General features: G+C 46.3%; 3 protein-coding genes, 2 non-coding genes and 3 pseudogenes across 6 annotated transcripts; 3 read left to right on the forward strand and 5 right to left on the reverse strand.

Annotated features, from left to right (window-relative positions):
* The first annotated feature begins 12,696 nt into the window (after positions 1-12,696).
* LOC136458820 (large ribosomal subunit protein eL28z-like) lies at positions 12,697-14,173 on the forward strand (annotated as a pseudogene).
* A 1,572-nt stretch (positions 14,174-15,745) lies between these two features.
* On the forward strand, positions 15,746-16,489 carry LOC136456436 (uncharacterized). The gene has a single exon (XM_066456303.1). The coding sequence runs from the start codon at positions 15,746-15,748 to the stop codon at positions 16,187-16,189; it is 444 nt and encodes a 147-aa protein (XP_066312400.1). The 3' UTR covers positions 16,190-16,489.
* A 155-nt stretch (positions 16,490-16,644) lies between these two features.
* Positions 16,645-20,766, reverse strand: LOC136458821 (anoctamin-like protein Os01g0706700). The gene is given in 17 exon segments (XM_066458737.1): positions 16,645-16,917; positions 17,014-17,172; positions 17,243-17,350; positions 17,453-17,535; positions 17,686-17,816; positions 17,904-17,974; positions 18,055-18,168; positions 18,248-18,380; positions 18,532-18,792; positions 18,898-19,002; positions 19,113-19,204; positions 19,322-19,422; positions 19,499-19,607; positions 19,609-19,626; positions 19,960-20,075; positions 20,156-20,225; positions 20,422-20,766. Coding segments are annotated over 17 exon segments (1,974 nt in total). The 5' UTR covers positions 20,614-20,766; the 3' UTR covers positions 16,645-16,806.
* A 2,743-nt stretch (positions 20,767-23,509) lies between these two features.
* Positions 23,510-24,909, forward strand: LOC136460921 (uncharacterized; annotated as a pseudogene).
* Positions 24,910-25,056: 147 nt separating this feature from the next.
* LOC136462128 (small nucleolar RNA snoR99) lies at positions 25,057-25,159 on the reverse strand. The gene has a single exon (XR_010760647.1). It is a non-coding gene; the product is annotated as a small nucleolar RNA snoR99 (small nucleolar RNA).
* An 11,437-nt stretch (positions 25,160-36,596) lies between these two features.
* On the reverse strand, positions 36,597-36,699 carry LOC136462129 (small nucleolar RNA snoR99). The gene has a single exon (XR_010760648.1). It is a non-coding gene; the product is annotated as a small nucleolar RNA snoR99 (small nucleolar RNA).
* A 1,006-nt stretch (positions 36,700-37,705) lies between these two features.
* Positions 37,706-43,449, reverse strand: LOC136458823 (uncharacterized; annotated as a pseudogene).
* An 831-nt stretch (positions 43,450-44,280) lies between these two features.
* On the reverse strand, positions 44,281-45,862 carry LOC136458824 (jacalin-related lectin 19-like). 2 transcript variants are annotated; one of them, XM_066458739.1, is made up of 3 exons: positions 45,767-45,862; positions 45,447-45,686; positions 44,281-45,344 (listed from the first exon to the last, which is right to left on the reverse strand). In XM_066458739.1, exons 1-3 carry the CDS (start codon positions 45,767-45,769, stop codon positions 44,961-44,963), a joined length of 627 nt encoding a protein of 208 aa, XP_066314836.1. In that variant the 5' UTR covers positions 45,770-45,862; the 3' UTR covers positions 44,281-44,960. The 2 variants fall into 2 exon arrangements, with proteins under 2 accessions (XP_066314836.1, XP_066314835.1); XM_066458738.1 differs by having other exon boundaries at positions 45,447-45,844.
* Positions 45,863-72,089: the final 26,227 nt, after the last annotated feature.

Genomic DNA, 72,089 nt, shown 5'->3' on the forward strand with positions numbered 1-72,089 from the left:
CCAGCATCGACGACGTGGCACCTAGCCACCGTCTGTCCAGGGAGTGCGCTATGGCGGACGCTCTGGGACAGCCACCAGGGGTAACGGGGTCCTTGCAGGCTCACGCCCCTCTGGACCCTCATGCGGAGACCCCTGAGCTCACACACGAGCACAAGGAGGAACTACGACAACAATGGCTACATCAACCACCGACTGCGCCAGCGCACTCGACGCACCACGCTATGCCCCGTGCGCATAGATCGGCGAGCGACGCCTGGGGTCACGCCTATTGGGTCCAGCACAACACCATGGATAGGGGGAATGGTCCCCCATAGTTCGCTTGGGCCAATCAGAACATCGCCGCTGCAGCAATGCTTCTACGCAGCCTGTCCGAGCCGAATGACCCTCATGAACAGGCGATTCTCCAAAACCTTCGGGCACTAGTGGAGATCGCCGCTGTTCAACAAGCGGAGAGCTCCATATCACGACGCTGACTCATGGCCTCGATCCCCACCAGGGGAATGGGGACATAGCAGATGGGTCGCTCCACCTGATCATCGCTACAAATCACCGAGCACGGCATAGGAGGCCGTGTTGGCACCTCATCATGACTCAATGACCGCTCCGCACCGACCGCCTGTATACGCGCGGCTCGGACCAAACTAAGACACACGCGCCAGTGACCGGAGTCCTAGCCCTGATGACCCAGGACCACGGACCTTTGTCCAACACCCCCAGCAAGCGTCGCTCCCACCGTGCTCCAACAGAGTTCGGGGCAAAGGCAAGGCCAAGCGCTAGGATAAGGAAGAGGGCCCCTCCATGTAGAGGGGGAAAAAGAACAGAAAGGATCACTGCCGATCGACCAACTCCGCGTTGGTCGCCACGGTTGATCACGCGAGCACGCAACCCTAGTAGGACCCTCCAGGCCACTTCCATGAGCTCATGGAGAGCCCATGTACCAACCATGACTACCCCGTCAAAGGCCTCTACAAGGACTGCCAGCTCCTCAAGCGCCTTCAACGGCAGGCCGGCAGGCCAAAGGAAGAAAAAGGCAAAGAAGCAGCGACCGAGAAAGGGGGCGTAGCGGGCAAGGATCTGGATGACTGAAGGTTGAAGTAATCCGACTGGACGCCTACCGACTAAAGGACAACAACAACGACATTCTCTCCTAACGCTTGGAACAACTATGTTGTTTTTCTTCCCCTAAGTTTCAGTCTTACCATTGTTTACTTAGCGTATGCTCCTATAAAAGCACCCCAACTCGAACACTTTTTGTCCCGAGGTGCTTGGGGGCTCCACTAGGGTCCACTACTACCTCTCTATTTGTTTACTATCATATGGTGAAATTCCTTCCCACCCGACCAAAAGGGTAGTTCGTTCCTTTAATTTGCCTTATGTAGCTTTGCTTTAAAACATTTCGACCGATCGTGCCCCGCCTTTTCCTATGGTTACGAGCAGCTGAGCCTCACGGGCCACGCCTTGGGCTCCCAAGGTTGCAGCCTATGGGACAAACGGGCAGGTATGAGAAAGAAAGAATAAAAAACAAAATTATGCTAAGGGAAAACTAAGGAACAAAAGGGGAACAAGCTTCTCCGAACGGAGTGACTCCATCATAGAAAACGAAACCAACTGTAGTCTTTAAAGCGCACGGGAACATTTACATGGGGGCTCCCCCATTAACTTAAACTTTTTACATTCACTAAACTACTTATATTTTACAAGTTATTGGACCAGCTCAGCGGCATCTGCTGTCGTGTGACCGGCGAAGGCACAGTCTGCTCACTCCCCGGCGGCACGACATTCGGCTCGATCAAAGCTAGGGCAACATCCACCTTTGACCTAGGCTCCGTGCCATCCACAGGCTGGACAACGTCCTCCCCACGCATGCTTCTGGCCATGTCTTCATGATGGACGTCCATCACCCATTGAGCAGAGACTTGCTCTGCCACCGACCTTGCGTGCGGCAGCAAACTCTCCCCGATCGATTGGATGTCCTCCGTGCTCAAGCCTTCAGCATACCCACTATAGATAGTAGCGAAGTCTAGGTTTGGGTGGTGCATCGCCACCGAAGTTAGCACCCCCGATGCCCTGTAGAATAGTCCACTCGTGATAAGGTCCCAGATTGCATCTAGGACCTCCGCCAGCTGGACGGCGGGCGTGCTAGTGCTTGGCGCTGATCCAAAGACTTCCGAGACGATGAGCTGGGCAATGTTGCGGATCTGTTCAAGTTCCCCCTTGAGAGCACGATGCTCTTCATGGGACTTGGCCAGCTCCTCTGCATTCTGGCTGAAGGTCGCCTTGATCGTCTCTAGGTCCCGATCTAGCGTCTTCACCCTTCCGCCCAGCTCTGAAAGAAGGGCAACAAGCTCGGAAATAGGCTGAAGGAAAAAACCAACAATACGAAAAACAGAAAAGGTACATACCGACGTGGAAGTTCTCAAGGACAGAGAATTCCTCCGCCTATTGAGTCGCTTGCACGCATAGCCAGGCGTTCACCTCCTCCATCCCCATTACCCAGTCCCGAAGTGCGAGCACCTCCTGGTTCGCCTTTGATCGGGCCTTTCGCTCTAACTCCAGGGCCTTCCGTACCAACTCCAGGGTGCTCTGCTTCGACACCAAAGCGCTCCGCTCCGACTCAAGGGCCACCAAGGACTCTTGGAGCATCACCTCAATGTCCACCAGGGATTTCCGCAACCCTGCCTCGATCTCTACCTGGCGGGCCTTCACCGCTTTGAGCTCTTGCTCGGCTGCAGTCGCCCGCTCTGCTGCATGCTTGAAAGGTCCTAATGGCTAGAGAGGGGTGAATAGCCTATTAAAAAATTCTACAACAACACTTAACAAACCGGTTAGATAATTATGAGGTGAAACAAGTGTTGTGCTAGCCTACTAAAATAGCAAGCCACCTGCCACAATTCTAGTTTATATAGTTTCTATCCACACAATAGCTATGACACTATACTAAGTTAGTGTGCTCTCAAAATCTAACTAAAGAGCCACACTAACCAAACTAACAAGCTCTCACAACTAGCTACACTAAAGAGCTTGACAACTAGTTTGCGGTAATGTAATGAGAGTGAGCAAAAGGGTTATACCGTTGAGTCAAGAAAGGAGCCAATCAATCACAAGAATGAATAACAATGAAGACCAATCACCTCGTAATCAAATGATGAACACAATGATGTTTTATCGAGGTTCACTTGCTTGCTGGCAAGCTACTCATCGTTGTGGCGATTCACTCACTTAGAGGTTCACGCACTAATTGGTATCACACGCCAAACCCTCAATAGGGTGTCGCACAACCAACACAAGATGAGGATCACACAAGCCATGAGCAATTCATTAAAGTACCTTTTGGCTCACCGCCGGGGAAAGATCAATAACCCCTCACAATCACCACGATCGGAGGCGGAGATAATCACCAACCTCTGCTCGATGATCCTTGCTGCTCTAAGCCATATAGGTGGCGGCAACCACCAAGAGTAACAAGTGAATCCTGCAGCGAAACACGAACACCAAGTGCCTCTAGATGCAAACACTCAAGCAATGCACTTGGATTCTCTCCCAATCTCACAAAGGTGATGAATTAATGATGGAGATGAGTGGAAGGGCTTTGGCTAAGCTCACAAGGTTGCTATGTCAATGCAAATGGCCAAGAGAGTGAGCTTGAGCTGGCTATGGGGCTTAAATAGAAGCCCCCACAAAATAGAGCCATTGTACCCCTTCACTGGGCACAACATGGGGTGATCGGACGCTCTGGTCATATCGACCGGACGCAGGACCCCAACGTCCTGTCGTGCGATGCATGCCATGTGTTATCGGCTTCAAATGTTGTTTGCCCGATCTCAATGGTCAAATGATGACCAGACGCGCTGCTATGAAGTGACTAGACGCTGGACCTCAGTGTCCGGTCATTTCCAGTAAGCATCCCAAAATGATTTTTCACGACCGGATGCGTTCGGTCATGCTCGATCGGACACACCTAGCGTCCGGTCACACGGCGACTCCCCTGTGCGCTGCCACATCAGTAGGACTAGACGCACCCTGTCAGCGTCCAGTCACTAAGTGACCCAGCATCCGATCAGAGACCGATGCTGTGCGCCCTTTGCTGTCACTGACTGGACACGCCGGTCCAACCGAGACCAGCGTCCGATCACTTATAGTGACCTCCATCTTTTCTGTCTAGGGTGTCGGTGGCACCATCAGACTGTCCACACTCTATGGGCGGACACTTTGCCGGTGAAGTTCCTAACCCTTGCTCAAATGTGCCAACCACCAAGTATATCACTATGTGCACGTGTGTTAGCATATTTTCACAAACATTTTCAAGGGTATTAGCACTCCACTAGATCCTAAATACATATGCAATGAGTTAGAGCATCTAGTGACACTTTGATAACCGCATTTCGATACGAGTTTCACCCCTCTTAATAGTACAACTATCAAACCTAAATATGATCACACTCTCCAAGTGTCTTGATCACCAAAACAAAATAGCTCCTACCATTTATACCTTTGTCTTGAGCCTTTTGTTTTTCTCTTTCTTTTTTTTTCAAGTCCAAGCACTTGATCATCACCATGGCATCACCATCATCTTGTCATGATCTTCATTTGCTTCGCCACTTGGAATGTGCCACCTATCTTATGATCACTTGATAAACTAGGTTAGCACTTAGGGTTTCATCAATTCACCAAAACCAAACTAGAGCTTTCAACGCTGCCCCTCTGCCCGTGCCACGGTCGCCTCGTCCACCTAGTCCCAGGACTCACGGTGAGTGGACTCTAGCTGACGCTCAAGCTTAGCCATCCGGGCGTGCACCATTCGGAGGAAGCGGGACTTACGGGATGACATCCCCTTTAGACTCTACAAAAAATAAGCATGCTAAGGCAACCAACAAAAGATTCAGAGGTCAAAGACAAGTACAAGAAACTCACCTCTGTGGCAAGCTACAGATCGACCTCGACTAACTACTAAACAAACTTAACCCACTCCTAGGCGTCTCCGAGCCTTGTGGACAGGTTGGCGAGTTTGGACACCGCAGCATGTCATTGCTCCCCAAGGATGTCCCAGAGCTGACCCTCCTACGAATCCCAAAGGACGAACCGCACCTTTATTGGGTCCTCAGGGCAGGGCCACTCTAGGTCACCCTCCGGCAGTCCGCCAGCCTCTTACTGAACTACTGCCAGCTCCCGCGATGACATCGGTAGCTCCACCATGTCATCAGCCTCGTCATTGGACGGGATATCCACCACCTCGGTTGTGTAGGCCACCGCCGAGCATTCTGACTCTGTCCCGGCCATGTCCCCCACCGACGCCTTCACACCAACGACAAGGGTGAGCTGTGTAGCCCTCCACCCAGTGAGGCAGGGAGGTCGGCCTCTCTCACCTCTTTGGCCACAGCCGGTGGAGGAGGGGCCGCGAGAGTTACCTCCGACGTGACCTCCGTAGTCAGCACCGGGATCACTGCCAACACCGACGTTGCCGCTGCCACCATACCAGCAACCGACCTGGGAGACACCACCCACGGAAGGGAAGACTTCGCCACCGCCACCCTATTCCCCCCATCGCTCACTGTGACACACTGCAGGGTGGGCCTCCAAGTCTCTCGCATGGGAGATGGGGCGATGCTCAACCCCGACATCGCCCGGCTACTGACAAAAAGTGTAGATAAGTCACACTCCAAAAAGACTCAACAGCAAAATATTGAAAAGGGACAAAGAAAAATGTACTGGGAGGTGAGCGGCATGACTCTGAAGGCAGGACCCAACATCGATGGGCCTGCAGGGCAAGGGCCACTCCTAGGCTGTGACCCATGCCCCCTCGCTTCAATCGAGGGCGGAGTCCTCCTAACCGGCTCCTGCTCGGCCTGTGGGTCACCATGACCCTCGACTCAGGACTCCTCGACCAGAGCAACTGGTGGGGCATCCTCCGGCTGTGAGTCGCGTGACGCATGGGTGCCAGTCCACTCCTCGGACCACTCGGCTTGCTCTACTGCATCCATGGCAGGCGGGGATGGGACCGGCGATGCCACCAAGGGGCGCGGTGACCGCATCCACTATGCCTCCCGTTCGTTGGCAACGTCCGCACTCGCCGCACGCTTCCTCGACACGGGAACTACCGCGTGCTTTTCCACCTCCTGCTCATCACCAGCGGACGTCGTCGTAGGGTCATGACGCTCCATCGAGGTCACAACGACCTCCCAACTTTCCTCCTCTATGGAGAAAACTATGTCATCCACATCCATGGGATCCTTTGACATGAGCTCTGACTCGACATCGCTCCTACATTCTCCGGCCTTCACGCGCTGGGAGATCTCCTGCTCCTTCTCCTGCTTCTACCAAACCTCCTTGGTTCTCTTCTTCTTTCTAGCGTTAAGGCTCTCCCAGAGAACAGCCGCCGGAAGAAATCCACGTGCGGCTCCATCCTAAGGAAAGCCTCGCAGACGGTGACGAAACCGGCGATGTGTAGCACCCCCGTCGAATTAAGGTGTTGCAGCTCTAGACCCCACTCATTGAGGAGCCCACGTAGGAACCAGTGCGTGGGGTACCCTAACCCATGCTCATGGAAGGTGAGAAAGGACACCACCTCGTCAGGCCGAGGTTGCAGGAACTCCTCCCTCCCGGGAGCCCTCTAGTGCGCCACCTCCTTCGGCGGTAGGAACCCCTTCACGACGAAGGCCTTCAACACCGACTCCCTCATAGTGGATGACCTCTAGTCTGACATTTTGCTCTGGGATCGTAGAAGGATTGATGAGTTTTTCTCTTCTCCTTCACTCTCTCCCTTTTCTTTTCTAGAAACCACCGCGACTCTCAAGAACGCTCACGGCAAGAAGAAAAAGGAAAGGAGGTGGCAGATGAGGAAAAGGTGAAAGAACAGGGTGAAAACCTTCTCCCTTCTCCTACTTAAGGAAAAGGGTATGATAGTTAGGGGAGGGCGCGCCGATCAGGAAAGATGAATCAGCGGAGCGAAAAACCCTCTCTCTTTCCTATTTAATGCAGATGAGACGCGCCCTGACCGATGAGACGTGCCCTGCTTGACAGAATGGCTCTTGATCAGACAGGACATGGCCTGGGTATGGCCCACCACCACCACACGCTGGGCACAAGAACCAAAGCGCCATCGCACACAGGCGGCTCTCCGCATCCCCAGGCGAGACTTAGAAAAAACCCAAAAACAAGATCTCTGCCAGCAGAGACTGTTGGGCTTCTTAAGTCAATCAAATGGCTTAGGAAAAAATACCAAGGGACAGGTAAGGAGCAAAGGGACACCCCATGTAGGCCATGCCAACTCCATCACGAACGATGAGCGCGGGTCCCAGTCGGACATTTCCGACTGGAGCTCTTCAAACCCCATCACTCGAGTCGTCAAGGTAACAGTACCAACCCCCGCTTTTTCTTTATAATCATTTCATACATTCATACGCGCATTCATTCCATACGCCCGTGCCTCCCGGACGATTCAGGCCCTAAACTGCCCGGGGGCTCGGGAACTAAACATTGCACGTGCAGCGAAATGCATCACAACGCTCCGTGTTGTGTCACGAAGCGGCGGTTGCCTCATTCGACATGAGCAACCAACAGAGCCAGGGGTGAAAAACGTAGATGAGCCCCGTGTGGCCCTCTCCCAGTCTGGCAGACAGGGTCATCTCAACCTTCTCGTTCGATCCTAAACCTCTTGCCAAGCCCACAGAATCTCCATCGAGGGGAGGCCATTAGGCCACCCGAGTCGGTCTATGGAACAACCTAGGCATCTACCGGGTTATAGGTAAAGGAGTAGTGGAATGTCACAAGAGGGCTATGCTGACCCCATCACGAACGGTAGACCCGGATTCCACTCGATCATACCCATTAACGAACTCACCGAGCGTGTCACTCGAGCCCGAGCGATCGGGACAAGCGACAAAACTCAACCCCTCCGGTTGTGAGGAACCGATGATCGGGTAACGCACACAAAACTTACACCGACACCTACTAAGGCCCGACAGGGCTCAGGGGCTCAAGACACAAAACGCCTAGGTCTACGACCCTGAACTCGCCCTATCCAGCTATGCTCCGACTGCGCTCTAAAAACACCTGGGTCTGCGATGCTAAACTCGCTCCATCCAGCTACGCTCCGACTGCGCTCCAAAAACACCCGGGTCTGCGACCCTAAACTCTCCCCATCAGGATCCATGAGCTCTGGCTCGCCCGATCCCAAACTAACTAACTAACTGCCTCAGTTGCGCGGGCCGCACCGAGGCCAGGATCCACGACTCTGACTCGCCCGATCTCATGGCGCGCACCGACGCCAGGGTCCGCAAGCTCTGTCTCGTCTGATCCCTAAAAGACTAACTACCTCGCCCGATCTCATAGCGCGCATCGACGCGAGGATCCATGAGCTCCGTCTCACCCGATCCCTAAAACAACTAAACCACCTCGGCTGCGCAATGACGTCTTGGTTAAATAAAACTCCATCTTGACTGAAGAACACGCACACACGTCCGCTAACAAACACCCCCATATGGTTCTGCTCGAACCACCTAGAGGCTCAGGGGCTACACCCGCGGGTGCGCTCACGCGCACCCGCCGTCGAGGCAAAAATCCCCTAGACGATTCTACCTGAATCGCTCAGGGGCTCGGGGGCTCCTATTGGGTTCATAAACCTGGGGTCCCTCGCGGATCGGCTTCCCCACAAAGGCTCGGTCTAAGCAGACAGCGCACAACTTATCGGCCGGTCCAAGAGTCTAAACAACAGGCCAGAAGGGCGGTCCAGTCACCGACCAAAAGGTCTGGCCGAGGAGGAACAACGCTCACTTGTCGACTCCGGCCCACCTCTCTAACCCGAGCGCTCACTTCGGTCTCTCCGACCGGAAGGTCTGGCAAAGCACTACCTCCGACTCTGACCCCACATCTCCGACCGGGGTATGCAAAGACCCTACTCACTGCTCTTCTCTGACAGGTGCAACCAGAGCCGACTGGGACCAACCGATCGGGGACGCCCGCCCAGAAAGGACCAGGGAACGAACGGAGAAAGCAAGGCAAGGCGCTCAAGTCAAACCACGATATCAGGGACATTACCATGTACACCTATAGGAACAGTACTCTGCAACCGCCCTGACACAAACAGTGTTGTAGGTGCCGATATTTTCCTCTATAGTATTGTGGGCGCCGATTAAACTCCCATACGATAAGGCCCCCCACATGCCCCTGGGCATCGACAGTGTTGTGGGCACCGGGATTTACCGTACTGAGCGAACATGGTGAAACTCCTCACATGCCTCTGGGCATCAACAGTATTTGCAGGTACCGATATCTGCCATACCCGAACAAAGACGACGTAATCTCCCACATGCATCTGACATCCAACAGTGTTGTGGGCGCCTACCATCATCCTGTACCCACCGGCATGGGCAACAAGACTTAGAAGCATATGAACTCTCCCTCTCACTTGTAAGACCATCCCCTTCATCTATAAAAGGAGATGCGCTCTCTCCTAAGAGACTCAGTTGATTCAAGTTCATACAAGCTAATTCAGATCGATCAAGTTCACTAGCTCCCGACCACAGAACCGCCAGGTTTGGACCTCAAGCACACACTTGAACACTTAGCTCATAGAGGAGCTCCTGTCGCTCTCGGCCCTTCCGACCGGAGCCGACCGGACCACTCGCGCACCCCATCTTTCTCCTTCTTGTTTGTAACTCCACTGCAAACTTTGAGCACCTGGACTTAGGAATAAAGTCACCGACCGACTCAATCTGGACGTAGGGCACGTTGTCTGAACCAGTATAAACCCTGTGTCATTGAGTGTTAGGCCACCTCTAATCACAACGTGCGACAAAACTATAAATATTTACTTGTTGATCACTTTCTGCATCGACACTCATGCTATGCATGATTTTTGTGAGAGATTGTTCCATGCTTTCTGCAGCCTCATCTCGTCTGTAGTCTATTCATGTGCAGCCTCGTCTGTAGTCTATTCATGTGAAGCGAAGTGGCACAATCTTTGCATTAAGGGCTATATTTTTTTTATAAATTTTCCTTGGTTGTTTGGGACTAAAATGTGGGTTAAAATGTCAGTTGTCCTGATGTTGGCCTTCTTGTGAACTTAATGCAAGTGGTGAGTAATTGTGATCGGTAATCAATTTGGCAACACAGGAAGCAGTACCGGATGATTTGCGTCCTCTAACCGTCATACAACGCAAAATCACACAAAATAATCTAAAGAAAATTAAAACAAATGTCAGTGACATCAAAATAATAACGAGTAACTCAAATTCACACAAAATAATCTAAAGAAAAATTTAAAATATGAACGAAAGGAAATAGTCAAGGGAGGGGGCGCAAAAAAGATAGAATAAAAAGGTCTTCTCAGAGGCGCAGATCAAGCTGGAGAGGTCCACCAAAACAAAGCAACTCGGCCCACTCTCCGGCCTAGGGTTTATGAGCACCGCAACACTATAGAGAGAATTATCTATTTGGCATTGAAACAAATCAGTATTTCGTATTTGGCATTAAAAATTTTAAACTTTTTTATCTGGCGCCTAGTTGAAATTTGCTTTCGTAAATGGTGTCAAGTGACTGGCAAAATGACATGAATACTCTTATTTGCAGCAGAAACTCATGGTGCCAAATAGGAAAAGAATAAATAAACATGTTGTCAAATAAAGAAATCATAAAAGGTTATTTGAATTGGTGACATTACAATTTTTACGAAACGGAAATAAACCATTACTAGTTAGACCAATATAAACGTGGGAGATATAGATTTTAGAAGATGGTTGTTTGTTTGATGCAAAATGGAATATTCATATTTTCATGTGCGTGATTGGCCTGTAGGGTTCATGCACGTGGTTGCTGGAGAGGTGTTCCATGCTTGCTGGCTCTAAACGGGCTTCGGCCTTTTGGTCTTGGGCCCGTAGGAACACAACAGAGGGAGAGGGGTACGGAACACAGAAAGGGACAAAGCAAGGGCGTCGTCGTGCTCCTTAGGCACGCGTCCGCCATGGACGGCTGCTGGAGCTCGGCTAGCGGGCGATTTCGTCCGCCATTCTCGAATCCAAAGGCATAAGGAGGGAGAGGAGAGGTAGGGGATTCACGTAGGCTAGCTACCTCGGCTGATTGCAGCGCGGAGAGGGAGATCAACTGGCGCTCTCCTCTCTGTGCAAGGACAGAGGAGGAAGAAGATGAGCGAGGGGTGGGTGGCTGCGGAGCTGAGCGGCTCGGCGTGGTTGGCGTGGTGGAGGAGAGTCAAGAGGCAAGAGGGGCGCCCCTTGTATAAGTAGCTGGAGGAGCGGGCTCAACACCACGGCATGGCCGTGACAGAGCTTGCACGCGGAGGACGGGCGATGTGCGTGGCGCAGCTGACGCCCGTCCAGCGCGGCGTGGGGTTGTAGCTTTGCAGAGCTACGGAACAAGGCGAGCAGCGGGTGGCTATGGCGCTGAGGCGACAGCCGCGTTGACAGTGCAGCAGACGCCGGGGCAGTGCGGCGTGTGTGACGTAGTTATACCTTGCTGCTCTCCCTCTCGCTCGCGGTTATACCTTTGCTCGCTGCGCCATGCGCTCGCCATTGTCGCGCTCAAGCTCCGCCACCGTTAATAGCTACTCGCACGGCCACAAGCCCACAACCATCTCCGATGCCACCACCCCAAGCCGCGGCTCGTCGAGGAGCCTCGCTAGTTAGCTGCGGCGGCTCATGCCCCCCCCCCCCCTCCCTAGGCCGCGGCTTGTCGAGCAGAGGCCACGGCCGACCTCTCGCGGGGTGGCTTGCTCGCGCTCCGGTCGTGGAGCCAGGGCAGCCTCGCACAGTGGCACAACAGAGCTGGGGAAGAAGGGGAAGAAGGTCGTGGGATCTGGGATTCTGGGGGCTCGGCCAAATTTCAGTAACAGAGGGGTACATTGGATATAGGGAGAGAAAAATGGCCCGGTCAAATCAGTCAACTAACCGATAACCAATGAAAATGGACAGCAGCGCCATTTAAGAAATAAAATTTTAATTTGATGTCAAATAGAAAAATTTAATTTTTCTAGTGCCAAATACAAAACTCTGGTTCGTTTGTTTTGAGTGCCCGATAGATAATTCTCTCCGCTATGTAAGGTGAGCTTCTAAACCTCGTGCCGCTGCATCGATATCACCTTCCACCAGCAGCCGAGCACCGGAAAGAAGCAAAATCAGCGGTTTGTCACTGCCATCTAGTGTGGTGTGTCGCTCCAATCCACGGTGAGAAGAAATCTTCCCTTCTCGCGTCGACTTTCTTACATGAACTGGCCTGTGTTAATTACTAATATAGGCTGACTTCTTTAGTGCGCGTAAATCGATCTATTTGAAGTTCACATCTCCTATATTTCATCGCCTGAAATATTGGAGGGCCTCCCGTTGAACTCCACTAGTGCTCGATTTGCCCCCAGTTTCATTTGTTACCTGTGCCTTCTTCGCCTCAGTGCTATAATTTGTGGGGTTTGTTGATCATAGCATTTGTTACTCGTAGAATTGCTACTGCATACAGTTTTCAGGCCACTAGATTGGTCAACTAAATATATAATTCTGTAGAAGTTAATTTGTGGAACAGACATCTTCTGGATATTATGCTGTGTCATTCTATGTTCTGATCTTTCTTTAGTCTGATAGATCTATGCTGTACTGAAATTGTTAGTGAGATAGTGATTCTGGTGTTTATCAGATAGTTTTCCCTGTTTAGACGATGTATCATTGTGTGTTGGATTCCTGGTTTAGGTAAGCATAAATGGCGACGGTTCCACATACCCTGGTCTGGGAGATCGTGAGGAAGAATAACTCCTTCCTGATCAAACAGTTCGGCAACCGCAATGCCAAGGTTCAGTTCAGTAAGGAGTCCAACAATCTCTACAATGTTCACTCCTACAAGCACTCTGGTTTGTGTTTGTTTACTAGCCTGTTCATTTGACCTTTTTATGCCATCGGTGGCACTGATTGGTTATTTTTCAGGCCTTGCCAACAAGAAGACCGTGACAGTGTAGCCAGCCAGTGGGAAGGAGGTTGCGGTGGTCCTCTCGACAACCAAAAAAAAAAGAAGCAGAACAAGCCCGCCAGCCTCCACCACAAGTCTGTCATGCGCAAGGAGTCCCGCAAGATGGCCAAGGCTGTCAAGAACCAGGTATAGAACAACCCCATTCCATGTTCAATCTTTTATGTAATTTGTGTCCTCTGATGTAGTTCTAGTTGAAGATAATCTGGTTAGAACTTTGTACCCCTCAAATATAGATGATTTTATTTTATAAATATCTGTAGGTAACTAGTTATAAAATTGCTATGATGAGCCTTAATCTTTAAGGTACATTAACCTATCTGCACTTCTGAATGTGAATAGAGTTTGTTTATTATAACATAGTCTTCTTGACATTCTTGTCATACTGTTAACTTATTGTTCTTGGTTCACTTTTGTAGCTGTTTTTATCGATATAGTTCTAATACCGTTTTTTTTTACAAAAGATCAAGTATGCGCCAGTTTATAAAAACTGTGGATGGTTAGTAGCACGTGAGAATAATCTCTGGTTAGGGCTGGCAATCCACGTAAAATGACCTGTATGCTGGTTCAGGGCCAGCTGACTTACATCCCTATTTCTGTGTGCTTGCCCTTGTGGTTCCCATTTACAGTTGTTGTTTGATGAACTTTAACATATAAGAAGATTCATCATTCGATAAGTTTGATCTTCTGAGCTCGTTGGGTATTCGTCAATTGTCTTGAAAGTCCTTTGTTGGAAGCATGGTTTTTGCACCCTTGAGTTGAAATTACTTGCTTGAAAAATGATGCTACTTGCTTTTTAGCACTTGTAACCCTTTTTCAAACGAGAGGCATGTTGTCTGCCCTGATATGTAGTTCTTATTTGAGCAAGCTGGCATCATCAGTTTAACTGTTGTGGTTTTACTTGTTTGTACAGGTCGGTGACAACTACTACAGGCCTGATCTTACCAAGCCAGCTCTTGCAAGGCTGAGCGCAGTGTACCGCAGCCTCCAGGTTGCCAAGTCTGGTGTCAAGAAGAAGAACAGGCAGGCAAACTAAGACAACAATGGTCAATGACTCGTTTTGTGTTATCAAAAACATTGTGGATGGTTGGTGTTTATACAGCTTTCAAGATTTGGAGTATGAGGAAACGTGCTTATCTAAAACTGCTACAAATTTTCATAGTTAAGTCCACCTTTGTACAATTGTACCGATGACATATTATTAAGCCTATGAAAATATTTTATTAGTACGTATGGCCTTTGGTTATTTGTGCTGCTGCCCTCTGAGGTTCTCTTGGAAACATTCTTGTTTACATTCTCTTGTGAGTTTTGAAAAAAGTTCTGCCTTGTAATTGGTCTAAAAAGACATCAAAGCAAACAAGTTGTACAAGTACTGCTTAATCATGTGACTTGGAAAATTCGAGGTCTGCTGCTTGAATTTGTCCCTTTTATACAAGTACTGCTTAATCATCTGATTTGGTGACAGCTTTGGCCGGCTTCTTCACACCTTAGCAAATCGTCTTCTTAAATTGAACGATAATGATACACCCCGAGCGTTCGAACAGACGGAGGCTACGTTGTGAAATGCACGTGTTGTCTGAGCGTCGTGCTGCCGCCCCCACCTCTCCTGTGCGTCGTCGCTGCGCCCAACCTGTCCTCTGCGTCGTTGCGCCAGCCCCACCCTGCCCTCCTCGCGCCGTTGCCCAGCTCCGTGCGGCTCGTGCGACGTCGTCTTCTGCGCACCGCCGAGGTTCACGTTGCCAGTGAGCTCCACACCGCCGAGATCCGCACCACCGACGTCCACACCACCGGCGAGCTCCATGCACCACTGTCGAGCTCCACGTGCCCGTTCGCCCAAACAGAAGGAGATGTTGTTCTGAAAAACTTATGTTTCGAATGTTTCAGGTGTTTCGAGCACATGTTGCAGGTCTTCAAGCGCATGTTGCAGGTGTTGTGTTGTAAGGAGATATTGCTCTAAAAGCCCATGCTTCATTTGTTTAAAGTGTCTCGAGCGTATGTTGGAGTTGCTTCAGGCGCATGTTGTACGTGTTGTATTTACGGATGTTGCAACAACGATACTATACATGTTTCAACAGTCTGGGCATGTTTCAATAGTACATCTCCGATGTTGCAGCAACGATATTATACATGTTTCAATAGTAAGTCGGGTATGTTTCATTAGTACATCGCCGATGTTGCAGCGGTGGACCCCAAAGGACCTCCGTGCGGAAGCCAACATCTTTTGCGCGTCGTCGCCGCCCGGACCCATCCTCTGCGTCGTCGCCGCGCGCCCACCCCGCCCTCTGCGCACAGCTGCCGCATCCCATCCTGCCCTTTGCGCGTCGTCGCCTAGCTCCGTGCGGCGCCGCGTCACCGGCGAGCTCCACTTTGCCGCCGAGATCCGCGTCCGGACGCTCCACCCTGAAACGCGCGTGCTCCTATACCCTCCGCACTGCTGCCGTGTCCCACTCATCCTCTGCACCGTCGCCGGCCCCAAGGACAAACGGAGCAACCGCCGGACCGGGACGCTAGTCGGGAATTAGGAGCTGATGATGTTATTGTTTTTTTACTTCATCGGTTCCACGCACTGTGGGAAGGAGCTGTTTTTCTCTCTGAGCTGATGATGTTATTTTTTTTTCTGCACACTACATCGAACCATGCCAAACAGGTCAGGGAGGCTCAGTTGTCCTGCTAGAGATCGATCGATCTAGATAATAAATTAATTTTAGACTAGTGAACTGTTTATATATTACGTGAATAGGAACAGCCTTGCCCTGCGTACACAGGAATTCGCGAAATCTTTAGTTCGATGGCTTGGAAGCGACACCTTGCAGCATCTTGGAAGGAACAAAAACCATGGACCGAAACTCACTCTTACCAGACGTGCGGGACACTAACATCTCGCTGGGCTGGTACAAAACCGATCTCCAACTCACGATGCACCGAGAAACCGGTGGTACCACACATGCCGGTCGGCGAGAAGACGGCCGAGGCAACGGCCAAGGACGGCGGCGGCGGCGGCGGCCAGCCGAAGCCACCGTCCCGCGGTAGCGCCCGCTTCGAGCGCCTCCTTTCCGGGCTGGGCGCTGGTCCGCTCGTGGACGTCGATCCCGACAAGGTCAAGGACGACATCCGGCGATGGGCCAAGAAGGTGGCGGCGCTGGTGCGCCAGCTCAGCTTGGGCGCCTGGGCGGAGAAGAGCGACGGCTCGTCGGAGCACCACGGCGCAGGCGATGATGGATCCGCCAATTGAGCATCTAGAGTCTAGACTGCAGATAACTTTCGCAGGCAGTAATTCCAGTAATCACAACTCCGCTGATATGGCGGCAGCGCCGGGCAAAAGCAAGAGCAAAATTCATTTCTCTCCTTCATTCGTTCGTTCGTTTCAAAGGGCGACTTAGGCTGATACTGTATGTGCACTACAGTAGATCTTACCTCAGTTATGTCAAAAGCGATAAAATTTAGCAAAGGTCATGGATGTAATAATTGGAATAAAGAGCAGTGCATATTCATATTCTTCCGTGAATAATATCTGGGCTAGGGTGGTATCTTACTCTTCGGAATCACCCACAGCACATTACATGGTGCACCATGTCTGAGTTTCCGTTCAAATCAACAGATCATTAAAATGAAAGAGGAAACAAAAAAACTCAGTCTTACCCTTGAGGGCATTCTCCTCTACCAATTTACTGGTAAGACAGGTGGCGATAAGCTAATATCTACACTTAACAGTTAGATGAATCAAGATATTGTACCTGTTAGATGAATCAACATATTACACTGCTAGATTTGTACAACTTTGTACTATACAAAACCGCTCTACCTAAACTACAAAACCAGCGATAACTTCTAAACTGTACATGATGTTTATCAATCCAGTTTTCTGTCAAATTTTGAAATGCTCCTCAAAAGTTGTTTGGAGCAGACGTTTTGTGCCTGAGCTACATATCTTACACGATTTGCTTTCACCCACGCAGGCTCCTAATTGACAAAAAAAACCAAGAAACCGCACAAGGGCGCTTCAGTTATAAAGAAATCAGTGCAACTGAACAGAAGCAGATAAATACAGAAAATCACCTCAGGCACGAAGTGGGAGAAACCAAACTTGATTAAGAGGAGAGCATGCTCCATTATGAGGATTGCTGCTAGTCCTGGCTCAATCCTCCATTTCCCCTCCTCGTCATACAGACAAACGAGAAGCAAGCAGTTGGTGCATATTGCCATCACAACCAAGAACTGAAAACAAAACTCAGAGTGAATATTCCCACAACCCACAAGTAGTGAAATTCAAAAGTTCAGCTAGTACCTGGAATATGTTCAACCATGCTCCAATTGTAGCTGCAGCACGGGGGACAGGTCTTTTCAACATGACTAACAACTTCAATGCATCTGCTCTGATTTCAGTAACATTGTTCTGTAGTCAAAGTAGTTCACAACAACATTAACAGAGTTACATCGAAGCAACAAGCACAGAGAGGCTAAACAACATAGTGATTTTGTGATAGAGATCACATACCAGAGCTGCAAAGCAGAAAATCAATGGAAATGCACAGGCAAACATCATGATCATTCCAAACTGAAGAGTCAGCTCCAGAAAGTCTGTAATGGATTCAATAATATAAGCACAAACACCATCATTTGCTTTTCCTTTTCAAACTGCAAATGCTATGACTAAAACGCAGCACAAGTGGTATATAAGAACCACATCCAAACTGACTACCAAAAGAACTGAAAAGGACAAATACTTACCATCAAATAAACCATCTTCAAGTTCTGCTCCAATGCTTGCAGTGTAAGAGGGTTTTAAATACTCTTTCTCCACTCTTGTTGATAATCGGACTGACCTACCCACTGGTGATTCTTTCTCATGCCTTTTCTTGCTGCAAGATGGGAGAGAATTCTTGTATATATTACTCTATTGCTCTGTGAATAAGAAGTATAAGGACAAGGGTTCATGTGAAACTTACTGAACAGCTATGTACTTTTTGTAACTGTACTTGAGGTAAGGAATGGAATTCTCAATCACATTTTCTAATACCTTAAAAAGGGAAAACATATCGTCAATAGGACTATGGTACAAAAATATTCCACGGTAAAACAATTATGCTGCATACATGCCTGGGACACAATGAGGCGCTGGATGAGGACTTGCCGGAGGGCCAGTATATCACGATACAAAGAAGCATGGTAAAATAACCCAATATATGACTGCATAAAGTAAAGGCCAAAGACCTGCATTTGAAGAAAAGGAAATAAGGCAAGAAGCCAAAAATAAAGAAAAAAAAATCATCTTTCACTTCATGGTATTTACCTTATAAACTAAACTAGCGGAACTAGACTCTTCTCCTTGGTTGTTTTCATACTTTATCAAATTGACAGACACCTTGCCACCAATTCTGGTGTAATATTGAATTGCAACAAGATATACGGAAGTCAACAAATACCTGTATAATATAAAATTGATCAGAACAATACAGTGCAGATTTTAATGACAACCAGAAATGGAAAAACAAGGGAAACTGGTATTAAGTACTACGGTAGAAAAGCTAGCTAGCAAGTCAATTGCACAGTTTTTCAGTAACCATATCTACTCACCTCATAACCTCAGTTTCTGTAATTTCATATAGATGAGCATAGGCCAACTCAAATGGCAGCTGAAGACAAATGATAGCCAGCACAATGATAGCATTGTTCCTTATTCTAAGGAGGACACCAAACCATTCGTTCCTTTGTAACTTTCTTTTCTCCGCAGACACATCACCAAACTCCTTTTCCTCAACAGTAAGAGAATCACTCAAGAAGCTGAGTTCGTTGCCCAGATTTTTGTATTCAGATAGTGAACAATTAATACCCCATCTGTTGGAGGGCATCATAAAGGTAATGAAACAGTTGTGAGGAAATTAGCCTGATACTTCCAGATCAATATGAGTTATTGGTAGATCAATATGAATCATGTATAACCTTGCAAGAAGTGCTGAATTCTTCCGTTTCCAAAATTGCAGAAAGAGGACAGCCCAAGAAATAACAAAGATAAAGAAACCAGGAAGAACCAACCACTGCAATGATCTGAATTCAACGTGGAGAGAAGAAATGTAGAAGTAAGAACAGACAGAAAATAATATATTAATTTTGTTACTAAATTTTCCAACAGAGGCCATCGCAAGTGAAATGCATACCCAAAATCTATGAGTTGAGTTGCCAGTCCAAAAACAGCTGGGAAGAAAAGCCATCGCGTATACATTCCTAGGAACGCAAAGTATGTTGCAATCTGCAGTTCAAAGTGGAGTTTTAATCAAGTAGGAAGGTAGAAAAATTATTGACTTGCTTTAGACAGAATGGAACATAAATTGAATATAGTATGTATAGGCTGCATTGGACATTCTACCTTTGTTCCAAAGTAGGAGTAAATCTCATCGATAGGTTGCCATGTGAATTCAAGCCAATTAAGCGCCCAATTTCTCAGGAGTTGCTTCCTTTTAATTTCATCTGCAACAAAATTTTTAGCTGGCATACAATAATAGTTTCAGAAATATGAGCATAAATAGAATTAAGATTAGTGTACCATGCAAAGGGAATACTAGCTTTACAACTCCTTCAGCTTCCAGCCTTGTTAATAAGGACTCACTTTGCTTCCAATGGAACTCCTTATCATCAAATCTAAGAACTATTTCTAGAGTTTGTCTTGTTCACCTGCAATAATCAATTCCAACTTGCTATCATATTAGATATATCCAAATTAGAAAAGAGCCAAACACTTGGTGAATTAGTTATATACTTCACTTCTCACACATAATATCGAGCAAACAAACAATGAACAGGAACGCATTGATCTGACAAAATATGGATCAGCACGAAAACAAAGTACACATGTCACTGGTAGTCTTACAATGCAGACCACAGAAGCAAACATCAGAAATGCATCCACAGCTACATTGTAGAACCATATGTGATAAATCAGTGGTCATAACTACAATGTATTTCAATCACATCAATAGCTATACGTGACGACAGTCGTGAACTTACAATGCCATATATCAAGTAGCGGAAGCAGCAATAGCGTTCTCTCCAGCTGAACAGCGAACCATCTGGCTGCCTAACGAATGCTGCGACCTGGTCCCATTCAAACTGAAGCTCCATTCCTGAGACGCAAATTAACAGCAGCATGAAACACATCACCCACGGCCAATCATATACTTCGTAGATATAGTAGTCCAATTACCGATGTAGGTTAGCTTCTTCATCTGCATCTCAGCAGCAGCTCTCCCCAGGGTCCCCATTGGTGCAGCCAGCTAAATTCAAACAGCAGGCCCACAAGCATTATAGAACTGAAAAAAAAATTAACAAGCAGCATGCGTTGCATAATTTCCGAGCGAGGCAGATACTAGAGGGCTCGCGCTCTTCTTTATTGCCTCCGCCTCCGCTGAACTGAATTAAAAGGAAAAGAAAAAAAAAATAGCAGGCGTCACCGGGTCACAGATGACAGACCTTGATGAACTCAGCGGGGACGCCGCGGACGCGCTCGACGAGCAGGCCGGCGCCCTCGAGCTCTCGCACCAGCCGCGCCACGCAGTCGGCGGCGGCCCCCGCCGCGGCGGCGCGGGAGAGCTTGGGCACCACGATGCCCACCTCGAACCCCGTGGCCTCCTCCACAGCCCCCTCCTCCCCTTCTGCCCCCATCCCTAACTCGGGACGCCCGGATCAGATTCGGGCGACGGCGGCGGATGCGAGGAAGCGGATCCGCATGGGCGGAAAGGGGGAATGCGAGGAGGATGCGGATTTGCGGAAGAAGAGTAAAACAAAACAAAAGGAAAGCGGAGCGTGCTTTGGGAATGGCGGAGGAGAGAGAGCGGGGAGTAACGGATTAGGAGGGCCGGTGTCCGCGGTTCGTTCGATTTGATTTGATGATTTTCTAAGATTTAATTTAATTAATCGGCTGATTAGTTGGCGTACGTAACTGCCTGTCTGTGAGGTTGCGGGCGTAATTAAGCGGCGACTAGGGGTGCAACTTGAAACGCACTGGCGAAAAAATATTCGTGGAAATCGTGCGTGCCATTTTTTTTGACAAAAAATCGTGCGTGCCATTTTGTAGAGCAGGAGTTTTTCATCAAATCAAATCAAAGAAGAAAAAAAATTGTAGAGGAGGCGGAGGGGACAAGGCGTGTGATTTGAAAGCCGTGGGTACGTTGGGACCATGTGGCACACGGAAATATACGGAATGACGTGAAGGCGTGTGGGCACGTATCTGTAGAGCTGTGAGCGAAGGCGATCCAGGATGAGTTTTCGCAAGGGGCGGTCGGTGGTTTTCGTCGGCACGGGGACGAGGTGAGGCTGCTGTGCTCCCGTGCGGCTGGCGGCGGGGCCGCAATGGGCGCTTTTTGGTTCGGCCTGCCGGTTGCGTGGCGTCCGTTTCATTTGGCGGCACCAGGGGCCGACGACCGAAGGGGACGCGCTGGTCTCACTCTCGCGGCTTCTCCTCGTCGTTATCAGGCTGCTGCTGCTTTGTCCTCGTCATCAAGAAGCCCGAACTGTCGCTTTTTCGCTTCTCCCTACGCTATTAAAGCCGACCGGTTTAAACTGTTTTGTTGTGACTGGCTCAAGTGAACAGGCCCTTACGTGCGCTAGTGAGCGGTTCCCTGTGCAGTGCGGCAAAACTTTCGTTCTATCCTCGCCTACACGCTGCTGGACGACGTCGCCGTCCAGCAGTTCGACCTCGTAACGGTGCCGGCAAATCGCGCGCTCGCTGCATTGGTACCCTGCTTGATACGATCGTCGCTGACATGTCGCTGATGGTATGGAAATACGCTAGCTATCCCTCATTGTCTTGTTTCCCGTGGACCAGGGTGGCATGCCCGGCGCGAAGACGCTGGCCGGCACGGAGGCGCTCGTGGCGCTGCTGAAGTGCTGAAGGCGCAGGCGGCTGCGGGCAGGGCAGGGCGTACGGCGCCATCGGCGCCGCACGGCGCAGGTGCTGGAGCCACACGGCCTCGTCGTGGGCAGGAAGGCGACGATGTGCGCGTCCGCGATAGCGGTAGGATTCGGGGGATGCGATTCGTGCGGGCTCTTGCGGGTTTTGCGAGCTTTCTCTCTCGCCGAACGGGCGACTTCGCTCGCATACACCGCCGCCCGTTGCCGGTGTCCTCCCGCCGCTGCCCGCCGCCCGCCCAGTGCCTCTCCACCCGGCCAGGCCCCCTCCGCTCGTCGCCTCCTCCGCCTCGTCATCCCCACCCCCGGCAGTCATCCCCTCCCAACCCCCACCCCAGCTGCCCATCACCTCACCACACCTCGCCGGCGCCACCCGCTGGACGCGCGCGCTATCGGGGATGCTACGGGCGGTGCGGTACCTGTTGGGGTCGTCTGGCGCGAGCGTGTTCGGGTGGATATCGACGGCGGAGGAGGTGACCCCGGACATGGGCGTGACGACGGCCATCATCACGGGCGCCACGTCGGGGATCGGCGCGGAGACGGCGCGCATGCTGGCGAAGCGCGGCGCCCGCGTGGTGATCCCGGCGCGGAGCGCTAAGGCGGCGGAGGACGTTCGTGCGCGCATCGTGGCCGGAGTACACCGCCGCCGACGTGCTCGTGCTCCCTCGGCTTCTCCTGTCCCTTTTTCTCCCTCGTGTTTCCTACGCCACACGTCTCTCTGTGCGCGGTGCGCCTGCTTGTCCGCTCCATCGTCCGATCGTGTCGTGCGTTTGTCGGACCATGGTCACCACACGCATGTATGTGTATGTGATGTGCATGTAGAAACAATACCGGCAAGTTCTTGCACAGCAGCTGTGGCGCTCTCGGACAGCGGCGTGGAGGTGGGCGCTAGCCGGCAGCGGGCGTCGGCAGTCGCGAGAGGATTGCTCGGGCGGCGGCCCTCCAGCTCCTGGAGTCGCAGCCTCATCTGGTCCGACTCGCACAGGCGCGATACGCGAAGGGAGAGGAGGGTGCGAACTCAGTTCAATTAGGAGGAAGGGTAGTATTGTCATTTCCCTTGGATCGAAACAATTTGCGTGCGCAAGGTTGAATATTGAAAGACTTGCGAATTTGATGTCAAATATCGAGAGGCTTACGAATTCGGGGTTAAATATTGAAATTTATCAGTTTTGCAGGTCGAGCAGGCGGGTTATATTAACAATCCGCCTCGCCTGCACACTACTACAGAAAATCTTTTGCACAACGTTTCACTTTGGGGCTCCGAGGCAGTTGGCCTGGTTGCCCGCCTCAGTTATTCAAGGCAGGGCAGCCGGGCCAGCAATCGTCTCGCTTAATGCTTAACCGAGGCGGGCATTATAAGGAGCCCGCCTCCAAAACATAAATGCATTTTCAGAGGCAGGCACCCTATAAGGTCCGTCTGCAAAAATAGTTGCCCAACTCATAGCCCAGAAAAAGGCTCATATCTATCCTACTACCGGGCTCGTATTTAAGCAAGAGTTAGGGTTTCAGCCGCGCCCCCTCCCCACTCCCAGCCGCGTCACTCTGTCTCTCTCCGTTCTCTTTCTCTGAGGACCGAGGCACTCCCCTGAGACCAACGGCGCCGAGCTCCTCCCCTCCCTCCATGGCTCCACCGCGACGCGGATCCGGCAAGATGGAGCCCGCGCGACCATGGATCTGGCCCGCGCCCCGGCCTCCTCCCCTCCCTCCATGGCTCCACCACGGCGCAGATCCAGCGGGGAGGAAAGTCTCTAGCGGCGAATCTATCGGGCGGCGGCGGTGGATCCGGCCCGCGCCCCGACCTCCTCACCTCCCTCCCTCCTCCCCTCCCTCCACGGATCCGCCACGGCATGGATCCGCGGATCTAGAGAGGAGGAGCCCTCCGGCGCGCTCCACGGCGAGCAACGTGGCGGCAGTTCCTCCTGGCGGTTCCGGCTCGTGGGCTGGGAATGGGCTCATCGGTGGGCTCGGGAATGGGCTCACCGGCGAGCTCACAGAATTTTTTTGTTTTTTTAATCGATTAACCGAGGCGGGCAAAGCAATCACCTTCGTTAAGGTCTAATTAACCGTGACCTTTTGGCGGAAACCATCTTGGTTAATGTCTTTTGTCCGCCTCGGTTAAAATTGTTGTAGTAGTGGCAACTGGCAACCATACCTCCAGTTTCTAGCTGGTGACAAGATATCAGTCATGGTAATGTACATCTGTCGTTCATTCAGCATGAACTATTTTTTTTCTCTTGGTGTGCATCTTTAGATATAGCACCGCGAAAACGAGCACGTACGTACGGCGATTGCTTGGAGCACCTGACATTTCTAAACAACATGCATGTATGCTTTCCGTTTTCTCAGCAACCGGTCGGTCACCACCGAAGGATGTTCGCGTCGAGCAAGGTCATCAGGGTCGGGCCGTGGGGAGGCCGGGGCGGGAGCCCGTGGGACAACGGCCCGCACCGGGGCGTCCGGACTCCGGAGCATCACCGGCACGTACGGCCACTCCCTGGAGTCGATGAGGGTGTGGAGGAGTACGTCGACAGCAACGGCCGCTCAGTCCACGGCGAGAAGCACGGCGGCGCGACGGAAAGCAGCCACTCCGTGAAGGTACTCAGCTAGGGGAACCGTACGCCAGTCTTACTGCATCTACATTCTGCATAGCAGAACGACGCGTGTGACACCTTGATTGGTAACTTTTGCATTGGCGCGCAGATCGACGTGGACTTTCCGTACGAGTTCTTGACGGGCGTCAGCGGCTGCTACCGCGCGGAGCACGGCGGGTCTGCGCCGCCGGTGGTGCGGTCGGTGACATTTGGGACGAGCCGGGGGACGGTGCACGGGCCGTTCGGCGACGCGGACGCGTACCCGATGGAGGGGGGCGTGGTGGTCGGGTTCACTAGCAGGAGCGGCTGGCACCTCGACGCGCTAGGCCTCTACGTCGCGGCGCTGCGGCCCGAGACCCACCGCGACGTGGTCCAGGAGTCAGGCCTCATGGCGTACCGCTCCTTCGTCTACGGGGATGCCAGGCCGGCGGCGCGCCATCAGAATAGAAGTGAGCAATGACAAATAAGCAATGAAAGAATAGAAGTGGGAAAACAGAAGTCTCAAAATAACACAACATGAGATGCTACAAAATCCAAGTAGAATGCCAAATTGTTCTTCCACAAAGTTTGTACGAAACAAGCAAACAATTGACATATTCCCACGCTATAATTTTCCATTCTTTAAAGGATCAGCTAATAATGAACCTATAATGGCTGACAAAGTGAGCATAATGGTGCTAAATATTGGGACCTATTCATCAGACAGGCACTGCCATTGCTATTGGGGCAACGTATTAGTCCCAAATATGTGTGTTGGGGGTACATCATGTTGGGGAACCCTACTATCATGTTCAGGGCCCAATTAGATATACTATGAGTCATAAAACATCATCTGAGTAGTTATTTATAACTTTTTATGGTATTTTATAAATACAAACCCCACCAGCGATTCATTTATAACCCTCAATGGCATTTATGTAAATACAGATCCCACCAGAGGGCATAAAGAAAATCTCCTCTCCCACCTCCCCTATAAAGGGAGGAGAGGGGGAGGTGGAGAGGGACTTTGGGGCCAACCGCTTCATTGGCTCTCTCCCATCTTACTCCTTCACTCCCTCACCCTCATTTTGTTGGCCTAAACCAACAATGTGACACTTAAGTTATGAGGCAACCAGAACATATCCATACATATTACAGGCTTACAAATCAAATAAAGAAATTATGTGTAGATCACTGTATAATCAACCGGAATTGAAAGAGCCAAACCAAGCAACAATTGTACTTACCTATCTATTAAGGTGTGGAAGCACCCAATAAATAAATAATAAACTAACAAACATATAATAAACCACCAACAAACACACAAGAAACACCATGCAACTTACAGGAAACTATGAAACTGAAAATGTATGATTCAGATACTGGTAAAACTTATAAAGTGACAAACAACTTTCTAGACAGATGTAGATAATGCATAGCCACTATCACTAGCATAACCGACTTTCTTTACCAATTTCCAGTGTTCTATTCCAGGATTGCTCTAGAATCTGCCAAGTAACCCGGTAACAAATGCCAAGTCAGGGCGCGTACATACTTGAGCATATTGCAAGCTTCCGACAGCTGAAGCATATGGAACCACTTTCATTTGATCGATCTCATATTGGTTTCTGGGGCATTGAAAATCCCTATATCTGTCGCCCTTGACTATAGGAGCAGGTGAGGGACTACATTTGTGCATACTAAATTTCTTTAAGACTTTTTCTATATATGCCTTTTGTGACAGTCCTAATACCCCTTTACTTCTATCTCGGTGAATCTCGATCCCTAGAACGAACGAAGCTTCACCAAGATCTTTCATATCAAATTTTGAGGACAAAAACTTCTTTGTTTCCAGTAGTAGACTGACATCACTACTAGCAAGTAAGATATCATCCACATACAGGACAAGGAAGATAAACTTCCCATTCTTAAACTTTGCGTAGACACAATTGTCCTCAACATTATCTTTAAACCCAAAATTCTTTATTGTCTGATCAAACTTCAAGTACCACTGTCTTGAAGCTTGTTTTAATCCATAAATAGATTTCTTTAGGCGGCATCCCAAACGTTCTTTTCCTTCCATGACAAAACCTTTCGGTTGTGCCATGTAAACATTTTCCTCTAAGTCTCCGTTGAGAAATGCCGTCTTTACATCCATCTGATGTAATTCCAAATCGTAATGTGCCACTAATGCCATTATGATTCTGAAGGAATCCTTACATGAGACTGGAGAAAAGGTCTCATTGTAATCAATCCCTTCTCTTTGTGTAAAGCCTTTTGCCACAAGTCGGGCTTTATATCTCTCTATATTCCCTTGAGAGTCAAGTTTTATTTTGTAGACCCATTTACAGCCTACTGTTTTGGCTCCTTTAGGAATTATTTTCAAATCCCAAACTTTATTTGCATTCATTGATCTCATCTCATCTTCCATGGCCTCAAGCCACTTTGATGAATGGTCACTTTTCATGGCTTCTTCAAATGAGGTGGGATCATCCTCCATTTAAAATTCTTCAGTGTTGTACACTTCATAATCAGCAGGAATAGCTGATTTTCTAACTCTTTGAGACCTTCTAGGGGCCTCCTCAATTGGCACATTTTCTGTTTGAGGCTGTTGTTGCTCCCCCTCATGTGTGGCAATAGGTTCTATAGGATCCTGAGCCACAGGTTCCTCATCATCATTCATTGTTGTCATAGGCGGGATAACAACAGGTGCTGGCACCACAGTGTCTTGTACTGTTGGTGCAGCAACAGCAGATAGTGAGAAAAATGGCTCATGAATGATCGGAGTGGGTGCATACACCCGCTTCTCTTCAAGATCAATTTCTCGAGCTACCATGCTCCCCCTAATCATTTCATCCTCTAGGAAGACAGCGTGTTGAAAGGTCCTTGTTGGTTTTGGTAATTGAGTGACAACCTAGGTGGACTAATTGTGTTTATGTAAGATACACAGGTGATTAGTCCATAGGTACATGTGTGTGAGCAACATATGCCATGAAGGTGAAAATGGCTTGGAGATGTTGCAAAGCTCACACATGTGATGATGAAGGAGCTTAAATGCACATGAGACATGACATTGAGTCATGTGATCAAGGTGGAGAAGATCAAGACAAGACTTGGCTTGATGGACCGGTTGCAAGCGTGAAGGGCAAGTCGAAGGCTTTGGAGTGATGGACCGCGTGGCGGTGAAGCTTGAGCAAGACTTGGCGCCGATGGACGATGGCAACGGTGAAGAGCAAGTAGAGTCAAGATCGATGAACCAATATGATCATGTGATGATATGAAATGGATCATATCATTGTTGATCGTGTTGGTGCATGTGTTGCATCGACATTGGAGGAGATGGAATAGAATGCGCAAGGCAAAGGTATAACCTAGGGCATTTCATTTCACCGGTCATAGGTGTGTAGAGAAGTTTATGACCGGGTTTAGGATAGATGGCCGTACTATCAAGAGGGGCAAACTTGTTTGCATATCGGTCATCTAGTGCCACTCGAGTGATCTAACTTTGCATTGTCGCTAGGATCGAGTGGCGTGGCAAGTTGAGTGGCTAACATCCTTTGGGAAATGATTGTGAAAATGCTAACACACATACACATGGTGGTGTACACTTGGTGGTGTTGGCACATTTACAAAGGCGGTGGTGTTTGCAAGGGTGAGATGGGTTTGGGTCCCTCTCTCCCTCCCGCCAAGCTTGTGAGGCGGGATTCGGCGCTTTCGGGAAAATGGAATGTCTATTTTCTATTGCGCCGGATGCAAATTCTTGTGGTTAGCACACTTGAGCAAGGGTGAAGAGAATGGAGAAGATGCTGGCGTCGGTCAACTGACCGGACGCTGGATCTGAATGCACCAGACGCTGGCAGGCTGCGTCCGGTCGCGCTGACGTACGGTGATGCAGTAGCTGGAGAGTGACCGGACGCTGGCTGCGTCCGATCGCGTTCGACCGGACGCGTCCGGTCATGCTCGGGAGCTTACTGGAAACGACCGGACGCTGAGGGTCCAGCGTCCGGTCAGTTGAAGTGCTGCGTCCGGTCGGCAGATGACCGTTGGGATCGGAAGATGACCGTTGAACGCAGGGGACACGTGGCGCGTATCGTGTGACCGGACGCTGAGGTCCAGCGTCCGATCGGCCCGACCGTTGCACAGTGAAGGGGTAACGGCTAGTTTAGCCCTTGGGGCTATAAATAGAAGTGGCCTTCGGCCATGGCTGTGGCTGAGCACCTCAAGGGACTTAGTGTCCATGCTTGTGAGTGCTTGGGAGCCCTCCATCACACATATACTTGATAGTGATCATTCGATTGTGTGAGTGAGTGATTCTAGTGCGATTGCATCGTGAAGTTGCATCGAGTGGCACTAGGTGATCGAGTTGCAAGCCGGTGGTGCTTGTTACTCTTGGAGGTTGCCACCTCCTAGACGGCTTGGTGGTGGTCTCCGTCGAAGCCCGCAAGAAGTTTATGCGGTGCTCCGGAGAAGAGCTTTGTGAGGGGCATTGTGCTCGCCCCGCGGGAGCCGCGAAGAGCAACTCTAGTAAAGCGAGACGCGAAGGGCGACAAGTGGTCCGGCCGGGTCAAGTGCTAGAGCTTGTGGTAAGCACTCCACGTGGGAGAGTGTGACTTGCGAGTCACCACTAGCAAGAGGACCGGCGGCAACCTTGAAGCTTGTCTCAACGGGGACTAGCGTGTTGGCAAACACGTGAACCTCGGGAGAAAAATCATCGTGTCAACTTTGTTCTTCCCGTTGGTTTGCAACCCCCTTACATAAGCTTGTAATTACTTTCACATACATTGTGCTTGTGTAGTTGCTCTTGTAATTAGTTAGCTTGTGTAGCTCACTAATTACCTTCTTGCTTGTGTAGCATAGAAGTAGCTCCATTGCGTGGCTAATTTGGTTTTAGTAACCTTGTTAGTCACATTGCTTAGTTTGTGTAGCTAAGTATTTGCGCTCTCTAATTAGGCATTGGTTGCCTTGTTATTGAGCATTGCTAGTGAGCTTAGTTAGCTTTGTGCTTTTACTTACTAGCATGTGTAGGAGCTCCCTTGTCGCTTAAAGTACTAGTGGCATAGGTTTGTGTGACCTTGCTCCTAGAATTGTTTAGGAGAGCTCTAGCTAGCCCGGCACCTTTGTTGCATAATTGTTATCTTTGCAAGGTGCTAGTGAATATATATAGTGGGGTATAGTCTTGGCTAGACCGATAGTTTTAATTCCGCATTTGTATCGGTTAGCCGACGCGTTTAAGTTTTAGAAAAGACTATTCACCCCCCCTCTAGTCGCCATCTCGACCCTTCACGTGTCTCGTTTCCACAAACTTTGTATGTCTGTTAGGACAGTAGAAACGAAAACATTTTGACTTTTCTGGGTAGCCAATGAAATGGCAACTCACTGTTTTGGGATCTAGCTTCCCAATGTTTGGGTTAAAAACTTTAGCCTCAGCAGGGCTCCCCCACACACGCAAGTGGTTAAGTGAGGGTACTCTACCTGTCCACAACTCATACGGTGTTTTGGGCACCGACTTACTTGGTACTCTATTGAGAATATGAATGGCGGTTTTTAACGCCTCCATCCACAGACTCATGGGTAAAGTGGAGTAACTTATCATACTACGCACCATATCCATCAAGGTACGGTTACGCCTTTCAGCTACTCTATTCTGCTGAGGTTCGCCCGGTGTTGAATACTGGGCGACTATACCATTCTCCTGTAAGAACCTTGCAAAAGGTCCAGGAACTTGTCCATATGGGGTATGCCGACCGTATTACTCTCCTCCACGGTCAGACCTGACTATCTTAATCTTTAAATCATGCTGATTTTCAACTTCTGCTTTAAATATTTTAAATTTATCCAACGCTTCTGTTCTTTCTTTAATTGGATAAATGTAGCCAAAACGAGAGTAATCGTCTGTGAATGTTATGAATGAATCATAACCATCCACACTTTTCACAGGAAAAGGACCACATATGTCTGTGTGAATAATCTGTAGAATTCCTGCGCTTCGTTTGGCATCTTTCTTAATTTTCTTTACATACTTTCCTTTTATGCAATCTCTACATTGTTCTAACTCTGAGAGCTCTAATGGAGGAAGAATATCATTCTTAACTAGTCTTTCTATTCTCCCCCTCGAAATATGGCCTAAACGACAGTGCCATAATTTCGACAACGCATCTTGAGCTCTCTTTCGTTTTCTGTTTCCATTGTTCGATGAGGATACATTTTCATTCACATCACATACGGAATTAACATTTTCACGAAGTGATAACAAATAAAGCTCGTCTTGTCGGAAGGCAAGACCAATACATTTATTATTAAACAATATCTGACATTTGCCATTTCCAAAATGGCAATCATAACCATCATGGTCCAACTTTGAAACACTAATCAAATTTCTTTGCAAAGAAGGTACATAAAGAACATCTCTAAGAATAATTATGAAGCCATCAGCAAGCTCTAACGGAAGATCACCAACGGCTTCAACATCTGCTTGTTCTCCATTTGCTACTTTAATGAAACTTTCGCTTCTTTGCAAAGTTCTCATCGAACGGAATCTCTGTAATGAATTAGCAACATGAATAGTTGCACCTGAATCAATCCACCAAGTAGATTTTGAAAACTTTACATACAAGGATTCATTTACGAACGTAATAATGTTCTCACCTTTATTCTTCATAATCATCTTTAAGAAATCAGAACAATTCTTTTTATAATGTCCTGTCTTCTTGCAGTGGAGACACTGGTCTTTAGCCACTGGGAATTGCTGGTTCTGAGACTGTTGCATGGGACCTTTTCCAGATGATTTGGAGGAAGAACTGTTATTATAGTTCTTTTTCTTATCTTTTAGGTAGTTGACAGAACCATCTTGTGAAACTTTTATTCTTTCCTCCTCCTGCACACACATGGCTATGAGCTTTTCCAAATCCCATTTTTCAGGCTGTATGTTGTAATTAACAACAAATGTGTCAAATTCTTTGGGCAAAGAAGCAAAAATCAAATGAATAAGAAACTCATCCTTGAGTTTGGTTTGAGCTTAGATGCCAGATTGCTCATTCTCAGTATGTGCTCTCTAATGCCACTGCCGCCACCAGAGTACCTTTCTGTGACCAGCTGCTTGATCAGCTGGGTTGCATATGTCTTTGAAGAGCCAGTGAACTGACTCTTTATTCTGTCTAGGTACTCTGTGACCGTGTCACAGTCTGGAATTGAGCCCACTATAGCAGGCTCAATCGTGTTCTTTATCACTGCCAGACACTTCTTGTTGGCAGTGACTCATTTCCTATGCTCAAGGTCATATGACATCTTTACGGGAGCAAAATCCCGCTCTCTGTTCTGCCATGCAGTATCAGTCTCATCTGTTTCCCTCACCGGTGCCTCAGGTTCTTTAGGGCACGGTGTGGTGACAACCCAGTCCACCTCAGCGAGGATAAAGGCCAGGTCTATCTTTTTCTTCCACTCAATATAGTTATCACCTTTTAGAGTGGGGATTTCTTTGATACAACTCATCAAGTTGTATCCTCCTGAAAACATAATTCAAATAGGGTGAGAACAGAAATAACAACAATAATTGCATGCCTTAGTTTAACGTTGGTCAAAATTAAAACATACAATTATTTTCTACACTAATTCTACATCACCGTTGGGCAGAAATAGAATTAATGTATAACAAAAAACATTATAATATTGTCATTAATCAACGTTGGTCAGAATAACAACAACATTATAATCAATTTAAAACATATCCATTTTCAAAATTAAATTCTCCCGTTGGTTCGAATTTAATAATGAAAATTACATCTTTAAATACGCAGCGGAAACTTTAGCATTTAATAATCTTTTTTTTCCTATTTTCTAGAAGCAAATTTACTATTTACTGAACAAAAAATATCGTTGGATAAATTTTGTACAGAAAATTATCATAAAAAATCAATTCAAATTGATCAAACTGTTTTCTGGAAAATAAGAAAAACAAAAACTGTGACTTTTCTATTCATTTTACCATTTCGGCCCAGCCAGCACACGCGCGGCCCACGGCCTGCCCACGCGCGCGCGCGTCAGCGAAAACAGCCCAGCAGCCGCGGCCCATCCACGCGCTCAGCGCACCCCCGCGCCCAGCCGCTCGGCGCTTTCTCCCCCGCGCCCAGGCCGCAACCTGGGCCTGGGTCGGGATTTCGTTTGCCCGCCTGGGCCTAAAGCTGGTCCAGCAAATCCTGTTCGCTGGATCGGATCGGACGGCTGTCCGGCCGTTTCGCCCGAACAAAACCCCCCGGGCAGCCCCTCTCCCTGAACCCTAGGTTCATTTCACTTCCTCTCCTTCTCTCTCACCCCGCAGCGCAGCTCTGAGAGACCCGCAGCAGCAGCCATCCTCAGTGGCCGAGGGAGAAGAAGGGCGGCACCGTCCAGCGCCCTCTCGCCGGCGTGCGTGCTCGCCCGAGGCTGAGCACGCCGCCGTCGAGGGGCCGCAAGGTGGTGCCCTGTTGCCGTGACCGCTTGGCGAGGTGCAGTGCGGATCTCGGCCCTGTCCCGCGCGCCGTTCGGGAGCGACGCCGCGATCTCCTATCCGCGCGGTGGCGATGCTGCCGGCGGTGGGTAGAAGCCCAGGTAGGCTTCCTTTTTAGGGTTAGGGTTTGGTTTTCCGATTTGAAATCGGTTCCTTTCCTTTCCTTTTCCCCCGCGCGCCGGCGTGCTCGACGGCGAGGTGACCGAGCCACCCTCTTCCCCTTTCTTTGATTCATTTGTTCGGATTTTAGCCCGATTTGACGATTAGGGTTAGGGTTAGGGTTGAGACGGCCACTGTTTTCTTTTCCCCGAATCACCTTCGGGTTTTAGGGTTCGTTCTTTGCATGAAAACCGAGCCCTTCTTCTTTTCTCAGATCCGACGGATCGAGTTAGGGTTCAACCGAACGTCGGGTGACCCCTTTTCTGCTTAGATCCACACTGGATCTAATCAACTTTTCCTTTCTAATCGGTACCCGTTCTAGATCTACGTGCTAGTAGGCTCTGGTATCATTGTTAACATTCTGTGGACCGACTAGAGTAGATCTAGGCGGATGACCTCATAGATCCATGAAACACATGCACATTTAGACCTAGAACACTACACCGAGAGGGAGATAGGGGAGAGAGGGGCTGGTGATGAATCTGAGCCTCCAGATGATGTCGCGGTTGTGCTGGCCATCGCGGGTTCGGTGATGGAGGTAGCACACGGGCAGCGACGGGTGGAGTAGAGGTTGCACGGACGTCGATGCAGTGCGGTCGGGCGTAGCAGTGACGACGGCGAGGATCAGCGGAGCTTCCCGTCGCTGGCTGCGCGCCCTCTCGAGATCGGTCTAGGGTTTGTCGGTGGGGTTTGCGGCTCACGGCCAACCTCATACTTTGAGCCGCCGGCCCCCACCTCTCTATATAGCGCAGTGCGACGGGGGCCCACCAACCATGTAGGGTTGGGCGCCCCCGATCAGGGCGCGAGACCAAGGCCCAATAGGCCGTTGGGCCTATTGGTCAGGAGATCAATCTAACACGGCCATCATCACGGGCGCCACGTCGGGGATCGGCGCGGAGACGGCGCGCATGCTGGCGAAGCGCGGCGCCCGCGTGGTGATCCCGGCGCGGAGTGCTAAGGCGGCGGAGGACGTGCGTGCGCGCATCGTGGCCGGAGGACACCGCCGCCGACGTGCTCGTGCTCCCTCGGCTTCTCCTTTCCCTTTTTCTCCCTCGTGCTTCCTACGCCACACGTCTCTCTGTGCGCGGTGCGCCTGCTTGTCCGCTCCATCGTCCGATCGTGTCGTGCGTTTGTCGGACCATGGTCACCACACGCATGTATGTGATGTGCATGTAGAAACAATACCGGCAAGTTCTTGCACAGCAGCTGCCGCTCTCGGACAACGGCGTGGAGGTGGGCGCTAGCCGGCAGCGGGCGTCAGCAGTCGCGAGAGGATTGCTCGGGCGGCGGCCCTCCAGCTCGTGGAGTCGCAGCCTCGTCTGGTCCGACTCGCACAGGCACGATACGCGAAGGGAGAGGAGGGTTCGAACTCAGTTCAATTAGGAGGAAGGGTAGTATCCTCATTTCCCTGCGATTGAAACAATTTGCGTTCGCAGGGTTGAATATTGAAAGACTTACGAATTTAATGTCAAATATCGAGAGGCTTACGAATTTGGGGTTAAATATTGAAATTTCTCAGTTTTGCGGGTCGAGCAGGGCGGGTTATATTAACAACCCGCCTCGCCTGCACACTACTACAGGAAATCTTTTGCACAGCGTTTCACTTTGGGGCTCCGAGGCGGTTGGCCTTGGTTGCCCGCCTCGGTTATTCGAGGCAGGACAGTCGGGCCAGCAATCGTCTCGCTCAATGCTTAACCGAGGCGGGCATTATAAGGAACCCGCCTCCAAAACATAAATGCATTTTCAGAGACGGGCACCCTATATGGTTCGCCTGCAAAAATTGTTGCCCAACTCGTAGCCCAGAAAAGGCTCATATCTATCCTACTACCGGGCTCATATTTAAGCAAGAGTTAGGGTTTCAGCCGCGCCCCCTCCCCACTCCCAGCCGCGTCACTCTGTCTCTCTCCATTCTCTTTCTCTGAGGACCGAGGCACTCCCCTGAGACCAACGGCGCCGGGCTCCTCCCCTCCCTCCATGGCTCCACCGCAACGCGGATCCGGCAAGATGGAGCCCGCCGACCGTGGATCTGGTCCGCGCCCCGGCCTCCTCCCCTCCCTCCATGGCTCCACCACGGCGCAGATCCAGCGGGGAGGAAGCCTCTAGCGGCGAATCTATCGGGCGGCGGCGGTGGATCCGGCCCGCGCCCCGACCTCCTCGCCTCCCCTCCCTCCACGGATCCGCCACGGCATGGATCCGCGGATCTAGTGAGGAGGAGCCCTCTGGCGCGCTCCACGGCGAGCAACGTGGCGGCGGTTCCTCCTGGCGGTTCCGGCTCGTGGGCTGGGAATGGGCTCATCGGTGGGCTCGGGAATGGGCTCACCGGCGAGCTCACGGATTTTAATCGATTAACCGAGGCGGGCAAAGCAATCACCTTCGTTAAGGTCTAATTAACCGTGACCTTTTGGCGGAAACCATCTTGGTTAATGTCTTTTGTCCGCCTCGGTTAAAATTGTTGTAGTAGTGGCAACTGGCAACCATACCTCCAGTTTCTAGCTGGTGACAAGATATCAGTCATGGTAATGTACATCTGTCGTTCATTCAGCATGAACTATTTTTTTTCTCTTGGTGTGCATCTTTAGATATAGCACCGCGAAAACGAGCACGTACGTACGGCGATTGCTTGGAGCACCTGACATTTCTAAACAACATGCATGTATGCTTTCCGTTTTCTCAGCAACCGGTCGGTCACCACCGAAGGATGTTCGCGTCGAGCAAGGTCATCAGGGTCGGGCCGTGGGGAGGCCGGGGCGGGAGCCCGTGGGACAACGGCCCGCACCGGGGCGTCCGGACTCCGGAGCATCACCGGCACGTACGGCCACTCCCTGGAGTCGATGAGGGTGTGGAGGAGTACGTCGACAGCAACGGCCGCTCAGTCCACGGCGAGAAGCACGGCGGCGCGACGGAAAGCAGCCACTCCTGTGAAGGTACTCAGCTAGGGGAACCGTACGCCAGTCTTACTGCATCTACATTCTGCATAGCAGAACGACGCGTGTGACACCTTGATTGGTAACTTTTGCATTGGCGCGCAGATCGACGTGGACTTTCCGTACGAGTTCTTGACGGGCGTCAGCGGCTGCTACCGCGCGGAGCACGGCGGGTCTGCGCCGCCGGTGGTGCGGTCGGTGACATTTGGGACGAGCCGGGGGACGGTGCACGGGCCGTTCGGCGACGCGGACGCGTACCCGATGGAGGGGGGCGTGGTGGTCGGGTTCACTAGCAGGAGCGGCTGGCACCTCGACGCGCTAGGCCTCTACGTCGCGGCGCTGCGGCCCGAGACCCACCGCGACGTGGTCCAGGAGTCAGGCCTCATGGCGTACCGCTCCTTCGTCTACGGGGATGCCAGGCCGGCGGCGCGCCATCAGAATAGAAGTGAGCAATGACAAATAAGCAATGAAAGAATAGAAGTGGGAAAACAGAAGTCTCAAAATAACACAACATGAGATGCTACAAAATCCAAGTAGAATGCCAAATTGTTCTTCCACAAAGTTTGTACGAAACAAGCAAACAATTGACATATTCCCACGCTATAATTTTCCATTCTTTAAAGGATCAGCTAATAATGAACCTATAATGGCTGACAAAGTGAGCATAATGGTGCTAAATATTGGGACCTATTCATCAGACAGGCACTGCCATTGCTATTGGGGCAACGTATTAGTCCCAAATATGTGTGTTGGGGGTACATCATGTTGGGGAACCCTACTATCATGTTCAGGGCCCAATTAGATATACTATGAGTCATAAAACATCATCTGAGTAGTTATTTATAACTTTTTATGGTATTTTATAAATACAAACCCCACCAGCGATTCATTTATAACCCTCAATGGCATTTATGTAAATACAGATCCCACCAGAGGGCATAAAGAAAATCTCCTCTCCCACCTCCCCTATAAAGGGAGGAGAGGGGGAGGTGGAGAGGGACTTTGGGGCCAACCGCTTCATTGGCTCTCTCCCATCTTACTCCTTCACTCCCTCACCCTCATTTTGTTGGCCTAAACCAACAATGTGACACTTAAGTTATGAGGCAACCAGAACATATCCATACATATTACAGGCTTACAAATCAAATAAAGAAATTATGTGTAGATCACTGTATAATCAACCGGAATTGAAAGAGCCAAACCAAGCAACAATTGTACTTACCTATCTATTAAGGTGTGGAAGCACCCAATAAATAAATAATAAACTAACAAACATATAATAAACCACCAACAAACACACAAGAAACACCATGCAACTTACAGGAAACTATGAAACTGAAAATGTATGATTCAGATACTGGTAAAACTTATAAAGTGACAAACAACTTTCTAGACAGATGTAGATAATGCATAGCCACTATCACTAGCATAACCTACCGCAGCAGCTGGAGTCATCTGAGCTTCTGGCATATCTTCAGAGGAAGCCATGGTGGAACAACTAATTTTGTTGTACTCTCATAGGGAGAATCTACCACAACAGGTGGATCCTTCCGAGTCGCTTGGCTATATTCAGAGGGAGAGGCCTAGTGGAAGACTCAGTTTTTTTTTTTGAAATGCATCACATGTATTAAGCTCTATGTAAAGGCAAATCGCCAGATACAATATCCATTACATATGATGGAACTCCACTCATGTAAATACATGAGCCAGGATCTAAAACATAAGCACTGTGGACAGCTAAACAGTCAGCTACCTTATTACAGCTTCTATTACACAATGAGACATTACAAAAAGAAAATTCTGATTGCACCATATGTCTTGAATATTGAACACCAAAGCCCCAATGCTACTTCGATCTATATTTGTTGACTTGAGGGTCGTTGCCAGAACCATGGCAGTCTGTTTCTAAAATGATTTGTGACATACCTAGCTGAGCTGCATGAATAATGCTCTTATAGGCCGCAATTGCCTCAGCATGTAAGGCCGATGAAGCATGCCGAAATACTCCCAGCCCCGGCTGCTAATATCTCTCCATTCATATTTCTCACCACAAAACCCCATCCTCCAGATCTTTTATCTGGGTTAAAAGAACCATCTGAGTTGATTTTATAAATATTCTCTGAGGGAGGTGTCCATGAACCTTGAGGTAAAGATTTTACCCTCTCTTTAGTCTTATGTTGCTTTTCGAATTGCATGAGGAAGAAAAAAACAGATCCACGAATTTTAGTTGCCGTTGGCATCCTCCCACCATCATTAGCCTTATTTCTTACTGACTGCCATCTCCAAAGAAAAACAAACACTTTTAATTGTATATTATTCTGTAGCATCCAGGTCTTGTTAATGACTTCTAAACCGGATTCGCAGCTTACCAATTCAGATCCGATGTCTTCCATATTCAGGAGGCGCCAGCACATTTTTGCAAATTTACATTTAAAAAAGATGTGCCCACAGTCCTCGTCCAATCTGCTACAAACAGGACAGATAGTATCCAATTTCACCCCACGTCTGGCCAAATTCCTTCTGACAGGGAGGCTGTTATGTGCTAAACGCCATACAAACATTTTAACTTTATTAGGGACTTTGAGTTGCCAAATCTTGATCCATTGAAAATCCCTCTCACCTCCATTTGCACTTACAGAACTAGAAGCATCCTGTCCTGTCTGAGCATCTCTTCTCGCCACAGCAAGCTTATAAGCTGATTTGACTGAAAATAACCCTTTTGCATCAAAATGCTAAGCAGGCCAATCCTCCATATATTCATTAATAGGGATTCCTAATATCTCATTAGCATCTTGTGGCCAAAATATATCACGTATTAGTTGCTCATCCCATTCTCCTATTGTTGGATCTATGAGCTCACTAACTCTTGTCAACACACAGGACCTCCTAGGTGTTGCTGGTTTTCTTGTTGAGCCTTTGGGCAGCCATGGGTCTTCCCATATCTTCACTTTCTCTCCATTCACAATTCGCCATATAATTCCTTCTTTCAAAAGTTCAGCCCTTTTCAAAATGCTTCTCCAAGAATATGAAATCCCATCCCGAGGAGCACAATGGAGAATATCTGAATTTAGAAAATATCTTGCCTTTAGCACTTGGCCACAAAGGGTGTTAGGGCTAGTAATCAATCTCCATGCTTGCCTGCTGAGCATTGCTAAATTAAAAAGATGCAGATCACGAAATCCTAAACCACCATTCTTCTTGGATCTTGTTCATTTTTCCCAACTCAGCCAATGAATTTTGTTTGTTTTTGTCTTGTTGGCTCCACCAATATCTCGCATTAATCATACTGAGATCATCACAAAAACCTTTTGTAAGGTCAAAACATGACATAGCATAAGTGGGAATAGATTGCGCTACAGCCTTAATAAGGATTTCCTTACCAGCTTTTGATAGAAGTTTTTCCTGCCAACCCTGAATCCTGCTCCAAACCTTCTTTTTGATTTATTCAAATACTGTTTTTTTTCCAATGGAGATTGGTAAACCTAAATAACGTTCACTTATTGCTTCAGAATCAATAGAAAGATCAGATTTGATTTGGCTCCTAATTTCTTGACCTGTATTTGGGCTGAACATAATTGATGATTTTTCTCTGTTAATTTTTTGACCAGCAACCTGTTCATACAAATCCAAAATATGTTGAGTTCTTGTGCATCATTCGCCCTTGCTTTCATCAATATCAAGGAATCATCAGCAAAGAATAGATGGTTTACTCTTGGTGTACATCGACAAATCTTAATGCCTTCAATCTTGCTCCTTTGCTCAGCTTTTTGCAACATTGCTGATAGGCCTTCTGCACATAAAATAAATAAATAAGGGGACAACGGATCACCCTGTCTTAAGCCTCTTTGAGGAAAAATAGGATTGGTATAACCTCCATTAACTTTGATTTTATAAGTAACAGAGGTAACACAATTCATAATAAGCCGAACCCATCTTATATTAAATCCCAATCGAATCAAAATATTTTCTAAGAAAGCCCATTCCACCCTGTCATACGCTTTGCTCATATCTAATTTGATTGCAGCCAGCCCCTCTTTACCTTTCTTTTTACCATTTAAATAATGTGTTAACTCATAAGATAAAAGGATATTATCCGTAATTAATCTTCCAGGAACAAACGCACTCTGAGAGGGGGAAATTATATCAGGCAAGATATTTTTTAATCTGTTTGCAAGAACCTTTGAGATGAGCTTATATAACACATTGCAAAGACTGATTGGCCGAAAATCTTTTAGCACTTGTGGTGAGCTTATTTTAGGAATCAACACAGTAGTAGTATCATTCCATCCTACTGGCATTGGCCCCCCATTAAGAACATCGAGAACTTCCGTTTTAACATGATCACCCACTAAAGGACAAAATTTCTTATAAAAAATAGACGGCATACAATCAGCACCTGGAGCTTTCAAGTCACCTATACTTTCAAGAGCATTCCATATTTCCTCCCCTGTAAATGGCTTGATTATAGCCTCATTCATTTCCTCTATTACTCTGGGATCAACACAGTTCAGCACTTCGTCGAAATGTGTACTTGCACATGACTTGAAAAGTTGTCGATATTGGTTAGCAATAAAAGATTTTAGTTGGTCTCCCTTCACCAGACCTCCATTCTCATCCTTCAAACTCCTGATCCAATTTTTTATTTTCCTTTTTGAGGCAAAGGCATGAAAGAAAGCAGTATTCCGGTCTCCCTTTGTCAACCATGCGTTATAAGCTCGTTGCTTCCAGTAAGTATTATGTTGATAAAGTAAGCGTTCAAGCTTATAATGCAAAATATGTTCCCGGTTTACTGATTCTTGTGAAATATTCATCCTCCTACATCTTTCCAATTCACTTCTTGCTTTTTTAATTCTCTTCTCTAAATCTCTAAGAATGTTTCTGTCCCATTCCCAAAGCTCTCCCAACACTTTTCTCTGTATCTCCATCATACTTTTACATCCTTCCTCCATTGCTTTTCCCCAAGATTCCATCACCCGTGCATGGCATTCCTCTTCCTCAAGCCATTTTGCCTCAAACTTCAGAATTGTTGTTTGCACATGTCTCCAGCATTCACACTCCCTACTCCCCACATCAATCATAATTGGCCTATGGTCGGAATGCCTAGGATCCCCATTAGCAACCCTCACTATAGGGAATATACACCTCCAGGTGCTATTCGCAACAGCACGATCAAGTCTCTCTTTTGTATAGCTAGCATCCACATGATGGTTATTGTGCCAAGTGTACGGATCCCCCACAAACCCCAAATCATGGAGATCACAATCTTCCAACGCTAATCTGAACTTATGCATATTTGATTCCGCCTTCGGCTGTCCGCCCTCTTTTTCAAAGCCAAATAATATCTCATTGAAATCACCACTGTAGAGCCATGGCATTTCGAACTGCTCCTTCAAAATACGCAATATCCCCCATGTATTATCCTTCTCCTCATTTTTCGATTCACCATAAATTCCAGTGAATCTCCATTCAAGTCCATCCACCTCTTTTATAACACTATCAATGTGGTATTTAGAAAAACTTTTAACCATAATGTCAACTTCTCTCTTCCAAAACAAAGCCAAACCCCCACTAGTACCTTCACTATCAATTGTCACTAGATTAGGCAATTGCAACTTCCACCTCAACCAGTCCATCCATTTTCCATCATGTTTTGTTTCTGATAGGAAAAGAATGTCAGGGGCCTCCTACTTCTGGACATCCAGAAGACCACGAATTGCCAGCCATTCCCCAATCCCCGGCAATTCCAAGTTATTAGCCTCATTTTTCCACACGAGGCTGCTTCAGCAGCCCCGTTGTCATTTTTAGTCCTCTTTAAATACTCAGATGCTCCACTCTCACTCCTCCAATCCTGAGAAGAGAATTTTCCTTTGTCACTGGCACTAGGGCCATCGAAAAACCATCAACAATTTCCATGATACTTCCTTCCTGTCCTGCATTAATATTCATCAAGCTCTCATCATATTTTCGTTTTTTGTGTGAGAGCAGATAGCTTTTTGTCATCTCCTGGAGAATCATACAGAATTAAATCATTCGAAGGCATGCTAGCATCTTTAGGAATCAGATTTCTAGCTGGTGAATAAGCTTCAATATCATCCTCATCTTCTCCGTTTCCTTTCCCATCACCTCTGTCATCATCATCACTTCTTTTTGTAGAAGATTTTCTCAAATCTGAACTCCCCCAAGTACCTGAAGAATTATTCCTTTTAGAAGAGTTACCTCCCTGAGAATACCATTCACCATGATTTTTCAATCTTCTTTCTTCATGTGCACGTAATTTTTCACTATATGGCAAGCATCCTTTCTCATCACGAGTGGCTGGTGTGGGACATTCAATCTCTGAGTGGCCAATAATGCCACATGAGAAACAGAAGAAAGGAAGTCTCTCGTATACCACATCATACCATTCCTTCCTTTATGAAAACACAGAAACACCTCGTGGCAAAGGGTATTTTAAAGAGATTAGTACCCTTACCCTTAAATCCTTCCCCATTGCCCTTTTCTGATCATCCACATCAATTTTCAACACTTTTTTCCCAATTTTTCCTGCAAGCTCCAAGCCCCATCTTTCATCTCGAAGTGCCAAAGGTAGGTTCTGGATGTTAACCCAAATAGCTAATTCATCGAAAGCAACCTCACTTGGGCGCAAATCATAATTAAACTCTTTAAGAATTACAACCTGTCTCCCCACAGCTTGTCGCCCAATATACCACGGAGAGCCATCAAGGATTCTTTTTTTATCCATTTCAGATTTAAATTCAGCAATGAAAAGATTATCCCCCACCATTCTTGCCATTAATCTCTTTGGATTACCCCATGCTGGCCGCATAGCAGCCATAATAGTTTGCAACTGTAAAGAATTAGGCGCAAGAACCTTACCAATTACTGCATTATTTACTAGAGTTAAATCTGAATCATTAGCATCTTCCAAAACCAAAACTTCTTTCTCCTTTGCAGTCAGATTGAGCTTACCAAACAACTCTGAAACTTGTTCCTCAACACCTTGATGTTGCTCTGACAGTGACGTTGTATTCCATCTAGCTGCTCCAGTAGCATATGGAGAACCATCTCCAACCTCTAGAACTGCACTTTCCCCCTTCCCCTCCATATTAGACTCAAACCACCAAGACACAGGGATCTGACCAAGGATGGGCAGCGATGCAAAAGATCACCCCTTAATCATCCCGAATCAAATCCTGGTCTGATGGAGAAAACCAAGGGAAGAGGAGGAAAAACACCACTGAACTTGTTGAGAAAAACTTAGTGCAGATGCAGCGCACTCCCTTGGATGCCTGCACAGCTCCCTCCGATCTCCCGCCTTGAGAAAACTTAACAGGCAAGCAGCGCACTCCCCTTGGGTGCCTGCATAGCTCCCTCCGATCTCCAGTCTCCAATCTCACGATTAGAAGGAGTGGAGATGAGGAAATCGCCTCTCTCTACTGTTCACTGAAGAACACTCGAGAAGGCACTCAGCCTGTTCGGCAGGCGGTAAAGGATCGTATAGATTATAAGTTGTAACGGTTTTTTTTTTTGTCTCACGTCAAATCAGCCTAGCCAGCGGTAAATAATAGATGATCCAATCCCGCCAGTCGAACAGGCGGACTTTCGGGAACTACAAGCCACCAAAACTTGACTGGGCCTTCAAGCAGCTTTAAAAGACTCTGTGATCAAGTCATGTGCTACATTCTCCAGCTCAAGGGTTTTTTCCACCACAAAATCACGATGAGAAACGGGCAAAAATAATCCCTCAAGCTCATCAACCAGAGCCTTGGCTATCTTTTGTAAAGCTCGCGCCTTCTCAGAAACAGACTTAGGGTCCACGCCAGGGAAGTTACATTAACAACTCTGATGCCTCTGTTGGTGATGCTGATGAATACCTGTTCGCTTGAGCTTGTTTGGTTTATAAGTCGTACTTTTTTAATCAATGAAGAGTATTTTTCTCTCACACCAAATCAGCCAACAGTATTTTTAGCCATGACTTATCAGCCAAACAAGCCCAAACGAACAAGGCTTCTTTGATTGTTGTGACGAGAACATGTCATCGAGACTAATGACGAAGCCTTAGCCAGTCCAGAATATTCTGGGTAACTCTTGGACATATTTTTCGGTCTTGTGCATGTGCAATGTGATACCCAATTGATGTCATGCCATACTTTTTCTAGAAAGGGGGGCATTCCCATTGGCACGCTAGGCAGCGGAAGCTCTTTTTTTTTTGTCCACCTTAAGGAGGAAACTCGATCTTCATAACAAATTGCCAAAGATTCTGCAACTTACTCAATGGGGAAAAATTATTCGTGGAAATCGTGCGTGCCATTTTGTAAAGCATGAGTTTTTTTTTTCAAATCAAATCAAAAAAGAAAAAAATGTAGAGGAGGCGGAGAGGACGAGGCGTGTGATTTGAAAGCCGTGGGTACTTGGGACCATGTGGCCTACTGGCCTGGCACACGGAAATATACAGAATGACATGAAGGCCCATGACGTGTGGGCACGTTTCGGCACGGGGGACGGGGTGAGGCTGCCGTGGCGCCCGTTCGGACGTGCGGCTGGCGGTGGGGCGCCATGGGCGCTTTTGGTTCGGCCTGCCGCCCTGCCGGTTGCGTGGCGTCCGTTTCATTTGGCGGCACCCGGTCTCCCCTCGTCGTTATCTGTCTGCTGCTTTGTCCGTCATCAGTCATCGAGACGAAACAGCCAGCGCTTTTTGGCGTCACATGTCTCTATTTCGCTGCTCTTTTACGTGGATCAGTGAGCGGTTCCCTGTGCAGTGCGGCAAAACTTTCGTTCTATCTTCACTGGGCCGCACTCTCAGCAACCAACGTGACTCGTTACTGTCTTTTTTAATGGGCTGCGATCAAACGCCGTAAGGAAAGCGACTCGCTCCCTCTCCGGCTGAATTGAAGAACGAACACTTCAGTCTGCCGTTCGACTGTCGAAGTCGAACCAGACCGACTAGCTACTCTTAGCCGCATGCAGTTATTTGTAGCACCACTCGAACGGCCTCCTGCTGTTGTGATGGCGCGCCGGCCGGCCGGCATCGTTGTAGACGAAGGACCGGTACGCCATGAGGCCGCGCTCCTGGACCACGTCGCGGAGCGTCTCGGGCCGCAGCGCTGCCACGTAGAGGCCCAGCGCGTCGAGGTTCCAGCCGCTCCTTCCAGTGAACCCGACCACCACGCCCCCCTCCATCGGGTACGAGAAGGGCACCCCGTCCGCGTCCGCTTCCCCGAACGGCCCGTGCACCGTCCCCCGGCTCGTCGCGAACGTCAGCGACCGCACCACCGGCGGCGACCCGGCGTGCGCCGCGCGGTAGCATCCGCTGACGACCGTCAAGAACTCGTACGGGAAGTCCACGTCGATCTGCACGCCAATGCAAAAGTTACCAAGGTGACACACGCGCTGTTCTAGCTAGCTATGCACGTAGATGCAGTAGGACTGGCGAGCAGCAGCTCGATCGCTCACCTTCACGGAGAGGCTGCGGTCCGTCCCGCCGCCGTGCTTCTCGCCGTGGACTGAGCGGCCGTTGCTGTCGACGTACTCCACCCTGATCGACTCCAGGGAGCGGCTGTACGTGACGGTGATGCTCCGGACGCCCCGGTGCGGGCCGTCGTCCCACGGGCTCCCGCCGCGGCCTCCCCACGGCCCGACCTTGATGACCTTGCTCGACGCGACCATCCTTCGGTGGTGGTGACCGCCCGGTTGCTGATCGAGAAAACGGAAAGCATACATACATGTTGTTTAGAAAATAGTTCATGCTGAATGAAGGGACAGATGCACATTACCATGATTGATATCTTGTCACCGAAAATTGGAGGATGTGAAAGAAGGATTCTTCGGAGCTGAGTGTGCAGAGAGAGATGTAGGCACAACGTAGTGCACTTCTGCCAGCACTTTATATACTACAGGTCCAGAAAACTAGAACTGAAATGCAGATTAATAGTACTATGTGCAAGTGGTGAGGGAATTGGATGCCCCGAAGTATCTGGTCCATCATAAACGATGCCTAGCGTACATGTTAATCACACGAAACGACCTGAAACTAGACGTCTTCTGATGATGCACAGATGAAGGTGACAGCTGAAGGAGAACATTACGATGGTACATGTTACATGATAAACTAACGAGAGCTAGCCTGGAACTGGCGAATACGATACCGTCATACCGATCGAGCGGATGGCTGCGGACCTGTGGCGTATTAGGTTGGGGTGCATCATATTCATATGATTGGCGTATATATACCTGTACTTTATCGGTTCCAAATCGTTTCACATATGAACGCTTGATGACGATCTAACTCATTCGTACGTAATAAGCAATCAGAAATTTCAGTTCCTCGTCGACGTGTCAAATGCGCAGTGAGACGGAATGATGGTCTGATGGAGAACTTTAACCACGTCGTCTCTTAAAAATTCCATGCTAAAGTCTTTTTTTAATGAAAGAACTTGTAGAGAGCCATAGGTTATATTTAAGGCAACTAGATGATACCCCGTGCGTTGCTGCAGAAATTTATAGCCCGTTACAGTCTTTTTCGGTTTCTCTTAGAACCATAGGGATTGGGAGGGATTAAATCCCCTACAAGTCAAAATCCTCTCCAATCCCCTCTAATTCCCCTTGATCCCCATGGTCTAGGGTTGAAACAAACAAGGCCATTGCTTTCAGCTATCCAATTACATCAGTAATTTTGTGTAAGATGGTGTTTAAAATGCATGCATATGAGATTTAAAAGGCAGATACAAGTGATAAAAGTTAAGCAATCTAGAATGTTTTGAAATATAGGATGAACTTTGAACATTTGATACCATATACTAGCTCCGTCTCATAATAAATGACCTTATAGATCCTGGCAAAGGAATTAAAGAGTAGAGAAAACAATTATGATGCACAAAAACGAGAAGGTGATAGATAGAGAGAGGTAGAGATAAAAACATATCCAGAAAAGAGAAAGATGTATTGAAAAAAAAAGATAAAGGTGTATTGAGCAGTGATAAGGTTAAATATTTTAGGACAAAATTTGAATTATATATATAATGATTTTTATTATAGGACGGAGGTGGATTTCAGTTTGGAGGCAGTAACATTAGAATGTGATCGCAATTGACGTGATATGCGAGGCATGCAGCAACTGAGGATCAGGTCGAGACTCACACATTCCTCTGTCCTTACTTAGTCACGGATTGGCTCATCCTCACTCAGTGCCAACTTGGCCCAGTTATTTTGCGGCACCACTGGTTGTAATCATGCCAACCGTGGCTTTAAGTAAATATGTTTTCCAGTGACAGTTATGTTATGTGTGAGCTGACACGCATCTTACTACCTAATGCACCAGCTTCTAGTTGAAGGACTGATTAACTGACGACGGTGTAACTGCTCCATGATTAGTCACCCGATGACCACCATCCCATTTGCGCTGTCAAGAGGCCGATTCTACACTTTGCCAGGACAATCTTCTTCGCCTGGGCCCCTGTGCTGCGAGGTACAAGATTCTTATATAAAGTGGTTAAGTCACTCATTAGTTGTGCTTGACTAGATACACACCTTATGGCGCAGAAGATGTCTAATCTTTGTTTGGTTGTTCCTAGGTCAGTATACGTACTTCCCATTTTGTTACCTGGAGACCATAGTGTCAGTCTTGGTCTTACCGTGTAGCCCGCGGCCGGCACTAGAGATGATCAGATGAAACCAACGCTTGAGGAAAAAGGAAATGGAGACTGATTCAGGAGGGGAATTCTACTATCCCCATCAAGGATCGCTTGGCGTTAATTTGGCTTTCAGTTCAGCTCAAAATCATCTCCATCGGTAGGATCGGCACGCCGAGTGTTTTCTGAAAGGCAAGTTGGCATTCAGCAACGCCGCCCTTCACCGATCTGTCGTCTTCGTGCGCGGCTATGGGGATGATATGATCATCAGAAGGAAAACAATGGAACGGAACCTGGCGCTCAAGGACGCCTGCCGTGAGATGCGAGGTGCACTCATTGGGGAACGCTTTGGCGAGACCGCATCGCATGTGGCGCGCGCGGTCCACTCGACCGCATTTCCGCTGTCTCCCCTGATTTCTCAAATCAAAAGTTCAGATCGATCCTCTGAACCAACCATTGCAAAATTAACGGGAGTCCAAGAAGCAAATTACCGTTCAGGTTTTCTTACCATGTCCTCCTCTAGTCCCTCTTCAGTACGTACTCTAGTTCTAGTTCACCGCTCCTGCATCTGAAGTTGCCCATCGGCCTGCAGGTTCTGACGTTCTGTATTGCGGTACTGTGGCGGCATCAAATGCATTAGCAGACTAGTGTAGAAAGAAACTACTCATGTCATCGATGAACACTGAACATGCAGCTATAGGCCAGGCTCGCAGGGGCCGGCCTACCAGCCATCCATCGATCGTGAGCTGTCTCAGAGGAGGCAGGCATGGCAACAGACTGGGAACGTGGTGGCTCCGGTTCCAGTCTCTGGAGTTCGTCAGCTAACACACACACACACACCAGTTCAACTGCAACACCACCCCAAGCCTCGGCATCTTGCTTTCTACCGTGCACGGTACTACAAGCCTGCAACTTTTACCGAAACGAAATGGCATCCAAGGCCTTCCGCGCCGTCGTCGTCGCCGCGCTCGCCGCGTCCGCCCTCGCGGGGGTCGCGATGGCTGCCGACGAGCCCGCGCCGAGCCCCACTTCCGGTGCCGCCGCCGTCTCGTCCTCGGTCGTCGCCGCCGTCCTCTGCCCTGCCGTGGCGCTCCTCTTCGGCAGCCTGCGCCGCTGAGTTCTCAGGCCACGGCCACTCGTCGCATGGTCACTTACTTACCTCCCCGACCCATTCTTGCCTTGTACGTACTAGCAGTTTTCGTCCTATGTTAGCTGGCTGCCTGGCTTACTTGTGCATCCCACGGAGTATGTGATAAATTAACAGGATCATCCGGCAATAGATCTAGAACATAAATGGTAAATTCTAGAACATAAGCTAATACGAGAAACAGAGAGAGAAGGGTACGGAGATGTAAACCATCAGCCGCCTTCGAGGAAGATGAGCTGACCATCGCGTCAGTGTCAGTGACGCGGTGGAGGCGCGGTCGTAGGGCGACGGTGCTTCCCATCGCTAGTAACGCCCCCTCTCTAAATCGGCTAGGGTTAGGATGTAGGTGGGGTTGTGGCGGCGTAGGTGAATCTCGTAACTTGTACCCTGGCCTCCCCTTTCTTTTTATGACGCCGTGCGACGGAATGAAAGGTCCTAATAGCTAGAGGATAGGTAAACAGCCTATTAAAATTTCTACAACAACACTTAGCAAATTGATTAGACAAATATGAGGCGAAGCAAGTGTTGCGCTAGCCTACTAAAAATGCAAGCCACCTACCATAATTTTAGTTTCTATAGTCTATATTCACACAATGATTATGTCACTACACTAAGTTAATGTGCTCTCAAAGACTCACTAAAGAGTTAAACTAACCAAACTAACAAGCTCTCACGACTAGATATACTAAAGAGCTTGACAACTAGTTTGCGGTAATGTAAAGAGAAAGAGCAAGATGGTTATACCGCCGAGTTGAGGAATGAACCAATCAATCACAAGAATGAATACCAATAAAGACCAATCACCTCGGAATCAAATGATGACACAATGATTTTTTTATCGAGGTTCACTTGCTTACCGGTAAGCTAGTCCTCATTGTGGCGATTCACTCACTTGGAGGTTCACGCGCTAATTGACATCACACGCTAAACCCTCAATAGGGTGCCACATAACCGACACAAGATGAGGATCACACAAGCCACGCGTAATTTACTAGAGTACCTTTTGGCTCTCTACCGGGGAAAGGTCAAGAACCCCTTACAATCACCACGATCGGAACCGGAGACAATCACCAACCTCCGCTCGACGATCCTCGCTCCTCCAAGCCATCTAGGTGGCGGCAACCACCAAGAGTAACAAGCGAATCCCGCAGTGAAACACGAACACCAAGTGCCTCTAGATGCAAGCACTCAAGCAATGCACTTGGATTCTCTCCCAATCTGACATGCTCTGACACGACACATCGGACGCACTGCAGTGGGCAACCGGACATAGGAGGGGAAGCGTCCGGTCGAGTCCAGAGAGCTCCCAGAGCCGCTCAACTACGATCGGACGCGTTCGGTGTGACCGACTAGACGCAGGAGGGGCAACGTCCGATCGAGTCCAGAGAGCTCCCAGAGCCTGCTCAATTGCGACCGGACGCGTCCCTGTGTTTGGTCCTCTCTGGACCAACACCCGCACCCCACGTCACCACGACCTGACGCTAAATAGTGATTGCTCAGCGTCTGGTCAGCTCGGCAACTCTGCTCGCGCCTGGCCAGAATACCAAACGCGTCTGGTATCGATATCGACGTCCGGTTATGTCAGGAACACTACCGCCTGAGACAGTACCAGACGCGTTCGGTATTCATGTCGGACGCGTCCGGTCACCCCGTGACCAGCGCATTCAACTCCTTTCCTTCACCAACTTCTTCTCCTTTGCAAATATGCCAACACCACCAAGTGTACTCTTTATGCACATGTGTTAGTATATTTTCACAAATGTTTTCAAGGGTATTAGCACTCCAGTAGATCCTAAATGCATATGCAATGAGTTAGAGCATCTAGTGGCACTTTGATAACCGCATTTTGATATGAGTTTCACCCCTCTTAATAGTACAACTATCGATCCTAAATGTGATCACACTCACTAAGTGTCTCGATTACCAAAACGAGAAAACCTCCTATCAAGTTTCATCTTTGTCTTGAGCTTTTTATTTTTTCTTTCTTCTTTTCCAAGTCCAAGCATTTGATTATCACCATGGCATCACCATCATCATGTCATGATCTTCATTTGCTTCATCACTTGGATAGTGCTACCTATCTCATATTAATTTGATAAACTAGGTTAGCACTTAGAGTTTCATCAATTCACCAAAACCAAACTAGAAGTTTCAATCTCCCCCTTTTTGGTAATTGATGACAACCCTTTCATAAAGATATGAATTGAAATTCATTTGAATTCATGTTGCTTGTCCAAGCATATTTACCATGTGTAAAAGGATATGGACAAGTTTCATGAATCCCAAATGGTAGCAATTGCTCTCCCTACATATGTGCTAAGAGTTTGGATTAGAGCTTGCACATATGCTTAGATAGAAAATATAGGAGACAATGTCTACCAAATGATGCTAAGGTATAAAAGATGGACCTTTAAAGTGTGATACCAATCAGAGTGCATCAATATACCATCCTTAGCACCATGAGTAACTAGACATACACAAAAAACTAGAATACCCCATGAGATCAACATTAGAAGCAAGGGTCTAGTTTTTATAATATGAGCATGAGTCTAGTTACTTAACCTATGCATGCTAGTTTTTTATTTTATCATTCAAACCTACAACTAGCATACACCACACAAGCATGGATATTGAAATTTAAAACTTGTGCCATGCAAGTAAACATATGAAACGCACATTCAAATGCATCCACCAAGTTTATGAGCTTGCTCCCTCTACTTGTGTGCTCAAGATTTTAATTGATCCCTTACTTTGTCATATCACTTCCCCTATGTCAATTTCTCCCCCTTTGTTATCTTTTTACTATCTTTGTACACTATTTCTCCCCTTTTGTCATCAATGACCACAAAGGCTTAAGTTATAGATAGGTTAGGATTATCATTGTCAATCAAGGGGGTGAGGATCATTTTCTCAAATTTGGTCCAATCTAGATCACTTGCCAAAGGTATTTAACTCAGTTTGATCCAAGGACAAGCTTCTTCACACCTTCAAATAAGGGTTATCTTGTACCATATTGAGTTAAACACTTAGAGCTCATTTTCTAGATCAAACCCTAGGTTTACAAGCCCATAAACATGTCATATGCTACCACTAGACTAAATTAAGCATAGAAGCAATAGTGATACCATACACACATCAAAATCATTTTATTTTCATGAATAAGCCTCTTAAATGTGAAAGATATCTAGATGCACTAAACATGTCCTTAGTAAGGATGTATGCCATATCAATCAACTTTTATCTTGGATTGCTCGAAGGAGAGGCATATCATATAAGTGGGGAGTGCATCAACACATATTTGAGAAATCCAATATGTTCAACTCATTCCTTAGCTTGTAAAACCTTTTCTCATCCAATGGCTTGGTGAATATATTGGCAAGTTGATCTTCGGTGCGTACACTCTCAATACTAATGTCCTCTTTTTGTTGGTGATCTCTTATGAAATGGTGACGAACATCAATGCGCTTTGTTCTTACATGTTGAACCGGATTGTTGGTTAACTTGATTGCACTCTCATTGTCACATAGCAATGGCACTCTCTTGAACTTGATTCCAAAGTCACTCAAAGTGGCCTTCATCCAAAGTATTTGTGCACAACAACTATCGACGGATATGTATTCGGCTTCGGCGGTTGATAATGCAACACTATATTGCTTTTTTGATGACCATAAGACAAGTGATCTTCCTAACAATTGACATGTGCCCGAGATGCTCTTCCTTTCATCCCGTATAATCTGGATCGAAGTAACCAACTAGCTCAAACTTTGCTCCTTTGGGATACCACAAACTAATATTTTGTGTATGCTTCAAGTACCTCAATATTCTCTTTGTAGCCTTCAAATGATTTTCTCTCGGTGAGGCTTGAAATCTTGCACACATGCATACACTAAACATGGCATCCGACCTTGATGCGGTTAAATAGAGTAGGCTTCCAATCATAGACTGATACAATTTTTGATCCACCATATTGCCACTTGCATCACTATCCAAGTTGCCATTTGTTCCTATTGGTATACTAATGGCTTTGCTATCACTCATGTCAAACTTCTTGAGCATGTCTTTGATGTACTTGTATTGACTCACAAATGTACCATTCTTCAATTGCTTGATTTGAAGACCAAGGAAGTAGCTTAACTCTCCAATCATGGACATTTCAAACTCATTAGCCATTATCTTTCCAAACTCTTCACAAATGTCTTGATTGATTGACCCAAATATGATGTCATCAACATAGATTTACAACACAAATAAGTCTTTGCCAATCTTCTTGGTAAAAAGAGTGATGTCAACCTTGCCCATCATGAACCCTTTAGAGAGTAGGAAGTCCCTCAATCTCTCATACCATACTCTAGGTGCTTGCTTCAAGCCATACAATGCCTTCTTTAACTTGTACACATGGTCAGGTTTCTTGTTATTTTCAAAACCGGGAGGTTGCTCAACATATACTTCTTCATTGATGTAAACATTGAGAAATGCTTTCTTGACATCCATTTGATAGAGCTTGATGTTGTGGGCACAAGCATAGGCTAATAAGATTCTAATTGCTTTCAATCTAGCAACCGAGGCATATGTTTCTCCAAAGACAAGTCCTTCAACTTGTGTATATCCTTGTGCTACTAATCTTGCTTTGTTCCTTACTACTATCCTATCTTGATCTTGCTTGTTTCTAAAGACCCATTTGGTTCCAATCACATTGTGTCCCTTTGGTCTCTCTACCAATTCTCATACTTGATTTCTTATGAAGTTATTCAATTCTTCATGCATAGCATTCACCCAATCAACATCATTCAATGCTTCATCTATCTTCTTTGGTTTAATAGATGACATAAATGAGAAATGCTCATAAAATGAAGCTAATCTTGATCTAGTTTGCACACCTCTTGAAACATCACTAATGATAGTGTCCAATGGATGATCCCTTGCAATATTAGTTGGTTGGAGGATTAGAACTTGATTGCTTGCACTTGCTTGATCATTGGGTTGAGATGATGTACTAGCTACTTGATCTTGTTCATTATCATGAGAGCCACTTGGACTAGCTTGATTTGTATCATCTTACACATTTGAGTTAGAGAGCACTTGCACTTGATCATCTTCATCATCATTCACTTGCCTAGGCCTCAATTTACCAACATCCATATTCTTCATGGCATTTGAAAGTTGAATGCCTCTAACATCTTCCAAGTTCTCATTCTCTTCTTGTGAACCCTTGGTTTCATCAAATTCAACATCATGAACTTCCTCAAGAGTACCATTATCCAAATTCTAAACTCTATATGCTTTGCTAGTAGTTGAGTATCCAAGTAGGAATCCTTCATCTTATTTCTTGTCAAACTTGCCCAATCTAGTGCCTTTCTTCAAGATATAGCATTTGTAACCAAAGACCCAAAAATAAGCAATGTTGGGCTTTCTACCATTCAAGAGCTCATATGGTGTCTTCTCTTTCAATGGATGACAATAAAGGCGGTTGCTACAATAGCAAGCTGTTTTGATAGCTTCGGCCCAAAAAGATTGACTCACTAAGCATAGATCTTTCTATATCAATAAGTGTTGTATTTTTTCTCTCAACAAGACCATTTGATTATGGAGTGTACTTGGCCAAGAATTGATGTCTAATTTCAAATTCATCACATTGCCCATGAATTCTAGTGTTCTTGAACTCACTACCATTGTTACTTTTAACTCTCTTGATGGCTGTTTCAAACTCATTGTGAATGCCCTTGATAAATGGTTTGAATGTTGCAAATACATCACTCTTGTCCACTAGTAAGAATACACATGTGTATCTAGTGTAATCATCCATTATCACAAAGCCATATTTGTTGCCACCAATGCTAGTGTATTGAGTTGGCCCAAATAAGTCCATGTGCAATAACTCAAATGCTTTAATAGTGCTCATCATGTTTTTCTTAGGATGGGTGTTTCCAACTTGTTTTCTGGCTTGACAAGAGCTACAAAGCTTATCTTTCTCAAACACTACATCTTTCAAGCCTTTAACCAAGTCATGCTTGACCAATCTATTCAATTGTTTCATTCCAACATGACCAAGCCTTGTATGCCATAACCAACCCATGCTAGATTTAGTGAACAAACATGTAGATAATTAAGCTTCACTAGCATTGAAATCAACCATGTATAGATTCTCATATCTAAAGCCCTTGAAGATCAAGTTAAAGCTATCTACACTTATTATCTCTACATCATCTACCCTAAATATACATTTGAATCCAATATCACACAATTGAGCCACTGATAGCAAATTGAAGTTCAAGTTCTCTACTAGCAACATATTGTATATGCTCATATCATTGGATATTGTAATCTTACCAAGCCCTTTGACATTGCCTTTGCCATTGTCACCAAATGTGATACTATCATAACCATCATTTCCATTGGTATTGATTGAGTTGAACATTCTTGCATCACCGGTCATGTGTTGAGTGCATCCACTATCAAGAGCCAAATGCCTTCTTCCAGCTTTGTAATTGATCTACAAAGAAAGATCAATTCTTTTTTGGTACCCAAACTTATTTGGGTCCTTGAAGGTTAGTGACCAAGCTCTTTGGCACCAAAATGGCTTTCTTCTTTGAGTCCATCCATTGTGTACCAATGAACTTAGCTTTCACACCATTTGTATCCTTAGTAAGCATATAGAAAGAATTAATCTTAATTGAGGATACATTAGCATTCTTACTCTTGTTCTTGCACTCATGCTCTTTATGATCAACTTCCTTGCAACTAGTGCAAAATCGACCATTGTTCTTCACAAAACTAGTCTTGTGAGAAGTAAAGACTGCCTTGCCTTTCTTGGGGGTATAGCCCAATCCCTCTTTGTAGAGAGAAGCTCTTTGGCTACCCAAGCACATAATCAAGCAGTCGTCACCACCATAGGCCTTAGCCAAGGTGTGAGTGAGCTCATTGACCTCCTTCTTGAGGGTCTCATTCTCAACCATTAGTGAGGCATCACAGTGAAATAGTCACTACTAGATGAGATGGAAGTGGAAGTGCTACACTAAGGGTTAGTGGGAGCAACAATGATAGGCTTATAAAATGATTCATCAATTAAGTCACAAGTTAAGCCTATATTACATGTCTTAATATGCTTCTTATTTTGCTCATCAAGCAAAGGGGAATGAGCTTTTTCAAGCTTCTTGTGAGCCTTGCCAAACTTCTCATGGGCTTCCTCTAGCTTCTCATAAGATGCATTGAGCTCATCAAAGAATTGCTTAAGGGCTTTTAATTTCTTATGCAAGCTTTTGCATTCTCTTTTTTTAATATCAAAGTGTTCTTTGGCATTATCTAGCATGTCAAATAGTTTATTCTTAGTTGGTTCGTCATCATCACTATCACTATCATTTTCATTATCATGTTCCTCGTCACTTCCATCATCACAAGTTTGTACCTTAGTGGCCTTAACCATGAAGCATGATGGAGTGTCAAAGAGAGAAAGCTTCTCATTGATAGCAATGCTTGCAAGTGCCTTCTTCTTGGTGGTCTTGTCATCATCATCACTTGAGGAAGCATCACTATCCCAAGTGACCACATATGAACCACCCTTCTTCTTCTTCTTGAAGGTCATTTTATCCTTATTCTCTTTATTTTCCTTCTTGTCCTTCTTCTTGTTGTCATCACTATTGTCGCTATTGTATGGACATTGAGCAATAAGATGATCCTTGCTTCCACAATTGAAGCACCTTCTTGACTCTTTCTTGTTCTTGGATGAAGATTTCTTCCTTCTAGCACGGTAGCCCTTTTTATCATGAACTTGCCAAATCTCTTAACAGAGAGAGCCATCTTCTCATCATCCATCTCATCAAAGCTCAAGTCTTCATCTTCACTTGATGATTCTTGCTTTGCCTTACGCTTGGATGATGTGGCCTTGAATGCCATACTCTTCTTCTTCTCATCATTCTTCTCCTTCTTTTCTTCCTTCTCATCATTATCTCTATATGTATCATCGATCATTATATCTCCCAACATTTGGTTTGGTGTCATGGTGTCCAAACCACTCCTAACTAGAATAGCGACCAATGTGCCAAATCTTGAGGGTAAGCATGTCAAGAATTTATGGGAGAAGTCCTTGTCCTTTACATCTTCTCCAAGTGCTTTGAGATCAATGACAAGCACTTGAAGCCTATGGAACATCTCTGGCACACTCTCATCCTCCTTCATCTTGAAGCTTGTAAACCTTTCCTTGAAAATGTATGCCTTTGCACCCTTCATGGCTTGAGTGCCCTCAAATAATTCCTCCAACTTCTTCCATACCTTATGAGCTCTCTCAATGTTCTTTATTTGCTCAAATGTTCTCTCATCTAAAGCAGCATGGATGGCACTAAGAGTAATGCCATTATTTTGGAGTAGCATCTCTTTGGCGGCGGTGGGAGCCTCTTCATCATCAATCTCAATCTTGGTCTCCACCACCTTTCAAACCTTCCTATTGATTGACTTGATATATATTGTCATCTTAGCTTTCCAATAGGGATAGTTGGAGCCATCAAATTAGGGTGCCTTCTTGGTGTTGTTGATTTAAGCCATTTTGATACCAAAGGTTGTTAAGCCTCAAATCACGGTGACCACGACTCTGATACCACTTGAAAGGTCCTAATGGCTAGAGGGGGGTGAATAGCCTATTAAAATTTCTACAACAACACTTAGCAAACTAGTTAGACAAATATAAGGCGAAGCGAGTGTTGCGCTAGCCTACTAAAAATGCAAGCCACCTACCATAATTCTAGTTTCTATAGTCTCTATCCACACAATGGTTATGTCACTACACTAAGTTAGTGTGCTCTCAAAGGCTAACTAAAGAGCTACACTAACCAAACTAACAAGCTCTCACGACTAGCTACACTAAAAAGCTTGACAACTAGTTTGCGGTAATGTAAAGAGAGAGAATAAGATGGTTATACCGCTGAGTCAAGGAATGAACCAATCAATCACAAGAATGAATACCAATGAAGACCAATCACCTCGGAATCAAATGATGACACAATGATTTTTTACCAAGGTTCACTTGCTTGCTAGCAAGCTCGTCCTCATTGTGTCGATTCACTCGCTTGGAGGTTCACGTGCTAATTGGCATCACACACCAAACCCTCAATAGGGTGCCGCACAACCAACACAAGATGAAGATCACCCAAGCCACGAGAAATTTACTAGAGTACCTTTTGGCTCTCCACCGGGGAAAGGTCAAGAACCCCTCAATCACCATGATCAGAGTTGGAGACAACCACCAACCTCCGCTCGACGATCCTCGTTGCTCCAAGCCATCTAGGTGGTGGCAACCACTAAGAGTAACAAGCGAATTCTACAGCGAAACACGAACACCAAGTGCCTCTAGATGCAATCACTCAAGCAATGCACTTGGATTCTCTCCCAATCTCACAAAGATGATGAATCAATGATGGAGATGAGTGAGAGGGCTTTGGCTAAGCTCACAAGGTTGCTATGTCAATGCAAATGGCCAAGAGAGTGAGCTTGAGCCGACCAAACAATATTTATAGGCACCCTGAAAGCTCTAGTTTGGTTTTGGTTAATTGATGAAACCCTAAGTGCTAACCTAGTTTATCAAAGTGATTATGAGATAGGTAGCACTACTCCAAGTGATAAAGCAATGGTGAAGATCATGACGATGGTGATGGCATGGTGATGATCAAATGCTTGAACTTGAAAAGAAGAAAGAGAAAAACAAAAGGCTCAAGGCAAAGGTATAAATAGTAGGAGCCATTTTGTTTTGGTGATCAAGACACTTAGCGAGTGTGATCACATTTAGGTTAGATAGCCATACTATTAAGAGGGGTGAAACACATATTGAAATACGGTTATCAAAGTGCCACTAGATGCTCTAACTCATTGCATATGCATTTAGGATCTAGTGGAGTGCTAACACCCTTGAAAATGCTTGTGAAATGTGCTAACACATGTGCACAAGGTGATACACTTGGTGGTTGGCACATTTGAGCAAGGGTTAAAAACTTCACTGGTGGAGTGCCTGCCCGTAGAGTGTGGACAGTCCGACGATGCCACCGGTGCCCTATATAGAAAAGATAGGGGTTCACAGAGTAACCAGAAGCTGGTGGTGCAGTGACCAGACGCTGGGTTCAGAGTCCAGTCAATGACAACAATAAGCATATGGTCTCGGCCTTGTGACCAGACGCTGGCGTGTAAACTGACCAGATGCTCATGGTCTGAGTCCGGTCAGTGCTGACGTACACTGACGTGAGGCGCACAAAGGGAACGTTGAGTGATTGGACGCCGGGTGAGTCTGGTCGAGCACCGGTCATGAAATTTTGCGTTTGGAACCTTACTGGAAACGACCAGATGCAGGGGTCCTGCGTCCGATCACTTTCTAACTGATGCGTCCGATCATCACTTGACCGTTGAGGTTGGGCGATCGGCGTTTGAAGCCGATGACACGTGGCAAGCATTGGGCGATCAGACGCTGGGGTCTTGCATCCAGTCGAACTGACCAGAGCGTCCGGTCACCCCGTGTTGTGCCCAGTGAAGGGGTACAACAACTCTATTTCATGGAGGCTTCTATTTAAGCCCCATGGCTGGCTCAAGCCCACTCTCTTGGCCATTTGCACTGACATAGCAACCTTGTGAGCTTAGCCAAAGCCCTCCCACTCATCTCCATCATTGTTTCATCATCATTGTGAGATTGGGAGAGAATTCAAGTGCATCGCTTGAGTGATTGCATATAGAGGCACTTGGTGTTCATGTTTTGCTGCGAGATTCACTTATTGCTCTTGGTGGTTGCCACCACCTAGACGGCTTGGTGCAGCGGAGGAGGATTGGCATGAGTCGGTGATTGTTCGTGGCCATCTCCGGTGATTGAGGGGATTTGTACCTTCCCCAGCGGAGCACCGAAAGGTAACTCTAGTGGATTGCTCGTGCCATTGAGTTACCTCACTTATGGGTAGGTTCTTGCGGTGTCCAAATTATGTGAACGAGGTTTGTGCAACACCTCTTAGCCACCGAACCACCAAGTGTTGGTCAACACAACGGGGACATAGCGTGTTGGCAAGCACGTGAACCTTAGGAGAAAATTGGTTGTCTCTTGCCATTTAGTATTCTCCCGGTGATTGATTTAATATTCACCTTGTGATTGGTTCACTCCTCTACACGGTGGTATAATCACCCTACTCACTCATTTATATTCTTGCAAACTAGTTGTGGCAAGCTCTTTAGTGTAATTAGAATTGAGAGCTTGCTTTGTTATTTTAAGTTCATCTAGTGGAGCTCTTTAGAGTAGCAAGATTGAGAGCTCTTAGTGAGTAGTAACATTGCAAGTTGTGTGCCTAGTGATTATTGTAACTAGAATTGTTGGATAGGTGGCTTGCAACCCTTATAGAGCTAGAGCAAGTTTGCATTTCGCTCTTTGTCATACTAATCAAATTACTCTAGTTGATTTGTAGATTTTTAAATAGGTTATTCACCCCCCTCTAGCCATATTAGGACCTTTCAAGTGGTATCAGAGCCGTGGTCACCATTTGATTGAAGGCTTAACAACCTCGGTGTTAAATTATGGCTCAAGTTGTGTTCAACCATGTGCGGGGCAAACCACTGTTCTTTGATGACACATGCTATGATTATTGGAAGAGAAAGATGAGGATGTATCTTGGTTCAATCAATGATCAAGTATGGGAGGTGACCGAGAATGACTATGCTATCATTGATCTCGATGACCCCACCAACCAAGACAAGACCAATAAGAAATGCAATACAATGGCTCTCAACACCATATACATTGCCATTGATTCCAAGGTATTTGAGTAAATCAAGGATTGATTCCAAGGTGTTTGAGCAAATGAGGGCACACCGGCGGTGAAGAGTGCTAAGTTGTACATTCTCAAGGATAAGTTGACAAGCTTCAAGTTGAAGGAAGATGAGAGCATTCTAGAAATGTTCCATCGGTTGCAAGTGATTGTAAATGACTTGAAGGCCTTGGGAGAGAAGATCAAGGATGATAATGTCTCTCATCGATTCTTGATGTGCTTACCTCCAAGATTTGAGATGTTGAGATTGCTTATCATAAGAGGAGGATTGAAGGAGATTACCCCTAACCAAGTACTAGGTGATGTCATGACCCAAGAGACATACCGTGTGGAAAGGGAGGGGGATGATAAGGATGACAAGAAGGAAGAAGAAGATAATAAGAAGAAGAGTATAGCATTCAAGGCTAGCTCATCATCATCCAAGAACAAGGGCAAGTCCAAGAAAGAATCAAGTGATGATGATGATCTTAGTGATATTGATGATGAAGCTATGGCCCTCTTTGTACGTAAGATGGGAAAATTCATGATGAAGAAGGGCTATGGTGCAAGAAAGAGAAGAGATCACACCAAAAGCAAAGAATATATGAGAAGATGCTACAATTACAAGAGTCCCGATCACGTTGTAGCAAATTGTCCCTATAATAGTGACAATGATGAGGATGAGAAGAAGAAGCACAAGAAGAATAAGAAAGAAAAGAAGGAGAAGAAGGATAAGAGAATGACCTTCCAAAAGAAGAAAAAGGGTGGAGGCTATGTGGTCACTTGGGATAGTGATGGCTCTTTGGATAGTGATGACTCTAGTGACGATGGCAAGAAATCTATCAAGAAAGCACTAGCAAGCATCGCCATCAACAACAAGCCCTCCATCTTCGACACTTCATCAACATGCCTCATGGCAAAGCCTACCAAGGTAAAATATGATGTGAGTGATGATGATGAATGTGAAAGTGATGCTTGTAGGAGTGATGATGATGAAGAAGAGTACTCCAAGGAGGAGCTCATGGACATGTGTGAGCAGGTGCACACTTGCTTTGAGATGAAGAGAAAGGAGTGCAAAGAATTGAACAAGAAAGTCAAATTTCTTGAGCAATCTCTTGATGAGATCAATGTCACTCATGAGAGGCTAATAGAAGCCCATGAGAAGCTTGGCAAAGCTCACTCTAAGCTTGAAAAAGCTCACTCCTCTCTCATCGAGCAAGTCAAAGAGGAAGCCAAGAAGGAGCAAGTGATTGTATCATGTGATGTGGGACTAACATGTGATCTTATTGATGAATCTTTTTATAAGCCCATTATAGTTTCTCCCACTAACACTTCATGTAGCACTACTACTTCTACTTCATCTTTGAGTGATGGTCTCACTTGTGATGCCTCATTAATGGTGGAAAATGAGACCCTCAAGAAGGAGGTGAATGAGTTCACTCGTGCCTTAGGCAATGCCTATGGTGGAGATGCCCGCTTACTAAAGTGCTTGGGTAGCCAAAGATTTTCTCTCAACAAAGAGGTATTAGGCTATACCCCCAAGAAAGGCAAGATGGCCTTTGTCACTCTCAAAGTTAACTTTGTGAAGGGCAATGGTCGGTTTTGCAATAGATGCAAGCAAGTTGGGCATGTAGAGTAATATTGCAAGATTAACAAGAATAAGCTACCTATTGTATCCTTAATTAAATTTGATTCTTGTTACATGCTTGTTAAGGGTGCCAATGGTGTAAAGGCTAAGTTCATTGGTACACCAATTGTGGGCCCAAAGAAGAAGGCCATTTGGGTACCAAAGACTTTGGTAACTAACCTTCAAGGACCCAAGCAAGTTTGTGTACCTAAAAAGAATTCATCTTCTTTTGTAGGTCAATTACAAAGCCGGAGGAAGGCATTGGGTGCCTGATAGTGGGTGCACACAACACATGACCGGTGATCCAAGAATGTTCAATTCAATCAATGAAAAAACAAGAGCAATGGGATTGATAGTATCACATTTTGTGACAATGGCAAAGGCAAGGTCAAAGGGCTTGGTAAGATTGCAATATCTAATGACTTGAGCATTTCCAATGTGCTACTAGTAGAGAGCTTGAACTTCAACCTTTTGTCGGTAGATCAATTGTGTGATCTTGGTTTCAAGTGCATATTTGGTGTGGATGATGTAGAGATTATAAGTGTAGATGGCTCTAACTTGATATTCAAAGGATTTAGATATGAAAATCTATACTTGGTTGATTTCAATGCTAGAAAAGCTCAATTGATAACATGTTTGATCACTAAGTCTAGCATGGGTTGGTTATGGCATAGAAGGCTTGGTCATGTTAGAACAAAACAATTGAACAAGTTGATTAAGCATGACTTAGTTAGAGGTTTGAAAGATGTCACATTTGAGAAGGATAAGCTATGTAGTGCATGTCAAGCCAGAAAACAAGTTGGTAACACACATCTTAAGAAGAGCATGATGAGCACATCTAAGGCATTTGAGTTGATGCACATGGACTTGTTTGGACCAACCACATACACAAGCATTGGTGGAAACAAATATGGATTTGTGATTGTGGATGATTTCACTAGATACACATGGGTATTCTTTCTTGTTGACAAGAGTGATGTGTTTGCAACATTCAAATCATTTGTCAAGGGTATTCACAATGAGTTTGAAACAACTATCAAGAAAGTTAGAAGTGACAATGGTAGTGAATTCAAAAACACTAGAATTGATGAGTTATGTGATAAATTTGGAATTAGACATCAATTCTCGGCCAAGTACACTCCTCAATCAAATGACTTAGTTGAAAGGAAGAATAGAACTTTAATTGACATGGCAAGATCAATGTTGAGTGAGTACAATGTGAGTCATTCATTTTGGGCTGAAGCAATCAACATGGCTTGCTATTATAGCAATCTACTCTATTGTCACCCCATGATGGAGAAGACACCATATGAGCTTTTGAATGGAAGAAAGCCCAACATAGCATACTTTTGGGTTTTTGGTTGTAAATGCTACATATTAAAGAAAGGCACTAGATTGAGCAAGTTTGAAAAGAAATGTGATGAATGTTTCTTGCTTGGTTACTCCACTACTAGCAAGGCTTATAGAGTTTGGAATTTGGTTAGTGGTACTCTTGAGGAGGTTCATGATGTGGAGTTTGATGAAACAAATGGTTCCCAAGAGGAAGATGAGAATCTAGATGATGTAAGAGTCACTCAATTGGTCAATGCAATGAAGAACATAGACATTGGTGATATAAAGCCTAGAGAGGTGATTGATGTTGAAGATGACAAGAATCAAGTGCTCTCTAACTCAAATGTGCAAGCTAGTGGTTCTCATGATCAAGTTCAAGCAAGAACTAGTGATGACAAAGTGAAAGATCAACAACAAGTGGCTAGTTCATCATCTCAACCAAGTGATCTATCAAATGCAAGCAATCAAGTGCAAGTGCTTCAACCAACCAATGTTGCAAGAGATCATCCCTTGGACACTATCATTGGTGATATTTCAAGAGGTGTGCAAACTAGGTCAAGATTGGCTTCATTTTGTGAGCATTTCTCATTTGTGTCATCCATTGAACCTAAGAAGATAGATAAAGCTTTGAAGGATGTTGATTGGGTCAATGCTATGCATGAAGAGCTAAACAACTTCATAGGAAACCAAGTGTGGGAGTTAGTTGAGAGGCCTAAGGATCATAATGTGATTAGAACCAAGTGGGTCTTTTGGAACAATCAAGATTAAGATGGGGGTAGTAATAAGGAACAAAGCAAGATTAGTGGCTTAAGGTTACACTCAAGTTGAAGGTCTTGACTTTGGAGAAACATATGCCCCAGTTGCAAGATTGGAAGCAATTAGAATCTTGTTAGCCTATGCTTGTGCCCACAACATCAAGTTGTACCAAATGGATGTGAAGAGTGCATTTCTCAATGGGTACATCAATGAGCTTGTGTATGTTGAGCAAGCTCCTGGTTTTGAAGATGAAAAGAAATCCAACCATGTTTATAAGTTGAGAAAGACTTTGTATGGATTGAAACAAGCACCAAGAGCATGGTATGAGAGATTGAGGGATTTCCTACTCTCTAAGGGATTCAAAATGGGAAAGGTTGACACCACTCTCTTCACCAAGAAGCTTGGAAATGACTTGTTTGTAATACAAATCTATGTTGATGATATCATATTTGGATCAACAAATCAAGATTTTTGTGAAGAGTTTGGCAAGATGATGGCAAGGGAGTTTGAGATGTCCATGATTGGAGAGCTTAGCTACTTCCTTGGTCTTCAAATCAAGCAAATAAAGAATGGCACATTTGTGAGTCAAGGCAAGTATATCCAAGACATGCTCAAGAAGTTTGGAATGGATGATAGTAAAGCTATTAGTACACCAATGGGGACAAGTAGAAGCTTGGATAGTGATGCGAGTGGCAACATGGTGGATCAAAAGATGTATCGGTCTATGATTGGAAGCCTACTTTATGTGACCGCATCAAGGCCGAATGTGATGTTTAGTGTATGCATGTGTGCTAGATTCCAAGCCTCACCAAGAGAAAGTCATTCAAAAGCAACAAAGAGAATATTGAGGTACTTGAAGCATACACAAAATGTTGGATTGTGGTATCCCAAAGGAGCAAGATTTGAGTTGATTGGATATTCAGACTCCGATTATGCGGGATGCAAAGTTGAGAGAAAGAGCACATCGGGCACATGTCAACTATTGGGAAGATCACTTGTGTCTTGGTCATCAAAGAAGCAAAATAGTGTAGCACTTTCAATCGCCGAAGCGGAGTACATTTCGGCCAGTAGTTGTTGTGCTCAATTACTTTGAATGAAGGCTACTTTGAGTGACTTTGGAATTAAATTCAAGCAAGTGCCATTGCTATGTGACAATGAGAGTGCCGTAAAGCTCACCAACAACCCGGTTCAACATTCAAGAACAAAGCATATTGATATCCGCCATCATTTCATAAGAGATCACCAACAAAAAGAGGATATTTGCATTGAGAGTGTGGGCACCGAAGATCAACTTGCCAATATCTTCACCAAGCCATTTGATGAAAAGTGGTTTTGCAAGCTAAGGAATGAATCGAACATACTTGACTTCTCCAATATGTGTTGATGCACCGCCCCATTATATGACATGCCTCTCCTTCGAGCAAAGCAAGGTAAAGTTGATTGACATGTCATCCATCCATTGCTAAGGACTTGTTTAGTGCATCTAGTCATTCCTATCATATCCTAGGCTCATTCATTAAAATCAAATGAATTTGATGCTTGTATGGTACCACTATTGCTTGTATGTTTGAAATAATCTAGTGGTAGTATATGACATGTTTGTGGGCTTGTAAACCTAGTGTTTGATCTAGAAAATAAGCTACAAGTGTTTAACTCAACATGGTATAAGATAACCCTTATTTGGAGGTGTGAAGAAGCTTGTCCTTGGATCAAACCGAGTTAAATATCTTTTGCAAGTAATCTAGATTAAACCAAATTAGGAAAATGATCCTCATTTCACATGGTTTCACCCCAACCTATCTATAATTTGAGCTCACCTTTTGTGCTAATTATTGACAAAGGGGGGGAGAAATTCACAAAGATAGTAAGATAGGAGGAGCAAACAAATGAAACATTGACATTGTAAGGGGATCATAAAAATGCACACAAGTAGGGGGAGCAAGCTCATAAACTTGTATGTTGCATTTAAATGTGCATTTCATATATTTGCTTGCATGGCATAAGTTCTAAATTTCAATATCCATGCTTGTGTGTTGTATGCTAGTTATATGCTTGAATGGTGAAATGAAAAACTAGCATGCATAGACTAAAGTAACTAGACTTATGTTTATTTTATGGAAACTAGACCCTTGCTTGTAATGTTGATCTCATGGGGTATTCTAGTTTTTGTGTATGTATAATTACTAATGGTGCTAAGGATGGTATATTGGTGCACTCCGATTGGTATCACGCTTCAAAGGTCCATCTCTTTTACCTTAGCATCATACGGTAGAAATTGTCTCCTATATTTCCTATCTAAGCATATGTGCAAGCTACAATCCAAACTCTTAGCACATATGTAGGGGGAGCAATTGCTATCATTTGGAGTTCATGAAACTTGTCCATATTCTTTTACACATGGTAAATATGCTTGGGCAAGACATGTGGATTCAATTAAATCTCAATTCATATCTTTGTGTAAGGGTTGTCATCAATTACCAAAAGGGGGGAGATTAAAAGCTCTAGTTTGGTTTTGGTGAATTGATGAAACCCTAAGTGCTAACCTAGTTTATCAAGTGATCATGAGATAGGTAGCACATTCCAAGTGATGAAGCAAATGAAGACCATGACATGATGATGGTGATGCCATGGTGATGATCAAGTGCTTGGACTTGAAAAGAAGAAAGAGAAAAACAAAAGGCTCAAGGCAAAGGTATAAATGGTAGGAGCCATTTTGTTTTGGTGATCGAGACACATAGTGAGTGTGATCACATTTAGGATCGATAGTCGTACTATTAAGAGGGGTGAAACTCGTATCAAAATGCAGTTGTCAAAATGCCACTAGATGCTCTAACTCATTGCATATGCATTTAGGATCTAGTGGGTGCTAACACCCTTGAAAATGTTTGTAAAAATTTGCTAACACATGTGCACAAGGTGATACACTTTGTGGTTGGCACATTTGAGCAAGGGTGAAGAAGATAGAGTTGGAAAGGAGTTAGTCACTCTGGTCATGAAGTGACCGGACGCTGGTCTCAGTGGGACTGGTGTGTTCGGTCAATGATACAGCAAAGATGCTAGCGTCGGTATTTGACCAGATGCTGGGTCACTTGGTGACCGGACGATGATAGGGTGCGTCCGGTCCTGCTAATGTGGCAGCGCACAGAAGAGTCACATTATGACCGGATGCTGGGTGAGTTCGGTCAAGCATGACTAGACATGTCTGGTCGAGCATGATCGGATAGTCTGACGGTGCTATCGGCGCCCTATAGAGAAAAGATAGGGGTTCACAGAGTAACCGGACGCTGGTGGTGCAGTGATCGAACACCGGGTTTAGAGTCCGGTCAGTGACAGCAGTAAGCACATGGTCTCGTTCTTGTGACCAGACACTGGCGTGTAAACTGACCAGACGCTCATGGTCTGAGTCTGGTCAGTACTGACGTATGCTGACATGAGGTGCACAGAGGAAACATTGAGTGACCGGACACCGAGTGAGTCCGGTCGAGCATGTCCGAACACGTCCGGTCGTGAAATATCACGTTTAAAACCTTACTAAAAATGACCGGATGGTGGGGTCCTACATCCGGTCACTTTCTAACTGATGTGTCCGGTCATCACTTGACCATTGAGATCGAGCGATCGGTGTTTGAAGCCGATGACACCTTGCAAGCATCAGGCGACCAGACGTTGGGGTCCTGCATCCGGTCAAACTGACCGAAGCATCCGGTCACCCCGTGTTGTGCCCAGTGAAGGGGTACAACAGCTCTATTTCATGGGGGCTTCTATTTAAGCCCCATGGCCGGCTCAAGCTCACTCTCTTGGCCATTTGCACTGACATAGCAACCTTGTGAGCTTAGCCAAAGCCCCCCCACTCATCTCCATCATTGTTTTTGTTTACACCGAAATTTGGTAGAAGGATCTCAGAAGCTTAGGAGCTCCTAGGATCATGACAGCAGGGGATCAGTTGCATGCAGATCGAAACTAGCTGATTCGGATGCAACGCTAGAATCGGCTTTCTTCAGATAGCGCCAGGATAACGACGGAGGCTATGATCGACGCTGAGACGAGACATGCTGGACTCTACGAAAAGGGAAAGATTAGAGTCCAAGTTATCTTAAATTAGGATTGTTTTCATTATACCAAAGATTGTATCAAGTCGTACTCGAGTAGGGTTCGTTTTAGGCCTCGGGTATAAATACCAAACCCCGGCTATTGTAAAAATCAACCAATCAATCAAATATAAGTCAATTACTTTTTTCGGCTCTGGCCACCCCTTAGGAGTAGGAGTAGAGTAGATCTCGACGTGTTCTTCGACAAGTGCGGCTACATCGATCCGGTCGACCTCCACTGCTTGTTGTAAGTACCATCATGGTTTATACCTCTGTTCGTATGGCTGCATCAATCCGGTCGACCCCCACTGCGGCTCTGGTATAAGCTAGTTATCGACTCTTGCCTAATTCAAGTATGGCCTGTGTGATTCTGCCTCACACCCCATTGCTTGAATTGGATCAAGGTCAAGTTATCGGCTTTATCTTAGAATGGCAGTCTTTGGTAGATTCATTAAGTTACCGATATTGCTTATGCTTTCATTGCTTATCTAATTACAGCAATATCACTCTGCCCAATTGAGATTGATCTGGATCGGCCTTATATCTTGTTTAACTCATCGTTTGCTAATCTAAAACTGATCTAATCTATATCTTAAGCGATGAGTTATGTTTTTATCGGCTATTTTGCGTCAATCTTAATCTGCATAGCGTGCGGTTAAGGCATGTTCAATCTTGAGTAGATCTATCGGTTAGCGAGAACTGTTTCATGGCCCATCATCATGGCCTATGGGATTCTACCTCTCACCCCACTATTGGCACCGTGGAGTGGGGATCGTTGGTTAATAGACCCGTTCCTAAGAAGACATGACCTTAACTATGCGCTATGCCTGAATCAGCTATTTAGCCGATATCGAATGCTTTCATGGACAATTCACATCACAAGATCATTGAAGTAGAGATAAGTTGAAAGATGTGTTAGCCCCATGATCTTGTTATTGTGTTACGGCCTACATGATTCTGCCTCATGCCACACTGATATTAGTAATGAGTTAGGGTCATCGAGTCTATTGTTGTTTCTACGGCCTACATGATTCTGCCTCATGCCCCACTGGTCATGGCGATAGATGAGATCTAACATGTTCATTAGATGTATCTTTATTAAATGATTAAGTGATGTTGAATTGTTTCTTTATATAAAAAGGAGTTTGGTTGCTCATAATCATTGGCTCAGTATGGACCAATCATCATTGATATCTTATTGCCATTGATTAATATTTGTTTAAATGATGTTTATTCTGAATGATAACCGATTCTCCTCATACGACCCCATGAGCTCTAACTGACTTATTCTCATGAATATACTAGAATCGGCTATTTAGCCGATTTCCTTTCATATCGGCTCTCACAGCCGTACATTCGGGACTATCTGGCAGCACCAGTAAGTTCCGCCCTTAACTACTGATGAACTTTCTCTCTTTATCAATTGTAGAGTCAAATTAACTGGCACGCCTCGGGAGGATTGCACAGGATCGACCACCCCTGTGTTGAAGCTAGGCGGATCTGCTCCATCGAGCAGACCCTTCCGGCTTGATGCGTGTGTCCTCGGCACGGGACGAAATTCTATGTCGACACACATTTCTGGCATGCCCGGTGGGATACCACAGTTGTCATGGCGGTTCACAACAATGACAACATCCTTATGGTACATTATGAAGACCTGCCTAATGAAGATAAGGATACCATCAACAAAGCTACGGAAGAATTTCAGAAGAAGTGTTTGTTGTCCTACACCAAAACACATGATAGCACAATTATTCAGAAATTTCTACTACCAAGAGTTCTACTACATGGGCAGACAGATACGATCGAAGCTGAAGACATGCATTTCTTTATGGAAGCCATAGACAAGTCTGTTCGTGATGCCATATCAAGACGCAATGAAGCTTTTGTTGACGCATTTCACAATGCCATGAAAGAGGTGATTCATGGAATTCTAGTTAGTCAGGTTGGATCGACTTGTTATAATATTCCAGATCCATTGACCCAAGGGACTAATCAAGTCAGTACTAGTCATCAAGAAGCAGCACCAACTGGTAATGGTGGCGTCCAGACACTTCAAGGTTCATCTGAACAAACTCTTGGTACTGCTACAAATCAGATACAGTACAATCCTAGACTGTCAGTACAGCATGTGGAGCAGCCGGTGGGGCAAAGTCAAAACAGATGATCAATTTTGGCACATTAGGCCACATACCATCGTTGGCTCAGAACATAGCACCATCCATTCAGAGGGTCCGTAGAGATATAGATCCTTATGTCTATAATCAGAGACTTCAAGCAGCAAGCTAGCAAAGGACCCAACAGATTGAGATTCCACAAGGCTATCATTATGGCATGAATTATAACACTCTCCACATGATACCAAATCTAGGAATCAAGGCACACGGGATTTCAATCCACAGACGGGTCAGCAAGTACCAAGAAATCCAAATTCGCAAGCTGACGAGTTGATGCTCAAGGTAACCGAGGTGATGAAGAATTAGTTTGGTCTGAAGCCAAAAGGAGTGACTTTTTCATACAAATGCCCATATCTAGAATAGTATGATTTGGTCGCCCTTCCTGCAAATTATAGGCTCCCAGAGTTTGCCACGTTCACTAGTCAAGACGGTACAAGCATAATAGAACACGTCAGTCGGTATCTTACACAATTGGGCGAAGCTTTAGTTGAGGATGCCCATCGAGTTTGTTTCTTCTCCTTGTCCCTGTTAGGGCTAGCCTTCACTTGGTTCTCATCATTACCAGTCAACTCCATTGCCAATTGGGCCAACCTGGAGAAGAAGTTTCATAAATATTTTTACACTAGGACTAGAGAGAAGAAAATAACCGATTTGATAACCATGAGATAGAGGACTAATGAATCGGGCACTGAATTTCTTTAGAGATTCTAAGAGACTAAGAATCTGTGTTTCTCGTTGAGCTTGGCCGATGATCAACTAGCTGCTTTAGCCGTCCAAGGAATGCTGCCGATGTGAAAAGAGAAACTACCGGGACAGGAATTTGACAACTTGGGTCAATTGGCTCAACGAGTGGCATCACTTAATAGCCAATTCCAGAGCATATGCAGAGATACCCGATTCTAGAAGAGTACCTCAGTGGCTGAAGCTTACGATCCATATTCAGTCAATGACGGCTATAAAGATGAAGAAGAAGAGGTTGCTGCAGCTGAATGGAATTGGGGCAAGAAGACAGTGATGGTGCCAAATCTTTGGAGAAGAGGAGTTGAGGAGAGTTATTACTTTGATGTTACCAAATCGGATAAGCTCTTCGATTTCTTGCTTGAGAAGGGGTAGATCAAGTTGCCTGATGGTCATGTCATGTTGCCCCCTGATTAGTTGAAGAACAAGAAGTTCTGCAAATTTCATAACACTACTTCTTATTCCACTAACGAATGCAGAATCTTCAGGCAGCATATACAGAGAACTATTCAGTAAGGGAGGCTCAAATTCGATACACCTCGGAAGATGAAAGTCGATGATAATCCTTTCCTAGGAGATCAGAACTTGTTGATGTTGGGCTGTTCAAAGGAAAAACCAAGGTCCTAACATCGACCAAATCGAGAGAAGCTAGGACAGTCGATCCCAAAATGTAAATATCAGCTGATGAGTACAGAGAGATTAGAAGACGGCGTGCCGAACAAAAGAGCCGATACAAGCAGAGGAAGACGTCAAAAGTAGAGACGTCAAAGCCGCGGGTCACATCTTAGATTCTGTTGAATAAATGGCGGCAGCAGAAGGAAAAGGATTATCAACATTGGTTAAAAGAT

The sequence above is a fragment of the Miscanthus floridulus genome, chromosome 6 (assembly GCF_019320115.1).
Source record: "Miscanthus floridulus cultivar M001 chromosome 6, ASM1932011v1, whole genome shotgun sequence".
Classification (NCBI taxonomy): Eukaryota; Viridiplantae; Streptophyta; class Magnoliopsida; order Poales; family Poaceae; genus Miscanthus; species Miscanthus floridulus.

Coding starts and splice junctions, on each gene's coding strand:
- LOC136456436 (XM_066456303.1), top strand. CDS start 15,746: ATGGCTTGGAAGCGACACCTTGCAGCATCTTGGAAGGAACAAAAACCA.
- LOC136458824 (XM_066458738.1), bottom strand. CDS start 45,713: ATGTATGCTTTCCGTTTTCTCGATCAGCAACCGGGCGGTCACCACCAC. Junction 45,345..45,446: donor ACCGCAGCCTCTCCGTGAAG/GTGAGCGATCGA, acceptor ATTGGCGTGCAG/ATCGACGTGGACTTCCCGTA.